Raw genomic sequence first — 72,089 nt, forward strand, 5'->3', positions numbered from 1 at the left:
CAACTTGCCATGAAATCCGCTAATGCGCCGCGACTCGCCCACCCGGGTAAGCCTCTCTCACAGGCGCGTGCGGAGGTGGGTGTTGGGGACAGGCCGGGGCAGGGGCTCCAGGGGCCCGGCGTCGCTGGTCCACTGCTGAGCCAGTAGCCACGCAGACAGGGTAGGAACCGAGGGCGGAGGGCAGAAGCCGCGTCACGGTCAGGGAGCCGAGCTAGGGCGCCCCCCTCCCACCCTGCCCACCCAGCTCCGGCGCTAACAGGTCCTCCTGGCAAATTTAAAGTAGCAAATGAGGGCGGGGAGGAGGCCTCCCAAATAGGGTGTAAATATCCGGGCGTGCCAAGCGTGGCGGCGGGTACGCGAGCGCGCGTCTGCGGTCTCTGAGCGGTTCTCCCGCGAAGCCGCATGCGGCGGCAGAACTGCACCTGCATCCGTCCGAGTCGTAGAAATGGAGATAGCCAGGGTCACTGACCTGGGGAAAACCCCGAGTTAGAACTTGTCTACACTTCCCTAGGCTGGTTCCTGCTTTCTAAATCTCCCAGGTGGCTTGTTGTCTCTGCAAATCCAACACAAACCTGCTCAGGATTATCTCAGGCCACTGTCCTTGCAGCACTGACCATTATCTCGATGGAAGAACCAGCTTCTCTGGTCAGAAAGCATAAAGCAGCGGCTAAATTCGTGTCTGTCCCCACGCACCCACCCTGCCCTTTAGTGGTGAGAAAATATAGGCTTCTCAAATCCGCAGAAGCAACCAAACACACATTCCCCAATGTTCTTTGTTTATATCCGTTCGGGTGCTGGAAGCTGTCTAACAGGGAGCTTTTTCGTTGAGCCTGTTTTACGCAGAGCACTTGGGATATTTTTCAGTCTTGTATCTTAAACATATATATATATGTATATATATATATATATATAGTGCTTTATGGATGGTTTTGCAATAGGTTTCTTAAGGAACAGATATGTTCCTAAGTGTTTGGGATTGAATGGTGAGAGAAGCTGCCTGGAAAGTATAAATAAACCCAATGCAAATTAAAAACACATTGAACAGAAGAATGAAGATGAGGGCATTAACTAGTTTGGAAAAAAGCGATTTTAATGTCTGAATTTTCCAGATTTCATGGCCACAAATAACAAATTGAAAGGAATTTAGTCTATCCTTTTACTTGTGTTTTCTTCATACACAATGGAAGAACACAGGCCCCACTGGGTTCGTCTGTCAAGTGCACATTTATAAGCATTTCAATGGACAAATCAGATTTGGGATGTTTTCCCACTTTTTCCGTAAACCACAACCAGTTTAGTTCTGATGGAAAACAATTTAAAATTAATTCAAGGTGTAGAAAAAAGAAAAAATGTAAAATCCTGACAGTTAAACTATTACCAGATTCCAAGGGGTTAATTTGATATAAATAACCCACTTGCCTGTGAGCACAGAAGGTGGAAGTTAGAGGTCCTGGCAGCAAAAAGACGCTGGTGGTAACAGAGCTTTGTGAGTCTGAGGGGGTCTGCAGAGGATCTCAGCCTAGCTTTGGGTTTGTTGCATCCCTCTTGCTCACTTAAAACAGTAACTCAAGATGTAAGTAAAAGTGTTTTCATTTTTTATTGATCCCACTAACATCTTTCATTATCCAGCATGTAGCCACAGCAAATTATTGCTCATTTGATACCGAGAATTCTATTGACCATCGCTTTCGTTGGAGAGAGAATTCTAACTACTGGGCTCCTCTATAGTCAGAGCTGAGGCTGAGAACATTCCTCGGCTAAAACCCAAGTAATTGAGCCCTCTGCCTCCAGGAATTGATGGAGATGTGTTCATTACATGAAGCCACGTGAATGTGCATAGAGATCTGCTTTTTACTCTGCCTGCCTTGCCCCCACTCATGCGAAAGGTCGGTCCCTTTGGAACAGATCTGCCTACTTGGAGAGCTGGGCATTCGTTAACCTCTCCTGGAGTCCTTCTGGCAACTTCTTTCCAACTCTGACCAGGGTTAGGGCAAGAGAAATGAGGAAACAAAAGCCTGCTCTTAAGGTCAGTCAGTCCTGTGCTCAAAACCACCCCAATGTAGACACCTATGGAAATCATTACCCACTCCCTCCCCCAAAAAAATGACTCCTAAAATATCCAGATGAGTGACTTTATAGTCTGGATACAACTTTCTAAATTAAACTACCATCCCCTTCAACTCTTCTTGTCATCAAAGAGGTCTAAGTACTGGAAGAGGGAGCTCTGAGTTCAATGTCTGTTTTCTCTTTGGTTGGCAATGGGTGTCCAGCCCCGAATGACAGGCCAGGCGACTCCCGTGCTCCCCGCCAGTGCACGAAGAAGGCGAACCCTGCCGCCTGCGCCCCCAAGCCCCCAGTGAAGGCCTGACCTTTGACCCCAGGGCTAGCAGCTTCGGAGTACTCATGGCTAAAGAGGGAGGAAGGTAGAGAAAAGAGGCTGGAGAGAGGGTCCGGGAGAGGAAAGGAGAGACCAGACTTGTTTCCGGAGAAGCTAGTGGCTGAATTGCCTTCACGCGAAAGGAGTCCAGAGCTGCCCCCAAGCAGGCGCCAGGCGAGGTCTCAACCCTCGGGCTGCCTTCCCCCTTCCCAAGGTGGCTTCCTCATATCTGCCCGTCCGGACCCAGGCGCCCTTTCGGTCTCCCTTCGGGCGTCTCCGTGAAAAGTGCCCCGATTCGAGGGTGCGCTGAACTGGCACCCCGGCAACGAAGGGAAAGACGTCAAGCCTGACAGCGAGCGGGGCCCGACCACCGCTAGCCCGCCATCGGCGCCCAGCCGTGCTTGCCACGTTTCCCAGTAGTAGTAATCCATGCTCGCTACACCGTAAGCCCTCCACCCCAAGAGGAGGCCAGGACGGTCTTGCAGAAGCTATGCCCGTGAGGACTCGGTAGAGGAGACGGTTTGGTTAGGTTTCATTTCCACAACCACCAGGTTTTCCCCTAGGTTCCAGAACAAACGGAGAGCAAATTAATGCGTTTAAGAAATGAGTCGGCGCTTGCAGCCCGCCAAACGGCTCCAACTCCAAATCCGAAGGCGGATTTGGGGCTCTTAGGGACCGTCTAGGTAGTTATTTTCCTAATGGTGCTAAATGAGCTTAAAACTGTTCTCTCGGGGACCGCGCTCCAGGAACCTTGTGCGTCTGGGAGCCACTCTTGTTCTAGAACAAGGTAGTGACGGATTGGGAGCATGCTCTGAGCACGCGGGACTCTTGCCCAAGAGCAGCAGCCTAGAGATGAGAGTAGATTCCAAGTGGGCTTTTAGGGGTTTCGAAATAGGGGAGGGGAATTTAAGCTGGGATTCATACAGTGGATTTTTTTCTTTGTTTTTCTTTTTGTTTTAACGTAGATAGATAACCCCGGCAGTGGTGTAACCAGCGCGCGTGCCCAAAGCCGTCTTGTCCCTCGAATGCGCTCACCGCCGGCAACACTTGGAGAATCCAGCCCACAGTGGTTTCGAAAACCCCATTTTCCTGATTGCAGCTCAGACTCTGGAACCCCGAGAGCCTCCCCAGAGAGGGAGCCTGAATCGGGCCAAGTAGTGGGTCGGGGACACACACACACATACGTACGCACCCACGCACGCACGCACATGCACACAGAGGCAGAGCAGTGCTTCATAGGATCTAAGATCCAGAGTGGCTGGAAAGGGATCTGGGAGGCCATGGCTGAGGGAGCCAGCAAGGCCCTGGTGCTGCCCCTGCCAGAGCTGTGCAGCCACTGAAGCAGCCTGATCCTGATAGTTATTTTGGGGGGCAAAAAAATCTGGAAGCCAGGTTTGAGCTAAAGAAAGTAAGGGCAAGTGACAGATGATCAAGCATTTCTTTGAAATGAGGAAGAACTGAGAACTACCCAGCTGGCCTGGCATTAGGGCAAGCTGGACATTAGGAAACTACTCTCCTCGAACACAGAGCAGCACACATCCTCCGATGGCAAGCTCACCCATGCCCAGCAAGGGCCACTGCACCTCCTAACTGCTTTTTCGGCCTCCTCCAGGTTTTGCCAGGCAAATGAAACAAGAACTCAATAGTAAATTATTTTGTTGAGACTTCTGTCTTTTTATGAAAATAAAAGGCAACACTTTGTCATTTTTAATCATATAAGCAGACAATAAACCTAATCTTGATATTGATTTTTCCAGAATCAAGTGATTTTGTGCAGTGTCTGTTTTATTTCCTTTCTGAGGAAGAGCCGTTTGTTGGTAGATGGTGTGGCTCTAAGACTACACTCCAGTGGGCAGGTGCTTATCTGAAACATGTAGTTGATTGTGGACTTTGAAGCGAGATAGCTAAAATGGGGTTCTGCCTGGGTGGCAGGAAGTTTGGTTTTTGTCTAGTTATCGAGATAATGGTTTCAACCTCTGGTGCCCTAGGACAGGTTTAAGACTCAGCTGGTGCTTTTAGAAGTTACGGCCTCAGAGTTTCATTGCAATTTTTTTTCAACATAAAATCAAATAAATAAAAATAAAACCAACAACCCCAAAATCTTGATGTTATTGGTCCCAGACAGCACCGTGAGAAGCATTAGCAAGAAGAGCGCACTCTCGAAGCAGCCCCAAGTTTAGGAAAGGGGTTATGAACCTGAGCTGGCCGACCTTGGACACCTGCAAAAGCCCAGTAGATAAGTGGCAAGGGATGCAGGTTCCTGCTAATGGGCTCAGAGACATGGATGATTTCTCTGAATTCTGGTGTTCTTTCTTTCCTTTATCAAAAACAAAGTGATATTTGATGCTGATGCCAAATGGTGTTGGCACCTTTCATGTGAAAGTCTTGAGGTGCAGGGAGGTGGGCCTGGCCTCCACCTAGCTATAGAAGGAAGAGAAAGAGGGAGGGGATGAGGGGAGAAAGCTTCAGAGAAGAAAGGAATGAGTTGGAGAGAGGAAGGAAGAAAAGGGAAAAAAAATGAAGAGGTGGAAAAGGAAATGAAACTGGAGGAAGAGAGTAAGATAGAAATAAAAGGGGGAAAGAGAAGTAACAAGGATGGTGAAGGAGAGGAAGAAAGGAAAAGAGGAAAAAACAGATTTCAAAAGACCTAATAAAAAAACAAAATTACCCCATCCCTCGGAGGGAATTGTTTGCTCTGTGGACTACGTGGGAAATTTCTCACAACTCTAGGTAGTTTCTCCTCCTTCCTGAAATGCAGAACAAATTACAGTCGCCAGCATAAATTAAAATCCCCGAAACTCCCACTCCAATCCAAAAGGCTGGATTCAGGGCGCGCCGACCGCGGACCCACCGGCAATCCTACCATCCACCAGCTCCCCCCAGCAACCCCCTCCCCCGCCCCCTCAGTGAATGGCAGAGGTCACCACCAGCCCACTCCACCACCCACCACCAATTTCCAAGGGCCTAGGACCCTGGCTAAGGGAAGCGGACTTGATGGTTCTATGCCCTGCGGAGGGGGATGGAACCTCGGGCCTTCGAGTGACCCTAGGGCTCTGACCTTTGCCGCGGTCCTCTGGGGTCAGCAGTTAACCTATCGCTCCCCGCCCCTCTTCCCGTCCCGCCCTGGTCACTCAGCGGCCCCGGGCTAGGGAGAGTGCATCAATATTTGGGACCAGCGTGGGGGAGGGAGCGGCGTCCAGGCAGGATTGCAGGAGGATGGAGCCCAAACCTGCGTGCTCATTCCGCTCCCCAAACCCAGAAGACCCAGCCTCAAAGATCCGTCGCTTGCCCGGCGCTCAATGTCAAGGCCCAGCTAACCTCGTGCCTGGTAAAAAAAAACCCGCTAAGGCACGTAGGAAGAGAGTGGGGATCTTTCTCAGTTTTCCTGCCCTGTTTAGAGCAATTTATCTTCATTCAAAGTGTTACACACCCTTCAGACACCAGCCACCCACCCTTTTGCATTTGGGGAATTCAAAGAGCCTTGGGTGAGAGGGGGAGCAGTGTAGAGTTAGTCTTGTGTCCTCCTCAAGCCCGAAACCTTGGACTAGTCTCTGCGAGCAGCTGCCAAGAGAACTAGTGAAGAAATTGGGCCAAAGTCCATGCTACGGGGCCCAGCTGACCGCCTCACTGTCCCCTCCGGGACTACGGGAACCAGCCTAGCGCCTGCCCCATCCCACTTCCAAAAGCGCCTGCGACCGGCGCCCCAGAGGGCTCTCCCGGCGGGGACGGAGGGGAAAGCGGGCGGCAAACCGGAGGCTGCCGAGGCTGGCGGAGCGCCCCCAGCCCCCAGCTCACCGCTGCTTGGGGTTTTCGCGGTCTACCCAGCTGGAGCCGGGGCCGCCAGGAGCCGGGAGCGTTAGGTTCAAATGCATCAAGGCTCTGAAGTCATTTATCCGGTTTCATAAATAATTTTCTTATTACACTTAAGCCCGATTCCTGCCCCCTTCCCGTTTTTATTGCGGGGTTTCAGCGGCTAAAAAGTTTCTAAGTCGGGTGGGCCGTTGTTTTCCTTTTTCCATCATTAACATCATTAATATAAGCTATCAATAACCCTGTCGTTCGGAGCCGAGTTTCACGGTATTGATCCACGCAGCTATTCATCTCTGCCATGCAAGACACGGAATAATTTTCGCATTACAGTAGCTTGGATTTGCTTTTAATTCATATTTAAAGCTGCAACCGGCTCGGTGGAGCGCTCTGCGAAAGACTAGAGGCGCCTAATTAATAATAAGTTAGAAACGAAGGAAGGCACCGGCGAATAAATAATTAATACAGACATCTATGTCTCTTTGAATATTGCTCCTTTAAAAATTTAGACTTACCAGGACCATACTGTAAGTCTGCAATTTATATTGCAGGGATGATTTAAGAAAGCTATTTTTTTTTTCCTTGAAATACAATACTAAATTATTTACAGTGTTTTTGCAAACCTAAGTTCCTTCATTAGCCAGCCCCTCGGGTTTGTTCCTTCCAGGTGGAAAACACCAATTTAAAAAAATATAGTAATCAAAATAAGAATCACAATAAACTCCCAAGAACCACTGGCTATGATTAGTTTAAAGGTGGCAAGGGTAGGGGCAGATTGGCTGGAAGAGAGGCTTATGGGGTTTTCAGAGGAGCAAAGAGCTGCCCTGTGGGGGGCTTGAGGGGGAGGGGTTGTTAGAGAAAACAAAAAAATCTAGTCAGTGGCAGTGACTTGGGACATTCACTGGTACTGGAAGGAACAAAGTTTTAGGTAAACTCAGAGTTCTCAAGGGGACTCAGGGAGTGTCCCAGGTCCTCCCCCCTACAATACCCCCTGGGAGGAGGGGGAAATAGAATTTTTAAAGAAAAACTATTGAAAGTCATTTCTGGATTCCAGGCTATCTGGGAGCTACCACTGGGCTAGGAAAGATAACAAAAGTTAAGCAGGTCAAAGTGACTGAGAATCAGACAAGGGTTTGTGTGAGAGAGACTAAAATTTGTTTGCAATATTGTTAGCAATATTGATTTTTTTTTGTTATTTGGATTAATGTATGTTAAACAGAGAAATACAGGCATTAGTAAAGTACATTATAATCATCTATTGTTGGGAGCAACCTTTCTCAGGTGAGTGCTGGAGACTCAAGACTGCGAAGCACTTCCAGGGGCTCAAGAGCATCCAGGTCCAGATAGGGGCATCCGGGAGCCCATAGGGGCGGGTAGTGCAGACAGAAGGCACCCTCAACCCCAGCTTGCTCTTCCTCCTGCTCCTTTTAGAATTACAGGCTTATTTAACCAATCTACTACCCAGGTATGTCAGGCTCAATCTCTAGCTGTGTAGGTGACTACAGAAATGTACATACAAGCTAAGTCACTTCAGTTGCGTCTGACTCGTTGCAACCTCATGAACTGCCAGGTTTCTCTGTCCATGGGATTTTCCAGGCAAGAATACTAGAGTGGGTTATCTGGAGAGGTGGAGGCATTCTTGACACCAAAAATTCTTTGCCAGCCCCAGGCATTTTCCCACAGCCTCCTAGACCGGCTTCCAGGTCTATTGGTGACTATCCCTACAACCCGTTTGGGTTTCGACCTAAGGCTGGGAACTCCCACATCCCAGTCAGTGGCCTGAGGCCTGGCAGGGAGCACATTGGTGTGCCTACCCGAGTACATACAGATGCATCCACACCAGTTAGACCTGAAAAAAGATACAAACTGGGGAGAGAGACACCTGGAGACCCTCCCAGTCCTGGCTCTGGATCTTGGGTGCTGGCACAGCCCTGGGAAGTGTGCCTCTGAGACAGCAGACATCCCCCACATAACGGTCCCCAGTCATCCCCTCACCCCAACCCAACCGCAGGCCTGCTCCCCACAGGCCCTGGCGCCTTGCCCAGCCTCTTCCCCCGAAGTTTGGGGGGAGGGGTTCTAAGACCACACACTCTGCTTTTTTTTCTCATCCCCTCTCCTGCACCCTGGGTCACTGTATTTAAGGAGCAAGACCCTGCGACATGAAGTTCCCAGAAAGTGAAGGTGAAGGTCTTTTACAAGCTGCACTCATGTTAAAGGACCTGCAAAGGACCCCTTGGGCCTTGGATGGTTCAGAAGGGGGCAAAAGTGTTAGAAGGTAAGGACTGTAGGGGGAAAGACTTATGGGCACCATTGCTTGGATGGTGCTGGGTCAGACACTGGCCCAGAGCCCAAGAGTCACAGCCGAGGCTGGTTCTCCTGTCAGCCGCAGGGATGAAGGAATGAGAAGGCCAAAACTTACAAGATGAACAGGGCCGGATGGGCAAAGAAAGAAGGGAACGTGTAGAAAGTGTGAAGGGGAAAGGAAAGATGAAGGTTGGGAGGGGAAAAGGCGGCTCAGCCTCAAGAAAACACATGGCCAGGCGCAACCCGGGCGGGAGGCACAGGCAAGGGATGCGGAGCCCAGAACACCAACACCGGCGTTTCATTTTTAAATCTTCTAGGTGTCTGCGGGTCAAATAAAGACAAGGGCAGTAACGATTATTCTGTTAAATCTATGGTACTTGACTTCGCAAACACTAATTGATTAGACACCAAAATGATTTGTTTAAAGAGTTTTCGTTCCCAAGTGCAGCTGCTCTCCAGTGGGTCGGCATGATACTGCAAGGCTGCGGAGGAGCTCACCAAATGGGCCATGCTCCCGGCTGCAGAGGCTGCAATCAGCCCAGCGCTCTGGGGGCTAGTCCACACCCATCCACCTCAGATTCTGGGCTGGACTGCCACCCTCGACTTCCATCCTTCCTGTCCACCAGGTCCGAAGCTTGGTTTACCTGGAAATCATTGTGAGCCAACTTTGCCCTCTCTCCAGTCCTTTTGCTCGGAGTTGTCCTCACTTTGGGTCGCTTTGATCTGCTCCAGTGAAAGGACCCCTTTTCCCTGTCTTTCCCAGTCTCCAGCCCTGTCGTTCTCTACATCAGGGGCTCACCAGCTAGCCTAGAATAGAGCCCCAGAAAGGAAGCACTGGAAGAGCATTTACCACCGCCCCAAATCTGGTAAAGTCACTGCCCCACCGCACCTGCAGCCCAGATAGGTCTCCTTTGTAATATACTTCAACAATACAAAGACTAGGAAAGAAAATTCACTGAAGGGTTGGCCAGAGAAGGTCACCTGCCCCGGAATCTGCTGGCTGTATCCATAGCAGGGTCTTGAAAACAGTATGTTCCACCTGGGAGCCTTGGACCCCATCCCAAGCCCCAGGGCATCAGGAAGCCCCTCTCCCTTTAGGGCTCTTAGAGATCTTGAAAGAGATCTTGAAAAGCCCTAGCCAAAGTGGGCAGCCATTGGAATGAATTTAAGTCCAGGAAAAGCTGCCTCTAGCTTATCCGGTGGCCCAATTGCCCAAGAATGGGGAGAGGAATGTTGGACCACCTGGGCATCTCCTATAACCCAGAGTCTGCTGAGCTGGCAGGAGCTGTCAAAGAGCTCTACACCAGAGCATCTTCTCTTTGGGATTTGGAAAGTGTAGGTGGGAAATGCCACAAAGGAGAGAGTGAACTCACACTATATATAGTGTGCAAAACATAATTTACATTAAAAAGGAAAAAACTAACAACAGATGAATAAGAAGTATATGAAGGTCAAAGATTGATGAAGAGGGCTAGAATAATTGATTAGCACTTCCTTGGCCCTCATAAAGTGGAGAGAAGCCACTGACTAAATTTTTTTAATGGTTGTCAATAGGGAATCACAGGCCACCCTCTTCTGAATTTGTCCTATTCTAAGCCAGTAGCAATTTTCTGGATTAAAAAAAAAAAAATTCTGCAGAGGTGGGAGGAAGACAGGAGAACCTGGCTAGAAGCACCCAGGATCAAATCCTTCAACCACAGTTATCAAGTGCCTAACTCTACCCAACACCAAAGAAATGGTTCCTCACCTAGAGGTTAATTCTAAACTTGCTACAGGCATCAGAAAGGCTGGTGAGTTACCAGCCTTGCCATGAAGCCCTGGATGAGGGAATCCACCCTGACGCTCAGCTTTGCTGTTTGTGCTGTCTACAAACAGGAAGTAAACATTTAATGACTCAGAGGGGCTGGAAACAGTTCTTCGGAAAGGTACTGAAAACTGGGACTGAGTCATATGCCACATCTCTGTTACTCACAAAGAACACTAAAGCAGCAACTCTGAAACTGATAGAAGGTTCTCAAAGAACCTAGTGTGGCCAGCATTTGGAGGAAAGACTTCATGCTCATTCTCTTTTCTAAGCCTTCTGGGGTCACCAGGCAAGCTCTAGCCCGCCTAGCATAGGAAGGACTGGACCTGCCTGACCACCACCAAGCAGTACTCCAACTACAAAATAAGTAGTCTGAAATCCTTGTTTCCACACTGAAAATATTGCCAGCAACAAGCATCCAGTCCATAGGCTTGTTTCCTTTTTTCTTGAATATATAAGTGTATGAAACAGAGTCATGACTGACTCTTTTTTTTTTTGTAAGTTCCTACAGCTACTCAAAAACTAATCAACTAACAATGAGCCCTCCCCTCAAGCTTCTTGGCTATTATATAGAACTGTACACATCCTGTAATCACATACATTTAACCCATCAGGTAATTTCAAGAGACCCATCCTTGGGCTCTTTATTCCTCCATAGTGCACCTGATGGGTGCCAGGCTGGGCAGTGAGAGGTGGAAGGGCAGAGAGGGACAAAATGACAAGAAGCTATCCCAGTCCTCTGGTTCCCCCCTATACACACATATGCACACACACACACATAGATATGCATTCACCTTAACTAGGCCTAAGAGCACCCATCCCACCCAACATACATTCTTAGTAACAGGAAAGTTTTCCAAGACAGTGAGTAAGAATAAAAATGTTTCTGAGAAATCACTGCTATTCAGTCAACTCCAGGAAAATGAAGGTTAAATAAAAGGCATAAATGACCAAGAAAAATTAAGGAGATTTCCTCCCCAAGCAAGTCCTGTACACACTTTAGTCCACCATATAAATACTTATCCAGATTTTTACTTTGGCTCCTCCTTTAGGGACCAGCACTGAACCAGGCCCCTTTTCATAAGGTCGGGGGAGGGAGAGTTAAGCTCACCTGATCCCAGCCCTCTTCAGGTAGACTCTAGAGGTTCAACAAGGAGCCTCAAAGGAGGGAAGGTTTCTAGGATCAAGTCCCTAATTAGTTACACAAAGAGAAAACCATGAACAATTTGTGCATTTGGTGGTATTTACTTCTTTCTTTTAACAAACTGCCTTTTGGGAACAGAGTTGTCATAAGGGCAAATCAATCACTTCAGGAGGATTAGAATGAAGGGGGAGAGGCAAAAGGGAGGCAAACGGTTTAGCTCAAAGTCTGCCTTCTATGTTAACCCATTGTTTGGTCTCATACCAGAGCTACATGCTCTGTGTTGTAAGAAATGAGATCAGAAACATTAAGGAACCAGCAATTCAGCTTGCCGCCAACATATTGTGATTCACTAGGCAGAAAATATGTTTTTTACTTGTATGTATGTATGTATAAATAGACAGATGTAGATACAAGTAATTTTAAAATTAATTTTTGTTTTCTGAATTCCTTTTTGTCAGTCTGTGTTTCCCAAAGACCTTTTACCCTCCAGAGGTTTTAGATCCTAAATATTCATTGTTCAAGTTGATGCTAAGTCCACAGAGATGGACCCCCATAGGCATTGTTTGGACAAAATAGGAGTGTCTGTGGTGATGAAACCAACCAGGTTAACCCATCTCTGAACAGGACAGCTTTCAAAGAAGTCAGAGAGTGAACCCACTGGTCTTGACCTACGTTGATCTTCATGTTTCCTGGGCTGTGGTAGGGACCTGGGCAAAGAGGTTGGCCTGCTTATGCTTAGCTGGTGGGACGTTTCCCCACCTCCTCCCTCACCCCATGGATAGGCCAGCCCAAGTTTTTGCCTAAGGAACTCAGCCACCACCACTATCACCACCGCACCAACATGAGCTTTCCTAGGGTCTGGGAACATTCCCAGGAGAGACACCGGTGATGGGCTCTGATCGGAATATAAGGTTGGAGTTTGGCTCTGCTCAGGTCACAAACACTTTATTTCATATCCCAACCCAGATAGACACCCAGGCTCTGAGTTGTTCCCCCATTGTGAGCACCACTCGCCCGGGGCTGAGGCTCGGCACTGACCGGGTCGTAACTGCCAAGGGCCTGACAATGGGCACATCTGTCCTTTCTCTGAAGGATGAAAGCACCTAAGCGGACACGCTCTGCCTTTTGTTACGGACTTTTTTTTCTTTCTTTTGTAAATGAAAGAAAGCCGGCATGTGGCAGCCGGGAATACGTCCCGTACTGGGGGCTTCCCCACGCGTCCCCAACCAGGCCCAAAGACCAGGTTCGATTCCGGATTGGAGCGCGATTGTGGAAAGCGAACAATTACTCCCGAAGCTGAATTGATTTTCAAATCTGGAGGCTTCTCGCAGGGACGCCGGGAAGAGTGCGTCCCTACGGGCCAAGCAGAGACCGGCGCGCCTGATCCACCCTGAGGGCTTCAGTCCTTCCGCAAGCAGCGGCCTCTGCGTGCTTTACCAGGAGGGCCATGAAGAAGCCACAGAAACAGCACGAACCTCTGCGGCCCCATCGGAACCCACGAGTTAACGTAGGAACCCATCCAGGGCACTTATAACACACACACACACACACACGCACACACACGCGCGCGCGCCAGTCATTCCCGAAGCGGCGCACCGCTTATTATCAGCTGAACCGGAGAAGGACCCAGGCGGATGAGGACGGAGAGGTATGCCCCGGCCGGGACTCTTGGCACTAAGCGCGCCTCTTCGCAGAGCGTGGAAGAGGAAGGGTGGGCAAAGTATTAGGGATCACAGAGATTGTCGGCTGAACAGCCACTGGGTTGACCAAGGCCTTTAAAATATTTGCTCCCCTCCCCGGCAAAAGGTCAGACACCTGAAGCTGGGGAGAGCGTGGACTCTCAGAGGCCCTCCCGGGAAACAGGCCAGGGTGGAAGAAGTGATGACACCAGCTGAGGCTCCTGGGTAACCTTCACCAGGAGGCAGCAACTGGGGAGAGGGGCGATGGCTCTCTAGGCACCGTGCGCCACTCGGATGCGAGTCCAGCAGGTGCGGCCGGGGACTGGGAGGAGAGCCCACCCGAGGCAGGGAGCCAAGGGGGACGCGTTTCCCGGCGCGGGGTAGCAGCCCCAGGTCGCGCTCTACGTTAGACACTCGCACGCGCCCGCCGCTTCCCCGCCACCCGGCGCTGCTGGTCAGGCGTGGAGGCCCCCCACCTTCATTTGTACGGGGACGTCACCGACCGAGAGCGCGGGGACCGAGGGGGCGGGGCCGGTTGGCGCGCCTGCGCGCTGCGCCCGGCTGGCGGGAGGGTGGGCCGCGGCGGCGGCGGCGGCGGAACAGCGGCCACAGAGTCTGCAACAGTAACCGAGCCATGGCTGGAGCTGGCCAGCGGCACGGACAGGCAGCAGCCGCGGAAGGCGCGCGGGCTGCGTCAGGGGAGCCGGGGGCCTCACGATTCTAAGAAGGAGAGGGGCGAGAGGGGGCCAGGGGCGGGAGGGCTGGGGGCACCGCGCTCGCCCAACGGCGCAGATCCTTTTTGGAAATTAATATTAAAAAAAAAAAAAGAGAGAGGACGCAGAGGGGAAGGTGGGGACAAGAGGGAAGGCGAGACACACTGAGAGGGAGACAGAGCCCCACAGTGAGAGGAAGGAAGGAAGGCAACAGTCACCAGCAGCCGATGTGAAAACCGGACTGCGTGCGCTCTTCGCCGCCTCTGCCCGGCCTCATCGATGTTGTGTCCGCCGCCCGCTCGCCCAGATCACGATGAACGCGCAGCTGACCATGGAGGCAATCGGGGAACTGCACGGGGTGAGCCATGAGCCGGTGCCGGCCCCTGCCGACTTGCTGGGCGGCAGCCCCCACGCGCGAAGCTCGGTGGCGCACCGCGGCAGCCACCTGCCCCCGGCGCACCCGCGCTCCATGGGCATGGCGTCCTTGCTGGACGGCGGCGGCGGGAGCGGCGATTACCACCACCACCACCGGGCCCCCGAGCACAGCCTGGCCGGCCCCCTGCACCCCACCATGACCATGGCCTGCGAGACTCCCCCAGGTATGAGCATGCCCACCACCTACACCACCTTAACCCCTCTGCAGCCGCTGCCGCCCATCTCCACCGTCTCGGACAAGTTCCCTCACCATCACCATCACCACCACCACCACCACCACCCGCACCACCACCAGCGCCTGGCAGGCAACGTGAGCGGTAGCTTCACACTCATGCGGGACGAGCGCGGGCTGGCCTCCATGAATAACCTCTATACCCCCTACCACAAGGACGTGGCCGGCATGGGCCAGAGCCTCTCGCCCCTTTCCGGCTCCGGTCTGGGCGGCATCCACAACTCCCAGCAAGGGCTCCCACACTATGCCCACCCGGGTGCCGCCATGCCCACCGACAAAATGCTCACCCCCAACGGCTTCGAAGCCCACCACCCGGCCATGCTCGGTCGTCACGGGGAGCAGCACCTCACGCCCACTTCGGCAGGCATGGTTCCCATCAACGGCCTTCCTCCACACCACCCCCACGCCCACCTGAACGCCCAGGGCCACGGGCAACTCCTGGGCACGGCCCGGGAGCCCAACCCTTCGGTAACCGGTGCGCAGGTCAGCAATGGAAGTAATTCAGGGCAGATGGAAGAGATCAATACCAAAGAGGTGGCGCAGCGTATCACCACCGAGCTCAAGCGCTACAGCATCCCACAGGCCATCTTCGCGCAGAGGGTGCTCTGCCGTTCCCAAGGGACCCTCTCGGACCTGCTACGCAACCCCAAACCCTGGAGCAAACTCAAGTCCGGCCGGGAGACCTTCAGGAGAATGTGGAAGTGGCTGCAGGAGCCGGAGTTCCAGCGTATGTCTGCGCTCCGCTTAGCAGGTGAGCGGCCAAGTTGTTAGGCGCGAGAGCAGATAAGGTATTGGGGAAGCTAAAGGGACCCAAGGAGGCAGAGAAGGACAGCCTTCTGTGCACGCTTCATCCCGTCCTTCTTTCACCGAGAGGGGGGTTCCTAGGCCTGGAAGAGCCTGAGCGTGGCTCTCTCGAGCAGACAGCCCCTTCCAGGACTCAGTGCATTGGGCTGTGGAAGGTTCCGGGAGCTGAGCGGCGCGGCCTGGGTGATTGCGGGGGCGCATTTGTGCTGGGAGACAGCGCAGGAAGCTCGAACAACCATAGGAAGAGAGGAATCCCCACACCTGGATGGATACGATTTGTGCGTCGCTTCTGGGTTTCACACTCGGGTTTGGGGAGAGAGAGGCGAAGCGTGCGTGAAACTGCGCGCAGATGCTGCCAACCAGTATCCTTGGCACATACCTGGGCGCTGCGCTGGAGCGTGCAGGAGCTGCCTGCCAATGTTTATCTGAACTCGCTGCGTTGACTCCCCACTCTGGCGCTCACTCTAGTGGCACCGAGAAGGGCAGGGGTCTGAGGAGTGGGGAGCGCACTCTGGGAGTTCCAGCAAATGGTTAGGGAACCGCGGAGGTGGGGGTGTGGCGCAGATGCTTCCTAAGATTTAGCACGCACTTTGCGCGGGTGACCGACTGTTGAGACGGAGGCAGACCGTGCCAAGGTCCAGGTGAGGGCGGCCAAGGAGTAAGGGAGCTTCTACCTGAGCCCAGAGACCGCTTTCGTTGCCGATTCGCTTAGTACTTCATTTTGTTTTATTCTTCCACATCAATTTTCGTCTGAATCCCCATGCAGGGGGTGGGAGTGTGAGAGGAAAAAACAAAAAACAAGTCTTCGAACAGAGGTCTCCTGGCCCCAAACCCCGAGCACTAGTGTTTCTGAGTTGGGCGGGAAGGTCTCGGTGGCGTTGCATACACACAGCGCCCAGCTCCCCCAGCCTCTCTAGGCCAAGATACGGCGAAGGCTCTGGTCAGCCGACTGGCGGAGGGGACAAGTGACGCCAGCCTGAATCACACGGGGGACTTCAAGCAGATTCAGCCACCCTCTAGGGCGGAGGACAAGCGGAGAGGTAGAGCCAAGGGGAGCCGAGGGTGGACTCGGTTTGATGAGACCGGGGCTGAGTTGATTGACTCTTGGGTACATACTGCCGCTCCCCACCCCATCTTAGCCCGGCGCCCTCGCCAGAGTCCTGGCGAAGAAAAAGGTAAAAGCCGGAATGAGGGTTTGTTAATTAACTGATCGTTCTCCATTAATTCGTCCCTGGAGTACGAGAGACAGTCAATCCGCTCAGAGCCGGGGGCACTGAGCCGTTTCACAGTCTAAAATCAAAGCGAGAGGCCAGGGCCCCCTCCCCCACATCGTGCGGGCCAATGAGAAGCTAGAGGGGAGCAGGTGCCGGCGTCCCCGCGAGCCTGCGACTAGAGCCGGAGAGGACTCAAAGCACTCCTGGCGTGTGAGCGCTTGTGGCCTGGCTAAAACGCCTCGCCGCCTGAGCCTCTGCCACCGCCAGGTTTTCCAGCCCAACCCCGCGCTCGTAGGCTCCAAGCAAAGTCCCCAGGAGGACTCGTGTAGCCTTCGCCCAGAAGTCTGGAGAGGCTGGGGTAAGGGGACGGGAGGGCAAGAAAGAGCTTGTCCGGGTATCCTCTGGGGCTCCCGCAATTCCATTCTGTAGTTGTGTGTGCGGCCACCAGATCGCCCCCCCCATCTCAAGGGTTGACCGAGACCCCAGGACAGTTGAAGTTCTAGAAGGAATGGCCGAAAAGCCTGTTCCTCTCCCTGACTGCTTCGCCTCTACGGAGCCCAAGGTAGTGCCTTTTCACACGCGCGCACGCCAGGCCAGCCTCGAGTCGGGCTTCAGGACCTTTTACCCAGGCAGTGTACACACAAGCCTCACTTAGTGGGGTTAGGGGAATGCAAGGAGAGAAAGCCGTCCCCTCAGGAAAACTCGCTCCACGCCCCCTACCTCGTGAAGGCGCTTCTTCAGGACTTCAACGACTCTCTTTCCCCAGGGCCTCCCATCTCCCCCTCGAAAGACTGACTGAGAAGTTAGGTTCAGAGACGTCCCAGAGCCCTGGCAACACGCCCTAGAGCTCTGTCCTGCAGGAGCGTCCTCTGACCTCCTTGCGTGGGCAGGCCTGGGGAGGTGCGGGCGGCGTACCCACCAGGGCTCTCGGGGACCCGAGTTATCGAAGGGGCCGCTGCCTGGCACCCAGCAGCTAGTGGAGAGTCTGGGCGCGTGGCCTTATCCTCGGTGAGGTGGGGGTGGGGAAGGAAAATCGGAGACTTCGGCGGAACAGGCGTTTGGCGCCAAACCCCCAGCGAACTCTGCATCCTAAGACCCGGATGGAGAGTCGTCTCTTCCATTTTCCTTTCTTTAACTTCATTAAAGGGGTGGGGCTGGCTGGGATGAGCGTGCTTGCGGAGCCAGCCGGGATCAATCCAGGAAGAACCACGACTTGTTTTTAAGACACCAACTAACAGCGAACCGTCCTGTTAGCATTTCTTTTACGGAAAATAAAGGGGGGGGGGCAGATTCCTGGGCCTTTCAAATGATCTCTTGTAGGTTCTGACTGTAGGTGACCTAAAACAGATTGCAGGACATGTTGGCCCCAGCTGTGGGACGTCGCCGCCCCCCTCCCCGCTGCCAGCTCCGTCCGATGCACAGCGAAATGTGCCACTTGCAGCTCTGCTCGCCTTTACATTCAAAGACCCCCCGCCCCCCACACACACACACACACTCGTTTCTACCCCATTCCAGGCAAGGCCCATCGAGGTCGGTTCCTTGGCTGGATGGCGGGAGACTCGCTTTTTCGTGCCCCTCCTGGTACCCCAGGTTCCGGGCAGGTGGCAGACTGTTTGGAGAGACGCTTTCTCTTCATGAAATTACATCGGCTGGTGGAAGAAAAGAGTCAGGAGGAAATTTTCACCAAATTAACTACCTTTAAAAAATCAATATATTTTTCCCCTGAATGTAGCACTTGCTGCTGCCCCATTTAAGTGCAGTGCATAGGCTCACGTTGCGTCTCCTCCCAGGTGGGGAGAGTGGGCTGGGCTGTGCGGGTGGGTGGTCGCCCGCCTCTGACGTGGTTGCCTATTAAGAGGGGAGGAGATTAGTTTCCAATTAAAGATTCCAGAAGACTCTGGCCACATTAGGGAAGCTGCCAGTGGAGTAAGTGGCTGCAGGTGCACACCCACCAGCGGGCAGGGCCGCCCGGAGGCACCTGTGAAGGTGGAGGTGTGGAAACCTCCAAACTGCAGCGCCCGGGAGCCACACGGGTCTGCAGCACCCAGGACTGCTCCTATTTCCAGGCTGGCACTTGCCTCAGGGCCACCTGGAGAAGGGCAGGGGTGGGGGTGAGGGGGTGGCAGTCTGGCCAGAAGGTGGCCATGAGAAAAGTCTCCGCTAGGCCAACCTGGGCCATGTTTGCCATAAGTGGCCTTGCGGTCTGGTTGATTGATAACTGGCCCCCGCACAAGTCCATTTGCTTTTTGTTAATATTTATCCCAGCGGGTGACACTTCAACTGTCCCCTCACTTCCCTGGACCAGGGGAGCCAAGCAGAAGGAGTGCGATGCTGGGCCCTGGGAACCCCACTTCCCGAATCCTCAAAGACTCTGAGCCGGGAGAAAAGCCAGGACTGGGCCTAAGGAATGCAGGAACAGAAGGGTTCCTGTGCCCAAGAGTAGGAGGAGAAGGTGCCAAATAGACTAGTTCCCCCCATACCCAGGCCGGCGTCTCAGCGCCGCTGGTCTCCGGCAGTGCAGCTGCTCCCATCAGGCTGTGGCGCGAACAAAGGGCCCGTGGGGCGCAGAGGACCGAGTCAGCCTCGCAGCCTGAGGGCGAGGAGGGCTGGCTGCCGGGAGGAGAGCCTCTTCCGAACCTTTCTTATAGCCTCCTCCCAGCGTGGCCTGGGGGGGCAGCCAGTTGTCAGGCAGAGGCAGAGTCCCCTCACCAACTCAGACCCATCGGTTGCCTTGCTCCCGGGGAGTTGGTTTGGGACCCCCTGACACACTAGCGAAACAGGTCTGGCTCTGGAGTCCAGTCACCAGACTGCTTTGCGTGCACCTTTCTCCCAGCCCATGTCTGAGTCCTAGAGGCCGTGTGATAATAGTTCTCCCTTGCGGTCCCCACTAGGGAGCACAAACTCCAGGGAGGAGAGGAGGGAACACATGGAGTTAAGTGTGCATGTGGTGAAGATCACAGCAGATAGTTTGACTAGAGTGGAGGAGATCTGCTGGTCGTGCTGTGGTGACCTGGTGTCGGGGCATTGAGCACAGCAGCCTGAGACAATAAACCCTGCGGCCTGTTCCTAGGGCGGTTGGCTCTCCCACCAGCGGGCACAGCCCCAAGTCAGAGGGCGATCAGGGTCAATAGAAACCCAATCCTGCCGTAGCTGTTTTGTACCTGACACTTGGGACGATCTGTGCCAACAACAGCAAGGTTGTGTTGTAGCAGCAGAGAGACTCAAATCTCAGGCTGCATCTTTATCTTCAAGCTTCCAGTGCTCAGTGCCAGGTGGGGAGCTAAACTCCTGCCCTCGCTGATGCCCTCGATCTGGACTCACCTTCCCCCAGTAGCGTAGGGGATCGTACTGTGCTCCAGACTGTGCTCCGGTAACTGCGCGCGCCCCCTGCGGGCCGCAGAGCCAGGCACCCAGTAAACCTCAGTGCCTCAATCCAATGGGAAGAGAAGAGGCTTTGTTTTAGAACACTGATGTGATTTTCAACCAATAACTGTTTTGATTGGTAGAGTGTAGTGGAGGGAGGAAAGGATAGTTAGTGGATCTGTCTTGGTCCTACCCACTTCCTGGGTATGATCCCACTGGTGAGACAAAATCGCCATTCCCCCAAATTATACTCCAACTCTAACCTCTCCAAACAAGATAGCATGTTTGGAATTTATATCCAAATTATACTTCTGCTGGCATGTTGAGAATATCAGGGTCACAGGGGAGAAGGCGACCCTGGCAGTCTGAAATCAGAGATTGGGGCTCAGGGTGTAGCGAAGGGAGAGTGGATTAGCATTCCCTTTGTTTTGTTGTTTCGCCTTCCAGCTAACTGACCGGAGTTGGAAGGCTGCCCTGAGGCTTTGAGCTTGAAGCTCTTTGTTTGCCTTCTGGTAGGGTGCATGAAGGCACGCTTGGAGGCCTGGCAGCCTGAAGCCCCAGTGTGGCGTCAGGACCCTGGACAGGGCCCAGTCAGGCCTGTCGTCTGGGTTTCTCTTGCCCTTAAAAAGTGGCTAAGATGGCTTTGAAGAGTTGTGGTGAGGAAACAAAAATTAACAGCTAATATTTCAAAGTTTATGAGAAGTCATGAGACCCTACCAGTAGTATCCATGAGCACAATCAAGTAATAATGGAAAAGATCAAACCTATCCTCGTCAATCAGGTGGTTGATCTTTTCTTCCCTCCCCAGCAGCTTTCTGCATGCATCTGAGTGCACATACACACCTGCTTATACAATCGGAATTTAAGTCCCTATGGGTGTGACAGGGGTTGGATCATTAAGCTAAAACGTTCAATTCAGTCCCTTTGATCCGTGCTGGGGAAAATCTATAGTCATCTCTAATCTATGAGGTCTTTAAGGAGGTTGTTACATGAGCTGTTTTGATGTCATCATTTCCACATTCATGGCAAATTCAGCTAATCAAACAGATGCTGCTACCCAAAGTTCTCAGAAGAAAGAGTTCTTGCAGAGTATATCGGTAAAATTTATTCTTGATTTCCTTATAAGAAAGAAAATCCTCAAGTCTAGTGAAAGTGGGTAATTGAAAAGGAGGTTCTTGGGTGTCTTGCTCCTCAAAATACATAGTTAGAAGCCTTGCCCTTCAAGTAACAGTGCTCAGTGCTCTTTGTAAACTTCATATATTGGAATAGTTAAACACCAGTTTAATATTTTAAGTCAACCAAGGAGTTTAGATGGACAGGATGAGAAATTTCTAATTTCATTTCAGTCCCCATAAAAACAGAAGTTTCCACACTCTTGGCAAATTTGAATGGTCCTCAATCTAGGGTACCAACAGAAGGAGGGTCTTATTGAAGTCATAATAGTTAAAGTATAGATTTCCTATAACTTGGGATAAAGGTTTCAACAAGTATTAATTAAATACTTTTTCATTTTGTTTGTATTTAAATAAGATGGCTAAGCACCTTTGAGAGAAGTCATTTCCTGAAAAGTGTCAGCCTTATAGAGTTTAGTAAAAAGGAAAAACCTGATTTCTAATGTGAATTAATTTAATGCATAATCATACATTCTTGTCTTTATCAATAGATTTGCATAGATTTTTACTTTAACACAAGTATGCTAATTTGAGTGAAGCTTAATTTTATTCTGAAATTGTAGAATTGGCTTAGATGACCAGGCCAATCACAGGACAATCTGATTATTTTGATACAAACATATGAATTTGTTTTACCACATGGTCTGGCTATAGAAACATCCACATTGTGTTCCTCCCCAAAGATGTAACATGATCATAAAGCTAAACAAATTAGCTTCCAGAAATTTTCCTCTCCTTTAGGTGAGATAGTTTGATAAGATAACAGCTGAACAGAACAAGATCCTGAAGTTCAACCCACAGATTTGTCTTGGCAAGTGACAAGGAAGTCAGTTGATAAGGAAGGAGCTTGTGTCCATTGTGTACCTATTATTGGTCAGGAACTCTGCTGGGCACATATGTGTTGTGCTTAGTTGCTCAGTCATGTCTGACTTTTTGTGACCCCATGGACTATAGCCCGCCAGGCTCTTCTGTCCATGGGGATTCTCCAGGCAAGAATACTGGAGTGGGTTGCCATGGGGATCTCCAGGGGATCTTCCCAGCCCAGGGATCAAACCCAGTTCTTCCGTGTTATAGGCAGATTCTTTACCGTCTGAGCCACCATTTAATTCTCCCTGTACCAGTGGCTCCCAAACCTTGCTATACTTTGAACTTATTTAGGGATCTTTTCAAAAATTATTCCTGGCTAAAATCTCAAATATTCTGAACATTAGTAGTATAGTGCATGACCTGGGCACTGTGATTTTTAAGAGCTCTGATGTGATTTTAATGTGCGGCAAAGTTTAGGAGCCACTAGTGTATGGGGTAGTTACCATTATTTTCCGGCTTCTCTGTTCAATGAGGTTGAATTACTTAACTGTGGTAACAAAGCTGGAAATCACTGAGGCCCTGTGCACAACTTTCTCACCTCAAAGCCCAGAACCCCCTTACCCTCCACCCTGTGCCTCAATTACGGGTTCAAGTTCACCAGGTCAGTGGACCAAGAATGTGGAAATGTCTGATCCCCTGTCATAAACACCAACTTGGAAAGTCTCTGCATAATAAAGGCCTTGAAAGTAGAGAATGTGTGTCTTCCCTCTGGGATGCTAAAAGAGAGATACTTGTGGAAACTTCTTTTTTTTATTAAGACTTATAAGAGAGATCTTTTATTGCTCCTTTGAAGAAAGAGGGAATGTGAGGCAGTAACAGAGCTAGCCATGAAACTCAAGTCTCCTTATCCGTTTGTTCACTTAAACAATTATTGATGGGCAAGACCCATCTCATTAGATGTGTTCTGTGGGTAGGACTGGTCCACCGGGACCCAGCCTGGAGGAGGGCCCAAAGGCCCAAACCTCCCATACTTTCTGGCATTGGTGTTCTGATCCGCACTTGCACAATAATTATATTTCTTGGCTTCACAGTTCCTGTCTTGCTATTCCAAAGCTTGCCTGTTACTCATGTTTTAGGACTCTGCACTAAAAAATAATAAATTGACTTAAACTCTGTATATATGTTGGCAGTCGTCCAGAGGGTAACTTACAGTTTCCCTCAACCACTGCGAGCTTCCAGTTATCCGAGTGTTTCTCATCTCCCTTTGCAATCGCCATAGGATCCTCAGAATCGACAGTTTCTGAAATCGCTGCTTTCGTTTTTGCATCTGGTGATGACCTCATAGTCCCAAAGAGAGGTTATCAAAGGAACATAATAAACTCTATTCTTTTCACTTTCTTTCCTGTTGTCTTCTAAAACAGATCAACGGGGGAAATTAAATAAATAAATGAGCGAAACGCGCCACCTAGTGAATCCTGTGCTCACTGCAGGTGAAGTGCGTGAGAGGAGTGGCTAGCGCGATTCAAGTATTGATGGAGTCACAAAAATCGTTCATTAAGGCAATTTAATCTTTGCTATTAAATGTCCTTTCAATTCATTTGGGGTAATTAAGATGCAGTTAAAGTGATTAAATTCTAATTACTTATGCTAGACAAAGACATATTTGTCACACTAATGCGGTTAACTAAGGACTCAGAAAGAAAGTTAACATTTACTTCAAATGATGCAACTGGAAAAATCAGTTCCTCTTTTCATCATTAATCCAGTGAGCTGGGTGATTATGTAATGGCACTACAAGCTCATTAAACAGGGGAAGTGCTGATTAAAATGACTGCTGGGAGGAAAACCTGATCCAGGAGTACCAAAGTACCCTTTGGTCAGCATTCTTAGCAAAATTACTTGAAGGCCTCTCTCTTCAAGCCGCCCCCCCTCCCCCAAAGTAATAAGCAGCTCCTGAGTTTTATCCTGACATTAAAAGAGGGATGCTTCTTGGAAAGCTTTTATTGCCAGCCTGCAGACACTGTTAAACCAAAAGATATTTTCAAATGGTAAATGGATTCTTGGGGTAGAGACGATCAAGGCAGGGGAGGTGGGGGAGGGGGGATCTCTGAAGTAAACAACTCGGAATGAAAATTTCCACTTCAGGTTTTTGAAGCCACTACACATACACCTTTCCTACTAATTAGTCATTCTCCGCTCCCCAGTTGCTTCTGACTACCTCTTATGTGAGAACAGATTCCTTTACACACACCATGCTTGTTATGCACACTCTGAAGAGCAACAGCTTCAGCTGCAAATTGATCTCTTTTCAGTTTTTCTACATTCACATGTAAAGGCATCTAAGATTATACACCATCAGCTTACTGGGACTATATTATATGGATATGTGTAATATCCATAAATAGGTCCTAGCCTCCTACAACAGCTTAATTCTGAATACTCAGAAGAGGAGGATGAATTGAAATTTCACTGCATTTGAAGTTTATCTGGGGCTTCCCTGGTGGCTCAGATGATAAACAGTCTGCCTACAATGCAGGAGACCTGTGTTCTATCCTTGGGTCAGGAAGATTGCCTGGAGAAGGGAATGGCTACCCACTCCAGTATTCTTGTCTGGAGACTTCCAGCAACAGAGGATCCTGGTGGGCTACAGTCCATGAGGTCGTGAAGAGTCAGGCATGACTGAGCAACTAACACTTTTCACTCTTTCTCACTTCCTCACAAAATGGCTTCTTAAGCCCAAACCTATATTTTGCCTGGGGGGAATGATCCAAGGATGAGGATGACAAGTCAAAAAATTGGAGATTAATTTCCCTGGGAGATTGGTATCTTTAAAAACTGTTAAATTTGCCTATTGAAAACCATTATTATAGAGACTGCATCTTTTCCCTATTTATCCCATTGAAATTCAGTATTATTTCTGTTTAGTTCACAAGGAAAGGACCTGAAAATATCAAATTCATCAGTCACTTACATCAAAGAACTACCTTTTAAAAGTAAATTGGCAGTTATTTAAGTATTTACAGAGTCATTTTTAATTTAATAGATTTCTATACCATTTTAAATTACTAACCAAATAAACACATTTAAAAACCAAAAAAAAAAAAAAAAAAATAGGCCTAGACTAAGAATTGAGAGCCCCAGAGTCAGGTTCTTATACTAATTAGCTCTGAGAGCTTGTCAAGTCATTTAACCTTTCTGGGCCTCAGTCTCCTTAAATATAGAATGAAGTATTTGCCCTTAGAGTCCTTCAAGATCCATGTTCTATGATTGACTTCTATGATGACTGTGTCTCTTATCTCAATTTAGTGCTGTGTCCCAAAGTCGGGATTCAACAAGGTGTAAGTCCCTGGGGCCCATCTCTTGGGCAGTCTCAGATCAGGCTCTTCTATTAGATGGCCAAGAGGAAACACCTGTCCAGTCAGGGTCACTACATTCTGGTACAAAAATGCTGCCATTTAAGGATACAATTCCTGGGTCCTAACAATACAAGTGGTTGGTGAGGATACAGATCACCAGGAATTCATGCCCTGCTGGTTGCTTCAAAAGATCATTTGGATTATAAACCTGAACCCATACCTGGACCAGGTCTACTCCTTGGTGTATACCCTAGATAAGCTAACAGATGCTCTTGAAGACGAGTACAAGGATGGTTTGTAACAGCACTATTTCTAAGGGCAAACAACCAGAAACATCCCAAAAGTCCACTGATGAGGAGCACAGGAATAAACTGTGATATATTCATATTAATGCAGGAGTATATTGTGATGAAAACGAATGAGCCGCAGGTATACACCACAGCATAGCTGAGTCTTAGGAACAATGTTTTTTTTTTTTTTTTTTAAAGAGCAAGCTACAAAAGGTCACACCAGAACAATACTGTTTTTACAAGGCTCAAAAGCAAGCAATGCTAAACAACTTACTGTTTAGAGAAATATAAGTATGTGGTAAAAACTAATACTAAATTCAAGTTCCTAAGAGTGGTTACCTCCAATAGGAGAAGGTCAAAGATGGAAGGAGAGAATACCTTTGTAGCTTCCCAAACAGTAGTTGTTCTGGTTCTTTTGTCATGTCACCTGTGTTCACTTTGTTCCTGGGCTTCTTATCTTAAATATATATGATTTGTAAGAGGTAAATATTATGTAATTTTAACTTTTAGGAGGAAAAATATTATTTCTGTCTGGTTCCCCAACCCAAACAACTTGGACCAAACAAACCCCAGGACATTTGAGTTGTTATTTACACAGTTCTTAGCCCTGTACTAAATGTCAGCCCTCTTAGGAATTAGATTTGGCCAGTTATGGACGGGGCATAAGACGTGGAAGAGGAAACCTCACTAGACCTGGAGAGAGTGGTTCTTTCTTTATTCGTTTGAGCACCAGCATAACAACACTGTGCTCAATACTGGGGATGGTGTGTACAGCAGACATTTTTGGAACTCATAGTCGAGTGGGGAAGAGAGACAAATAGCTGTTTCTTGGTTGCATTTTTGTGCCAAAACAAAAGGTTTGGAATGTGATGAAAGGATAGTTTTGAAGATCTAGGGGAAAAAAAAATTGGACTTGGTCAGAAATAGAGAAAGAGTTTTTCAGGCAGAGGGAACAACAGCATCTGCGCACAGCCTGGGTGGAACCTCTTTGCAGAAGATTTAGCGGATGTGAGTTATTATACAACCGGAAGCTTGTTTCTTCCCCAGCACAACTGAGAGACACAGTACCTTTCTATCAATAACAAAAGTGTTCTCCAAGGCTGTAGTTTTTTGTAGTGGGGAGGGGTGGATGGAGGGTTTCATATTCCTCAAATCAGGTTGGCGGCTGGCAGAGAAGTGGGAAGAAAATACATGCTGATTAAAAAGTTTTTCAGGTGATTCTAACTCCAAATTGAGAATTAGAACATTGATATTGAGCATTACTATATATAAAATAAATAAGGATCTAATGTATATAGCACAGGGAACTATATTCAATATCTTCTAATAACCTATAGTGGAAAAGAATCTGAAAAAGAATATATATATATATATATATATGTGTGTATATATGTATGTATGTGTGTATATATATATATATATTTAACTGATTCACTTTGGTGTACATCAGAAACTAACACAACATTGTAAATCAACTATAGTTTAAAAAAAGTATTGATATTGAGACTTTAAAAGTAAATGACTTTATTTTTACCCCTTTATTATTTATTTTACACCTTTTCTGGAATGACCTATATAATTCTATAGTTATATATATTTTAATGACACATAATATTATTATATAACATGTATTATATTAATATCATTTTATGATATTTTACCTCTTTTGAGATCAAAAGTTCACTCAAAAATTCAATATTCCTATTGGAATGTTATGTCCATACTTTCATCTGCCTGAAAAACTCTTACTGTTCACTGGTCCTTACTACTCAGTGTGGTTCTTAGTACAACAGCAGAACTTATAAGAAGTGCAGACTCTCAGGTTCCCCTCTGGACCCTATTGAATCTGAACTTGCATCTTGACAAGATCCCCAGAAGAGTCACGTGCACATTCAAGTCACCAAGGGTTACATTACATCGTTCAAAAGATCCATTTTCCTTCATTAGCCCTCATGCTATTGGAGCACCTCCTGTGTGCAAGTTCAGTTCAGTTGCTAAGTCACGTCCGACTCTTTGCAGCCCCATGGACTGCAGCAGTCTTCCCGGTCCATCACCAACTCCCTGGAGGTTGCTCAAACTCATGTCCACTGAGTTGGTGATGCCATCCAACCATCTCATCCTCTGTCGTCCCCTTCTCCTCCTGCCTTCAATCTTTCCCAGCACCAGGGTCTTTTCCTATGTGCAAGATGCTGGGCTAAGTGCTGGGGCCCAAAATTCATATCCTATAGGAGCTCACAGAAGGACGAGTATGGGTAAAGAATTACTTACTGTACCCCTGATGACTGCTGGGGTAGGTAGGAGTACAGTTCTGTGGGAGCAGGGAGGACACTGGAAAGAAGACTGGAAAGGCAGGACGTAGTTGCGTGTCTGTCCAGTCCAAGGGACTGGAGTTGGTGACAGCAGGAGCTGAAGGAAGTTGTGGCCTCTATTGGCGTGAAGTTGTCAGGCTTGTGCTTTTGAAAGCCATCCTAGTGTGAACCAATAAGAGAAGCAGCAGCAGCAGGGCAGTAACTAGGAGGGGTGGCAATAGATGATGAGGGTCAGATTGTATGCGACTGTCAGCAGAGGTAGAGAAAATATATGTTTCTTTTCAGGTTTTTTTTTCCATTACAGGTTACTGTAAGACATTGAATATAGATCCCCATGTTATACAGCATGTCTTTACTGTTTATCTATTTTATATATAGTACTGTGTATCTATTAACCCCAAACTCCTAATTTATCCCCCCCATACTGTTATTCCCTTTGGTAACCATAAATTTGTTTGCCATGTCTGTGAGTCGATTTCTGTTTTGTAAACAAGTTCATTTGTATCATTTTTTTTATATTCTACATATAAGCAATATTATATATTTTTCTTTCTCTGACTTATTTCACTTAATATGATATCTCTAGGTCCATCCAAATGGCATTATTTCCTTCTTCTTTATGGCTGAGTAATGTTGTATATATGTACTACATGTTATTAGACACTTAAGCAGCTTCTGTGTCTTAGCTGTTGTAAATAGTACTGCATTGAACATAGGGGTGTGTGTATCTTTTCAAAACAGTCTCCTCTGCATATATGCCTAGGAGTAGGACTTCAGGATTACATAGTAACTGTATTTTTAGTTTTTTAAGGAACCCCCATACTGTTCTTTATAGTGGCTGCACCCACATACATTCCCACTGAGAGTATAGGAGGATTCCTTTTCCTGCACACCCTCTCTAGCAATATTATTTATAGACTTCTTAATGATCATCTAGTGCTTTTAAAACATAACTTCTTTTTACAAGTATTACTACTAATCAAGAAAAAAGGTGACAAGAATCACCCATAAGCATAGGTAATCCTCATTTTTGTGAATATCTTTCCAATCTTTCCTCAATGGGATGATCCATACATACTTTGTTACAATTTTTAAAATTAAAATCCCTTGTTACCAAATTTATGATAGAACATTTGAAAATACATGGAAGAATAATGGAGACAAGAAAAAACCCCTGGTAATTCCGCCATCCCTGCCCTCTCCCAAATACCTCATGCCTGGCGTGCTGCAATTCATGGGGTCGCAAAGAGTCGGACACCACTGAGCGACTGAACTGAACTGAGCTGAGTACTTACTCATTTAGCAGATTTGTATAGCTAAGATGTTTACAGTTTGCAAGACGGCAAAGAGTCAAAGCCCTCCCCCTACTCCTGGAGCAGTTTGGGTCAGAAAACATTCTGCACATTGTGCTTTACAGCTATGCTATAATTTAACCAACCCCCTATTTGTGGATACTTAGGTGGTTCCATAAATTGATTGGGCAAACATAAATTTTATGACTAATATTTTAGAAGTATCATAATTTATATAACCTCTCCAACAACCTTTCCTGTCATTGGGCATTTCAGTGACTTCAGGTTTTTTGTTTTATTTTGTTTGTGCTATTAGAAATCAATGACATAACAGTCAGCAACATTATATGTAAAACTTTTGTGAATATTGTCCTTTTTCAAAAATAATTTTTCTCTAATAACTTAGAATAATATGAAACACTATAAACAATATAACAGAATCAAATCATCCATAATTCTGTAACCCAGAAATGATACCATCTATATATTGGTTTGTTTTCCTCTAGGTTTTAAAAGTACATAAATAAAATACATTTTTAATTTTAACTTTTCACAAAATTAAGCTCATAAAGAGTTAACAATCAAACTTATCTCAATGTGAATATTAATCAAAAGCATGATTTAAGATTTTATTTGAAAATTTCAAATTTTTCAAACGATACAAAAATAGAATAGTACAAAGAGCATATACCGTTTACCCACCAGTTGACTAATTGTTAACACTTTATCCCATTTGTGTTATCATTTGTGCACCTATGCTCTCTATCTGTCTGCCAATTTCTCTCAGTCTCTCTTTCTCTCACTCTCTCATATGCACAGAAATGTTTTCATTAGCCATTTCAGAGTCTATTACATACATCATGGCCCCTCACTCCTATGTACTTAGGAATGTATTTCCAAGAGTACAGATGTTTCCTCTGTAGCCACAGTTCACTTTTTTGTCCACTGATAAGATTATGCAAATATCCTACTACTCATCAAAATTCCCCCCAGATTTAGCAACCATTGATTCTTGCCTGACCTACTCTTCATTGCTACGGCTTCAAAATGATTTTCCATCTCCAGCTTCCTGCCTTGTTTGACAGTCACCTCTCGGCTTTCTTCTGTGAGCAAGAGCCCCTTCTCTCTCATTTACTTACCCATTTGTTATCGGTGTGGATTCACACATTGCTTCTTTCCCAGTGGTTTCTAATTCAGTTCTGTACATACCTGTTTTGGTACTCTCAAGCTTTCTCAGATTTGACAAGGAGAACCCCTTTAATTTGGCTCATGTGTTCTTGTGACATGCTTCAGTCTTTTCCTTCTCCTTCTCATCCTCCTTCTCCCTATCTTTTTGTTTTCTTTAAACTTTATGGCATTCTTTGTTATAAGATGTTCCAGGTCCTAGAGTCTACCTCTTCTTTGATAAGCCATGGTTTATTGTGGTGAGGAATGGTGTTAGAGACCAAGAAGGCCTGGGTACTAAGTGTGCTCATGGCTACCAGGGTGATTTTGTTTTCCAGCCCTCACAGAAAAATCCAGGGCAAAAAAATGTATGTCTATGCACACACCACACAAACATACATATGCACTTGTACATACATAATATATATGTGCACCTAAACCCAAATGGCACAGTGGCAAAGAATCCACCTGCTAGTGCAGGAGATGCAAGAGACGTGGGTTCAATCCCTGGGTCAGGAAGATCCCTTGGATGAGGAAATGGCAACCCACTCCAGTATTCTTGCCTGGGAAATCGCATGGTCAGAGGAGCCTGACAGGCACAGTCCTTGGGTCTCATAGAGTCGGACACAGCTGAGTGAGCATGAAAGCATACTCATTCTTACATACATTCTTACATACATAAACGTTCTTACATACATATTTTTTAAATCATGAATTTGCACCTCCCCATCTAACTGTAATATATCCCCATAGGATTTTTTCTTGCCTACCCACATTCCATAATTGTATGTCCCTTCCTCTACAGTGAGAACCCTGTTACCCAAGAACTTATCCACCCCACCAACCCACATGCACAGTTACTCATTTGCTCAATCCTGTGATACATCCAAAATCATTTCAGACTTGCTTCACCCATACCCATAAAATAAATAAACCCGCTAAAAATTTTTTCTGTAGTATTCATTTGCAGTTCTTCTCACATACATATGCCCCAACATCATTGGGAACTTGTTAGAAATCCTACTGGGAAAGAGCTCAGTAATCTGAGTTCTTACAAGCTCTCCAAGTGATTCTAAAGCATGTTAAAGTCTGAGAAGCCCTGCCCGAAATATGTGGAACAGGTTTATGATAGGTTTATGTGTATGTACCTTTGTACCAACATGTTATTGTATACAATAGTACTTTAAAAATACCCTAAATGCAACAGACATAAATGGAGAAAGCAATGGCACCCCACTCCAGTACTCTTGCCTGGGAAATCCCATGGATGGAGGAGCCTGGTGGGCTGCCGTCTATGGGGTCGTACAGGGTCGGACACGACTGAAGCGACTTAGCAGCAGCAGCAGCAAACATGAAACAGGTCCAGTGAAGACTCATCAGGGTCCTTTTGTCAGCGTGGGTGTGGAAGTGTGATATAAAAGAAGATAAGCTCCCAGTTCTTTGTTTCTGCTCCTTTGCCAGCCTGGTGTATAATCAGGAGGAAGAGGAAGGTACGGGTGTGAAGTACCCTCATTTTCCAGAGGGAGTGCTCTTCAGCTCCACAGTTGCCACCCCTCTGCCCTTCAGCATTAGGAAGTTCTATCAGTTAATGACAGAATTTCCTCCAACTTTATTCCAAACTACCTGGGAAACCTGGGAAGATGTATGTTTGTGAATCCTATTCTCTCAGAGAATCTAATTCAGTAGGGTTAGGATAGGGTTCTGGAATGTGCATTTTGAACAAGCCTCCCCTTCATGCTCCCAGGTGATGCTGATATATTTGACCCACACCTTACAGTTTCTGCTCTGGACTCTAGACCCTGGTCACTCAGAGGACCATCCTGGACCAGTGACTGAGTAGTGAGCACCTGGGAACTTGTTAAATGTGCAGAACCTCAGACTCTGCCCTGACCAGCCAGATCAGAATTTTCATCTTAATAAGATGTCCAAATGACTCAAGTTTATGCACTCAAGTTTGAGAAGCACTGATTTAGAATAGTGATTCTCAGCCTTAGCTACATGTTAGAATCACCTGGGGACTTTCAAAGGATTGTGTCTTGGATGGCTCCCCATTTTCTATGGGCCCACATCCAACTTATTTATCCAACAAGGATGCTGAGTATGCCAGATTAATAATCTGAAGTCTACTCTGACAGAACTCATTGTTGTTTCCTAGTGAGAGAGATGGGTAGGTAATAAGTAATTTTCTGGGGAGCTCTATGGGCACAGGAGACCACAGTTCTCCCTAGACGAGACAGGGGATGGAGAAGCCTTGATAGAAAGTGAGATGCTTGAGCTAAGCCTTGAATTAGGGAAAAGAAAGAGAAGGACATTCTGAGTGAGGAAACAGCTTGAGCAAAGGAATAGAAGTGTGAACATTCATTGTAGATTTAGGACTGACTTCTGAGTAATGTGACTTAGTATGGATAGTGGCTGCGCAGCTGTGGGAAGTGAGGTGGGAACAGTGGTTGGGATCAGAACGTCAAGGTCCTTGAATCTCATGATGAAGCAGCCACCAAGGGCTTTCTCTCAGGCTTTCTGGAGATCCTTGTGAGGCCAACTGTATGATACATGTGTCATTGGAAGAAGAGTATTTTCAACTGACTCTGTAGATGACTTTCCAGGAATGAAAACAAGGAAAACCACTAATTTAAAATTAAGAAATGTCTGATGACCAAGCGAAAAGTCAAAATTGTAGGCTATTTTTGAAGGAGTTCCATTTTATAACTTTCAATTGCTGTGAATATTGTGAAGTGTTATATATGGCTATTAATTAAAGAAATGGGATCGATAAGCTAAGACTTACAATTCACAATGGGCCTGCATGAGATAATAATGCATAATAAGCATGTAATTCATCAGGTCTGCCATTTGTTGTGACCGTTTTGCAGAATCAACATCATAACTAGGGCATCGATATCACATATTTCCAATTATCGGGGCCCAAACTATTGAGGGGCTCCACTAGTTACTGTCAGCAGTTGTACATTTCAATTGACTCTATTCCATCCCTCACAGGCTCAGCCAGCCTCTGCTCTCCTTTGGTTATAAAGCCCAACCTCTTGGGCTACGGCTCTGGAGCCTTCTTTAGAGAAGAGAAATTGATGGAAGTATTTTGGAGGACTCCAGGCAGCAGATGGGTGGGAAGGCAGGTCTGTGTCTTGAACAGCTCAGTTATAGAAGCAAACGGTGGAGAGGTGAGAGGGTTGGGCAACTTTTCCAACCTGAGTTTGGCGCAGCAGACCTCTCTTGACTTTAGCTGCTCTCCATCTTTCCTTTGCTTTGGATCAGCTCAGGTTTCTTCTGCTTCCTCTCAGAGCCGATATCCACACCGAGACAGCCTCTAGTGTTCTTCTGTGCCCCTACTGAGACTAGACTCACTCTGGCCCCTCTCCCAGGCCAGTGTGGGTCTTGCATCCCCTTCGCTGCCTGGGCTTCCTTCATCTCAACTTGCATGTAACCCACTTTCCTGGGTGGGCCAATGCAGTCCTTTCTGCCAGACCCATCTGGCTGATAACAGGCCTGCTGCCTGCCTAGCCACCTGCTTCTGCTCCACTCACCAGGGCTCTGGGTTCCCTAGGCTCCCCTCACCAGCTGCTCCTTCCCTATTTAACCGTCCTGGGGAAAGATTTCATGATGTGTCCACTGTGTTGCATCTGCTTCCAGGGTACAGTGGAGTTGGAGGTCCCCAGGTTAACCAGCTGTGTGCCCATAGGCAAGTTACCTCACCTCTTTAACAGTGTTTCTTCACTTACAGAAAAAGGCATACTATCCATTTCTACCTCCCCTGAGTTTTGTGGGATCACATGGGAAGGTTTAATGGAGGTGTTTTAAGCACTGTAAAGCATGGTACAGGGGTAAGGTACAGTGATCATCCTTGACTAGGAACATCTGTTCTTTCCATGTTTGTATTAGGTGTTTCATACGCATGCCCAGAAGAGTTTCCATAGGTGCTTGAGCTACCCACAAAGTCATAGACACCAGCAAAGCTCACCTGTGTCCAGCAGGTTGTACTGGCCCCATCTCCCTCTCCTGGGCATCATCATTACCAAATAGTCCATGCAGGTGTTCCCTTCCCGTGTAAAGGCTGCCCTTGGCCGTATCAGTTAGAACTCACTGGAGTTGCTTTTCAGATTGTACTTTATACTGTGGGAAGGGTAAATTTGCTGCTTAAGAGCTGTCCCATCCCCAGAACAGCGAGGGGCTTGGCTTATAAAAAATATGCACAGGACAGTAACATAACACAAAGCAAAGCAGATAACATGATGACCCAGCACTCCTGCAGTCTGAGCTCTAATCCTGCAGTTGTGTGGCCCACACACTGACACTCTGATCTCCACAAGGTGGATGCCGGCCTGTTACATGGGCTCAGGAACCTCCCATATTCACCTCCATAGTTGCCCCATTCTTGTCTTTTTGAAAAATGTTTATCGGAGTATAGTTGATTTACCATGTTGTTACCCATTCTTGTCTTACTGAAGTCTCTTCTATTTGCATGCTTCCTCCTCAAATGTGTATTGTCTTGTAGAGTTTACTTTAAAAGTAGCTTCAGCTTTCAAGAGACAGTGTTTGGGGGCTCAGTACACATGAACAGCAATGCCAGCATCCTTGTTAGTCCAGGAGAGGTTTCCTCTCCATGGCAGGTGGGCAGTGAGAGCAGACGGCTCACTCTGTATGTGTGCCCAGCTACTTCTTTCTTAAATAGTTTTACTAAGAAATAAGGGCTTCCCAGGTGGTGCTAGTGGTAAAGAACCCACCTGCCAATGCAGGAGACATAAAAGACCTGGGTTCGATCCCTGGGTCAGGAAGACCCCCTGGAGGAGGGTATGGAAACCCACTCCAGTATTCTTGCCTGGAGAATCCCATGGATGGAGGAGCCTGGAGAACCACAGTCCACAGGGTTGCAGAGAATCAGGCATGACTGAAGTGACTTAGCATGCGTACACTAAAAAATAATTTACATACTATACAATTTACCCATTTAAAGGGTGTTAAGTCAGTAGTTTTTAGTATACTCACAGTACTATGCAACCTTCAGCACAATTTTAGAACCTTTTTATCTCCTCCCCAAAAAGAAAGCCTGTACCCATTAGCAGACCCTTGCATTCCACGCCCCTCACTACCTACTCAGCCACAGGCAACCACCCACTACTTTCAGTCCCTATGGATTTGCCCATTCTAGTCCCACTGCTTTTTTATCCCTTTTCCTACCCATGAAGTCCCAAGCTCCCCTGAGCAGGAAGTGTAAGAAAATCCCTGCTGACTCGGTCAGGAATCTGGGTGGAATTTCAGTGTGTGTTTTTGCGCTCCCCGTTCACCCTACTGGTCCTGGAGACCCTGGAGCAGGAGAGGAGCAGCTGCCCGGACCCTCCTCCAGCTCCAGGCCAGGCCTTCCCTGAGTGATGTGGGACATGGCAGGCTCCCCTGTTCAAGAGCACTTGGCTCTGCAGGTTGTAGTTTTCAGCTCTGTCAGCAACCTTTAGGGGGAAGACATTGTGTTTCTAACAGGCCCCTGATAACGTGCCACACTGTCTAGAGATGACAGTGCAGTTTCATGGTGCCCTGGAATCCCAGGCCTTCCCCTTTCTGCTCCCTGGCCCACCTCCCCTCAGTCACAATAGGACAGCAGACTCTTGAGCAGTTGTTTGGAGGCGGAAAGTACATGGCTATAGTATAAGGACCCTCAGGGTAAAAGCCAGGTGTGATTGGGGAGCTGTAGGCATACAGTCTCCTTCCTCAGTCCCATAGAGGCAGATCACCAAGTAAGTCAGATTTGAATCAACCAAGCCTGGTTCTGTCTTGGCACCCCTCAAGTCCTTTCATCCTGCCTCTCTAGAGGTCTCCAAACATTGAGGTCAAAACTGTTCTCTCCTCAAGTTGAGTCCCAAATTTCCTATTAAATGTCATACCTCACCGAGCTATTGCTAAAATTAAACAACGGCTCTAAAGTGAGAGACACACAGCTTATCCTTCACCTGACTCCATCCTCATCTTATTCTAGCGGATACTGTGGCTTCTTGGTCACTTGTCCGTTTGTACATCTACAACCCCCACCAAACACACACAGTTCTCCATATTCCTCCTTAGTGTAACTAAGATAAGTGAAAGTTTTCTAGAAGACCTTTTCAAATTGTCATTACAGCTTATGAAGTTCAGCTTTCTGGTCCCACCTAGTGATACTGTTCACTGGGCACACATGTCTCAGTCCCTTTCCTACTCCATCTGCAGGTGCTCTGCCCAGAGGTCTTCCCTCCCCACCACCTGCCAGGAGGGAGAAGATGGTGCTGGCACGGGGATATTCTGAGACTAGAGGGCAGGGTGTCAGGGAGGGGGCCAGCTAGAGTGAACACTTCAACCCTCTCACTTCTCCAAGTGCCCACTTAGGACATAGAAATCTGAACTGTATGTCTTCTCCCTGGAGTGATATTGAAAGCTCTTTACACACGTCAAGTCATAGGGCTGCACCCAGAAGGAACTGTGAAGTTTTTAGTCAAATTCCTACATTATTATACAGTTAAGGAACGTGGACTGGCCTAGTTAAGGGATTTAACCCAGCCATTCAACTAATTAATGACAGAACCAGAACCTAAAACTTTCAACAACTAGAGCTGTGCTCCTTTCAGAACCTTCCTCCCTTATAGACTGAGAATATAATGGACACCCTCAGTCTGCTTGGATCCTTGGTGCACTTTCCATAAGTTCACACTGAAACATCCACTAGTGCCCCCAAGAAGACAGCCTCTTCTATCTATTGATAAATAAATGAATTTATTAAATAAATAAATATTTATTTGGCTGCACCGGGTCTTAGTTGCAGCATATGAACTCTTAGTTGTGGCATGCAGGATCTAGTTCTCTGACCACAATCGAACCTGGGCCACTTGCCTTGGGAGCCCAGAGTCTTAGCCACTGGACCACCAAGGAAGTGGTGGTCCTCTTTAACCCACAATTCTGTGCTATGTGAAGCAGCCAACTCTGGGACAGATATACCAAGAACCGCGAGAAGCAAAGTCAGACAATTTTCCTACCATTTTAATGAAAAATAGAAAGTGGCAAAAATATAAAATACCTATTGTTCAAGGGCTCAGAATGCTTAACTGTTCACAGGGTCTGTGGTTGTTGCTGTTATGATTTTCATCTCTAAAGCTCATAAGTCTGAAGCCACTGTGAAGAATGTGATCCGGACTGTTTGCGAAACTGGACAGTGTCCCTGCAGAGCAACTACCTTCTCTTTTTGAGAAGCCAAAAGGATGGAGAAGATAAAATGGAAGAGTTACCATAGTGGCTATATATTCTAAAAGACAGAGTATGGTTACCTTGGAAAATTTTTAACAGATAATATAAGACTTTGGACACCAGGAGAGATACTGCATGGGTTTACTCATTGACTCACAGGGCTTTAAAGCCTGCAGGGGCCTTAGAACTCTGCCTACTCATTGAAAGGATGCAGAAAAAGAGATATGTGATGTGCCCGAGCTTATACCACAGGCTAGAGACAGAGCGAAGACCCAAACCTGCTGTGTAAATTCAGTGTTTACACTTGCATCTTGATCAGAGAAGAAAAGATCAGAGAATTAATTTGTAAACACCTAGAATATCTCCTAAGCGTTTGTCGTTTTACCAGTCATTTCAACAATCAGATCTTGTGTGCATGCTAAGTTGCTTCAGTCATGTCCTACTCTGTGCAGCCTCATGGACTGTAGCCTGTTAGGCTCTTCTGTCCATGGGATTCTCCAGGCAAGAATATTGGAGCGAGTTGCCATGCCCTCCTCCAAGGGATCTTCCTGACCCAGGGATCAAACCCTTGACCCGCATCTCTTACGTCTCATGCATTGGCAGGTAGGTTCTTCACTAGTGCCACCTGGGAAGCCCATAGCTTATCTTACCTAATGCTTATTCTAATCCTGAAAGGAAAGAAGGCCATCGTCCTCTACCTTGCAGCTGGGTATACTAAGGCTCTAGAAGACAAGTAACTTCCCCAAGATCACACATCTATCAGTGGCCACAGAGCTGGGACTTGAGCGTGTGTCCTGTGAGCTCAGGTTCATTTAAGAAGTTGTATTATAATTCTGTCTGGCTTTATAAATGTCTCTCAAGCCCACATGTCTGTACCTATGTATTTTTTTGAATATGGCACAGCAGATCTTTTTTTGTTGTAATTGTTAAACTATAGTTGATTTACGATATTATGTTATTTTCAGGTGTACAGCAGTGTGCCTACTTATTCCCAAACAAATTCTTGGCAGACTTTTGCACAGCTCAGTCAACAGTTTAGATGTTGTAAAGTCCTTTGTTTCGTTATATCAGGAAAATGGATATGTTGACACACAAATGCTTGGGTGACAGCTGATTCTAGGATGTCACTGTATACCATGTTTTATAAAGTATATTCTAAGACAGGGCTTCTTCAACTCTGTATAGTGAAGTTTGTCTCTAATTTCCATATGTTCTGGACCAATAGTTTTGATAATACAATAAAAAATGTATTACTAGAACAATAATCACAGAATGTTGGAGCAATGTCAAACTGCCATAAAACTTTCTAATTGTTTATTCTCAATTTTCTGATCTTGCTACAGGTCAGTAACAGTTTATAGACCAGCATGGGTCTGGCAACCAGATTTTGAGAGACATGGTTATAAGCAACACCATTCCTGAGAGAATCTCTGAGTAAAGAATTGCTTAATCAAATAAGTTTGAGAGCCCCCATAAGCTAGAAACCATCAGTGCCTATTAGCATGTTTAATCTGAGAAGTCCTGCATTAAAGAAGCTTGCTCAGTCATTAACTCAGCATTTCCCAAACTGCCTGACCTCAAAACTCATTGTTCATGGAATGCCTTTCAACATCTTTCAGAATTCATATTTCTTGAAATACCTTTGGTTCTCTCTTGCCAACTCTGGGCAAAGCATAGACCCCAGGCATGCCTGAGATGAAAGCTTGTCCTTTGCCCACGTCCTCATGCGTTGCCTTTAAAAAAAGCAATTCTTTATAATCCTGTGATACATAAAATCACTCTCTGCCTTTTACTGTCTTCCACACCTGGTTCTGTCTCCCACACAGTACTGACTATAGGTGACCTGGCTCCCAGAGAAGATCAAAGTCACCTGAGACAGCCCCGTTACACTTGGCCACTGCATCCTGCAAACATATCTACTTGCCCACCTTCATGGAGGTGACTTGGGATGAGTCTTCTTCCTCTTCAGTACTGCCTTTTGCATGTAATAGGAATCTTCTTCCCTTTAGTCCAGTTCTGTGATAACTACTCTATTTTTAGTGAAAACTATATACCCACTCAAAAATATAATTTTCTTATAAAACACATGCAATACTGTTCCCTAAGCAGTGGTTCCTATTGTCAGACTTTATTCCCACTTTCTCATTCTCTCTCTTTATCCACTGCACACTTTTATGGACCAATTGCTGGTTTTCAACCTTATATTAGGTAATCTCTGGGGCTTCCCTGCTGGCTCAGTGGTAAAGAATCCAACTGCCAATGCAGGAGATGCGGGTTTGATCCCTGGGTCAGAAAGACACCCTAGAGAAGAAAATGGCAACGCACTGCAGTATTCTTGCCTGGGAAATCCCATAGACAGAGGAGCCTGGCAGGCTACAGTCCATAGGGTCGCAAAAGAGTCAGACACAACTAGGCTGCTAAACAACAACAGCATGTACCCTGACATGAGTTCCATGGAAATGCCAAAACATTGCTCTCGTTTATACTCTCTTAACAGGTCTCACAGCTATAATGCTATACACTCTTCTAGAAGCATGATTTTGTTTCTCTGGGCTGCTCCTCCTGGGCACCTCACTGAGGTTACACACTGACCTTCAGCAAGCTTTAGTCCACTCTTCACTCTATAGATATCTCTACTTTCTTATTCGGCCACTCCAACTTCTGTACAAAGCTCTTTCCAGACATAACCACACACATTTAATCACAGTCACCCCATCCAGTACCCATATGGGTACTGAGCTCCCCTTACATCCAAGCACTATGGCAGCCTGCCTTGGAGAGACAGAATGAGTTGGCCAGGCTCCTTGCCCCAGGAGAATCCCAGTTCCCAGGTTCTGACATAGTGACATTTGCAAGGCTTGAAAGCTCAGGGCAGGAACTTCCAAACTGCATTTTCCCAGAATTAGTACTGCATAAGACATAGACAGACAGCCTCTACCAGAGTTCTGGAATTAAATAAATTTGAGAAACATAATTATATGTGCTAAACACATATTATGCATTTTGAAGAAGAGGCTATGTATAGTAGGTTTTTCTGAAAGTACTTGGCCCGCAAGCCGTCTTTTCAAGTAACTCATGTTTGAGACAATATCATGCCTCTGATGCCATTTGGGAAAGGGTGCTCTGGAGTAGCTTCAGCCAAGTCCTTCCAAGTGCTAAGGACCACACTGAAGTCATTCAGTTACCCTGTGTGTGTGTGCATGCTAAGTCGCTTCAGTCGTGTCCAACTCTGTGTGACCCTATGGACCTACCCCGCCAGGCTCCTCTGTCCATGGGCATTCTGCAGGCAAAAATTCTGGAGTGGGTTGCCATGCCCTCCTGCAGGGGATCTTCCAGACCCAGGGATCAAACCCAAGTCTCTTATGTCTCCTGCATTGGCAGGTGTGTTCTCTACCACTAGAGCCACCTGGAAAGCCCTCGGTTACCCTAGTTAGGTTGAAAATAGATATCTCTTTGTGATTTCCCTTAGTTTTGCCTTTTGAATGATAAATAAGTAGAGTCTGCACCCGATGCTCAGTTATTTATTTTTACATAGGTATGTGTTCTGTGTAATTTAGTCCACTCTTCACTCTACAGAGCTCTCTACTTTCTTACTCAGCCAATCCAGCTTCTGCACAGGGAAGTGTCTAGAGCCCTAACGACTCCCAGTCTATATTCCTAATGCAGATCTCTCCCCTGAGGTCCAGGCCCCATGTATTCTGCCGTCTGCTGGACAGCCACCTATTGGAGATCTTTAACAGAATGTCCAACATGCACTTCAGATGGATTTGTCCCTCACAGAAGTGACAACTGCTTTCATAAAACTCATTCCTCCATCTGCATTCCTCATGGCCCCTTACTACCATCCAATAAGAAGCCTAGATGTTCTGAACTCCATCCTCCCAGCAAGGTTGTTGTTACTAATTCCTCTTGGTTCTCCCTTCCAAGAAGCTCTTAAATTTGCTTCCTATTTTCCATCTTCAACTGCCATTGTCTATCTTGGGGTCCTCATAACACTGATTTTCTAATTGGCTTACGCCAAGTTTTCTGAGAAACAGACTCTGAGACTTGCCTGCAGAAAGAGGGCTATGGAGATTAACCCTTTTTGAGTAGGGAAGGGCGTGGAGGAAGTACAACCAGGCAGATGGAGTTGAACTTTAACAAAGTTGCAAAAATTAACCTCATCCCATCCTACAGGGTACTCTGGAGCTGGATAATGCTTCAAAGTGGTCCCTACTAGATGCAAGGGTTTGGTGTGGAGGAGCCTTAAACCAATTCATTCCACTGTCTTCAACCTCTGCCCTCATACTCCCATCCCCTACTCCCCCAATCCCCCCCTGGATGTGTCTAGCCCCTCAGCTTCTCTCTGGGATGGCATAACCTTTGGCCAAGGGCAGTTCCCACCATGGATCTCAGCTGAGAGTCACCAGCATCTTCCAACAGGTGCAAGAATGAGTGTCCTAAAGGAGGTCAAAGTAGCACATGTCAGCATACATGTCCTGAAGTGCTGCTTTCCACCTCACCACCCCCTCCCCCCACAACACTGCCAGAGGGGTTTTCTAAACTAAAATTCAATCGCACAGCAGCCTTACTCAAACCTTACCTACGAGATAATTCATATCTGATCACGGTCTATGTGTGAAGCCTGGCCCCCACAGCTTTCCTCCTTGCATGCACCTTGCTCCACCACCAGTCTCCTAACACTTATCAGTCCTTCACAAGTGCTACTCCCCCTGCTGCTGCTGTGGCTAAGTCGCTTCAGTCGTGTCCGACTGTGCGACCCCATAGATGGCAGCCCACCAGGCTCCCCTGTCCCTGGGATTCTCCAGGCAAGAACCCTGGAGGGGGTTCCCATTTCCTTCAATGCACGGAAGTGAAAAGCGAAAGTGAAGTCGCTCAGTCATATCCGACTCTTAGCGACCCCATGGACTGCAGCCTACCAGGCTCCTCCATCCATGGGACTTTCCAGGCAAGAGTACTGGAGTGGGTTGCCATTGCTGGGAATGACGTTTTCCCACTTTCTCACTAGCAAACTCCTATTCATCCTTTAGGGCCTAGCATAAGTATCCTTCTTGTGTGATGCCTTCTTTAATATCCTCAAGCAGAGATAATATCCTGTAGGCTCTTGTCATACTCCTGCAGTTATTAGGTTACATAACCATTAGATTGACTTCCTTAAGAGAAAGGCTTGTGTTATATTCGTTTTTGAATGTAAGTGAATGAATCAACCAGCCGCGCGCATCAGTATTATGTAAAGATGCGTCTACTTGGGTTGACACAAACTACCTAGACTTGACTTTAGTCTAGTCAGCTTATTTTTTCAGGGACTTAATCTGGTTGTCCAGTGAAGGCTGTGGGTTGCCTGAGGGGAAGGACTCTCTCACTTAGTTCAGTATATACAGCTCAATGCTCTGAGGGAGTTGGGTGTCTAATAAATCTTTCCCATTATGTAGATGTTTTCTGTCATGGTGGGCAAAGGACATAGCCAGTGATCTATGGAATGTGTTATAAAAGGTACCAGAAGACCTGACTAGCCTAAAATCTCTCTTTCATAACTGAGGACATAAAAGAGAGGCCTCCCATCATGTCCAGGCTTCCCAGGTGGCTCTCTGGTAAAGAATCTGCCTGCCAATGCAAGAGGCATGGGTTCAGTCCCTGGGTATGGACAATCTCCTGGAATAAGAAATGGCAACCCACCCTAGTATTCTTGCCTGGGAAATCCCATGGACAGAGGAGCCTGGTGGGCTATAGTCCATGGGGTCGCAAAAGAGTCAGACATGGTTTAGCAACTAAACAACAATCCCTCGTGTCCATTCTGAAATTCTTGTTCTTATATTTCCTAATATATTGGACCTGTGGTCCCTGGAGTGAGGCAAATGCACTCTGGGGCCTGAGTAAGCTGATTCAACTGTAGAAGAGAATTTCTATATCTATTTATGTTATTTTACCCCTTTAAAATTTTCTATATTTTGTGTTTGCTTTATAATGTCTGTAACACAGTTGTATAGTGCATATCATGTATAAAGAAATAATATAAGGGAATGTAATACTCAAAGCATTCTTTACTAAATAGCACATAATTAAAAAAAAAAAAACAAAAACAAAAAAACTTGGAGACTCCCAGATTGCATTCTGAAGACTGGAGGCTTTTTCAACCTGTACCCAATAGCTTTTTAGCTGCTCTGACTGCTCAACTGATTTGTGCTAAACGGACACCTAAAGCTTTTGGGGAATCCACCTTGTGGAACAGCAGGGTACAAAAGGTAGGCGCAGGCTGAAGGGCAGGGCTAACTGGGGAGAGCACAGAGGCTGCACCTAGCCAGAGGCGGTGAACCACCTAGTAAGGAATTAGGAGCCTGGAATACAGAAAGACGGGAGAGGGAGCAGGGGACAGCAGTAGGTAGGGCAGCCGGCCACGGCGACAGGAGAGAGAGGCAGGCCCCATCTCCACCGGGAAGACGCCCTGTCTGCCTTTTGCTGTGGTGCGAGTGTACACCTTACAGAGTGTACTAGCAGCTGTGAAGATAACCGAGGCTGCTCCGGAACCTCTACACTGAGTGGGCGGCAGGGGGAGTGGGGGCGGGAGTGGGGGAGGTGGCAGGAAAGGGGAGGGGGTGCCGCAAGGGGCCGGAAACTGACTGGGATTACAGCACCAACCCTTGCTTAAAGGTGAAAGCATAGCCAGAGAGCACTGTTTTCACTTCAGTTGCGTGGTTATGTGGGGATGGCTGCGGGGATTCATTGATGGGGGAGGTGGGCGGGAGAAGGAGGGGAGGGAATCGTTAGCAATTCAGTGCCCCTTTGGCAGGTGGAAGCTACTGAGCCAAGTTAGCTGAGAAACCGGAGTATGGCATCTGAGGTGAGGAGACCCCAATCCAGCACCAAACCCTGGGGACCTGAGGACCACATTGGGATGATGCACCAGAATAGCTCTAGCAGCCACGAGGCAGCTTCATGATACAGGAGCTGCCTGTATGGGCATGGGCAGGAAATGGGCCTTCTCGGTGGGAGGTGAGGTGAGGGAAGAGGGCAACTCCAACAGCAAGATTCTTGTGAAGAACAAAAAGGAGGCACAGGGCTAATGTCACGGTTTACCCCGAGTGATGATGAAGTGCACTTCATCCCTGCTCCCCAAGTCCTGATTCCACCAAAGAATCAGTGGAAAACTGTTTGATGGGCATGGTAGGACACTATGGAGTTTTCTTACATACTAACTCTTTCCTAGTTTGTTTCCTAGGAAACAAAAACAATCAGAAGGGGAACAAAGGCAATACCTTTTTATTTGGCTTTTAGACCCTCAATTAGGCTCTTAGTATTCCACTAGCAGCAGACCGTAGATGCTTTGAGGGCAACACCCACTTCTAGGTGATAAGACTTTGTGTTTGTGAAGCCCTCTAGTTAACGTTAACTTTTACATGCCATTTCATATATTCTTACCACAACCCAGTAAGGTAGATGTTCTTACATCTACTTTACAGATAGTGATAAACAAAAAGTTCAAATAATAAGTTCATCTATTTAAAACCCAACATTCCACAGATGAGTAATCAAGGTCCATACTCCGTTAATTGATTTACCACCAACAAAACACAGATACTCGTCAAAGCCAGGACCCATGCCCACTACTCACAAAACTCTATCTCCTCATCATTCTCCATGCCTTTGTTACACTTCCCTCCCTGCCCATGATGGAGGTCAGCAGATAGAAAGTGGCCGTGAGGAATGCCTAACAGATTGAATGGGCTGGGCCTTTCTACTCTCGAGTCTCCCAGCTGGTCTGTTCTAACAGCCTCTGTGTCTCTTTGCAGCATGCAAAAGGAAAGAGCAAGAACACGGGAAGGATAGAGGCAACACACCCAAAAAGCCCAGGTTGGTCTTCACTGATGTCCAGCGTCGAACTCTACACGCAATATTCAAGGAAAATAAGCGTCCATCCAAAGAATTGCAAATCACCATTTCCCAGCAGCTGGGGTTGGAGCTGAGCACCGTCAGCAACTTCTTCATGAACGCGAGGAGGAGGAGTCTGGACAAGTGGCAGGACGAGGGCGGCTCCAATTCAGGCAACTCATCTTCATCAAGCACTTGTACCAAAGCATGAAGGAATAACCACGAACTGAAACCTCGGTGGAAAAGCTTTAAATACAAAGAAAAAATTTTTAAAGACCAGGACCTCAAGATAGCAGGTTTATACTTAGAAATATTTGAAGAAAAAAAAAAGTGTTATTTATAGTCCAAAGAAACCAAAGACATAGCTCACCTGCATTCTAACTTTGTTCGGAGACACACACTTCAGCCAGGTGACAACTTGGCAAGAAAAATTATGAGCGGGAAGGCACCACTGGATCTCACAGCTTCAGTCCGTGATCATCCTCGCTGTGCTTGGCTCTCTTGTGGTTTGGAGCATAGTGATTTTGAGCCATTGAGTGGACACCTTTGAGATGAGACTTTCTCATCCACTCCACCGCGCCATGAAGGTGTATGGTGTCTCAGTACTGTGTGTGGGTGTGTGCGTGAATACACCCACACGTACACATGCACACCACCACCACCAATACCACCACCACCAGTGGTTAGGGACTTAGGCAGGGCTGGTCTTCAGGAAGGGTTGTGCTGTAGGAGTGCAACCAACATAGTGTGGGGTTGTCTGAGTTCATGGGATTAGGAGCTTGATTTTGCTCAACTAGCCTAGCGTTTGAACCTGCCAGGCCCACAACCTAAATGCAGATTCAAACCCAGCAAAGAAATTTGAATGACACCTAAACCAGTGCATTCTCTTTGTTTGTTAAGGAATGTTCAGATATTTTTTAAGAAATGAAACAAGAGTCCATCCATTAAAGAAAGAAAATCACCTAGGTACCAAAGAACACACTTAATATTATAGTGCAGGTATTTTATTGCAATGATTTTAATAACCAAAGCTATTTTTACACAAGATACTATGTAAAGTTATACGTATGAACTGATCTAGCTGTAATACACATACCACGTAGAATCATGACTATTGTTTATGACTCTTGAAGCATTTGAAATATTAGTTTTCAGAACTGGCAAGAAAGAATGTAGCTTCAGGGAAGCAATTTATATCATAACAGAGAGGTCAGTGCAGTATACACGTACATCCATATGGTACATTCCCTTTTGGGATCTATAAATGTCACTTAAGTAAACATATAGACATGACTCCATGCTCTGTTCATAGCTGAGAAAACCTGGTGATTCTTCCAAAGTAGGACCCATTTGCAAACTTAGAAAACTTAAGTTTAACAGGACAGGTAGCTAAACTAGAAAATTTGTTCAAAGTCATTCTTTTTGGTAAAATGCCACTGAATGAAGCACCCCATACTTCGGTAAATTTGACTAAAATTTGCCTTATGCATTTGACACCAAATACCTATTTAAAATACTTTACAAACACACAAACAGACCAACTTTATTATTAAAATGAACTATCTAGTTCATTATATTCTGAAAATATAATCGAGCTGATTTGATTGCCATTCTCAGACATTTTGTGACTTGGACACCAATAAAAATAACAGGTGCAACCAAGAGATTGTGGAACTGCATAGAGAAAGCAAGAATTCTAGTGGAAGGTAAGACCTTGGGTTCCATAAGTATTAAGCTATCTATTTCACTAAGCATAGCCTCCAAAACATACTACATTCTTTCTTGCTACTGCATTAAGCTGGAAATTTTGTAACATAGATTCCACTCTCTAATAGGGACAGGTTAAAAACTAGACCTGAAAATTTTCCAAATACAAAATTTTAAATTTCTATTTTTTCAAGTCACTTAAACCAGGGCTATAGAAATCAAGGCAAAAAAAAAATAAATAAAATAAACAAAAACAAAAAACAAAAAAACCCACCCAAGGTAATACAGTTGTTCTAGTAGTACCCAAGTGAATCACTTGGTTCCCAGAAAAATTCTCTCGGGATCAGTTGAACTGTAACCATGTAAGTGGATACCTTTTGTACTAGTAGGTTAAAGAATTGGGTACTCTTAATCACCACACCTAACTAGAAATATAAAATTAAATATTATCTCAATAATAAGCTATTTATTGAGACTCATTTAAATGCTAAATTAAAAATTGAACCATTTTGACACAAAACCTAACTTCTTAGGATCAAATATGAGCATCTTGTCCAGGTCTAGAAGAGGCAGGCACCTGGAGAGAGGAACCCACAAGCCATCTGTGTCTGCTTCATGTCTGCTGTGGGATGAGAAAAGGAAACCAAGACATACTTCTCCTTGGATGAAACTGCATTTGCCTTGACACATTTTGTCTTTGTCTTTTTTTTCAATCTCACCCCAAATTCCATTTTTAAATTCCCCCTTCTAAATATGGCACAATTATAGTTCAGCTATTAAAAGAAACCATTTAAATGGCCATCCTCTCAGATTTGCTAAAAATATAATCTTGTCAATGACCTAAGTGAAAAAGAAAAAAACTGATGAATATTTTTTTCTCTCTCTAGAAAAAGAGGGGGGGCAATACAATACATTTATCACTTAGGAGAGAAGAAAGCCTTTTTTATTTAAAACGTGAGAATTTTAAATGCAGGGACATTCAAGCTGTGTCTACACACAACCTTACCAAATTCAATACCCCAGGAAAAACGAAAGTTGAATTCAGACAACCATGTCTTTCACTTTATTTTCCCTATGTTACCCACTCAGATTAGTTGGTTACATTTTTGACCAACACAATTTACATTTTCAACCAATTATTTTGGCACTGTGTAGATACAGTCTCAAGGAATATTGCTACACTTTTAATATTCCCACCACAATATTTTGTTTTGTTTGGTCAAGCCTCGTGGCATTTGGGATCTTAGTTCCTCAGCTAGGGGTCGAGCCAATGCCCCCAGCAGTGAAAGCATGAAGTCCTAACCACTGGATGGCCATGGATTTCCCCACAATTTTTTTTTTTAATAACCAATGATCCTGTTTGCTAACACCAAAGATAATTTTCATACCAGCATTGAATTTGCACCCATTATGCAATTTCAGGGCCTAGAGATATATTTTCTCATAAACAGATGCACAAATCAGAGCCTGAAAAGCAGTTTTTTTACTTGACTATTTAGGCATACTCACAAGCTTTGCTTTTTAGAAATCCTAATGGACAAACTCAGCTTCTCACAAGCAATACATGTATTACATCATGTATGACTGATTCCTTCTTGCTTCTGACTTGGCACATAGAAAATGCTTCCATTATTCCTGTTCAGGCTGGCGTTAGTTTACGTCTGAAATGTCTTCACCTGCCACACTCAACAGTGCTGTTTGTTCACCTATCATTTCTCAGTCCTTTAGCGAAATCACCTAAAAAGATACCGCACTCTTTTCTTTGTATGCATGTTTATTCCAAAACTGTATTTCAAATAGCATGTTTTGGTTGTGTGTTTTTTTTTTTTTTTTTTTTTTGGTGGAAAGGAAGTTAGACTGTTTTTGGCCATAAATCATTCGGGTCCTCTCATGACTAGAAGCTTCCCTGAAAAAGGGCCAAGAAAAAGAGTGGGAATTACGATGTCTGGACACCCCAAGAGCCCAGACGTCAGTAAATGTTCAGGTAAAAGAATTCTTTTTGTCAAGCACTGAGTATTCCAGTTCCTGGATACAGCTGGAGTAGACAACCCCCACCCCCCAAAAGAAGAAAACCAAAGAAAATGTGTGGGGAAATTTAGAAGTTCCAACTGAACATGTCACTCACTCTACCCCCAAAAAGCATAATTAATTTTCCAGGAAAAAAAAAAAAGTAAAGCTCTATATTACTTCCAGATTCATGCCACTCCTATTGCGACCCCAGGTGAATGACCGGTCTTTGCAGGTTAAATGCAGACTTTGCTATACCAAAGAGTCCTAGGACATTTTCACACGAGCTATAAAGACATTTTCCCTAAGAAAGGGCCTCCCTTCTTTGTACATAAAGGATGAAAACTATGCATTTAGCAAACAAAGAGAAAGCACTTCTCCCTTTCCTATCTAGTTTAGGGTGCATTCAAACACCAGAGGCCGTTTTGAGACTCGATTGGCCTTCTGGATTATTCTTGTGGTGTGGTTAGCTTTACAGTACATTTGGTAACTATTTACTAAATAGTAAGGACAAAGAAGCAGAAGGTAAGAAATAGCTACTTCCACTTGTAAAAAAAAAAAAATGTGTAAAGATCTACTATTTATAGTGTGAACCAAAGACGCTACCTCACTCGATTTCCATTGGTGATTTTAATCACATTGATGATACCAAAGAATACCAAAGATATTTTCGTGCACGGCCTTGGTCTGCAGAGGGAACTCCTCCCCTCCCCCCTCCCCCACCTCCTCTCCCCACCTCACTCTTCACTCAGTGTGTAAACTTGTCTTCATTCTTAATAATAACGATACGATAATGACAACAAGAACATTAGGAAATACTACTCTTACTACTGCTAGTTCTACTTGTAAATCTCTAGGCAAACATGTTGCAAACTTTGTAAACTCCTAGGACGAGTGCCTTGCTTGAACCAAAGTGTTAAACCGCTGTTGACCTCTCTCACCTTATACTCTTTGAATACCTCAGCCTCTTAGAAAGGCCACTAATGAAAAAAAAAAAAAAAAAGGAATAATTAATCACCGTGGTGCTTTTTCCGTGCAACCATGCAATGAAACTTTCTTTGATACCAAAGGATGACTTTTTTCCCCCAATTTCTTGCTGATAAACCAAAGCTCCTCCTCCTGGTTCCCTCTCAGAGCTCCCGCCAACTTCACCAAGTCCCTTTCCCAGGCAGGCCGTGCATCACTTTTACCAATTCCTCCAAATACCTCATAGTATAAAGTTTTAGGGTTATGTTGTATAGAGAGTCTATGTGATAAGGCAGAACTTACTAGTTTGATAATTGTTAAGGTTACTTTTAAAAAAAAACTTTATAATTCTTATTTATTTTGTAGTTTGTATGTTTGGGATGTCCCCCACCCCACCCCCACTTTGGTTTGGGGTTTATTTTCTCAGAAGAACTGCTCTGTTGCTCAAGGAAGACTTAATTTCTGAAAATGTTCCCCAGGTGGGTGAAGGGTTGTGTAAAAATGCAAGAATGGAATAAGAAATGATTTTTGTTCTGACGGTTACTTACGAAGTTTTTGTGTTTTCGTAGTAAATTTGTTTCCACAGGGTAAAGAAGTATATATAATCTTTTTTTGTGAAACTGGTTCCTATTTTTCTCTATAATGTGCTGTGATTTTTTTTAATTTAAATTACATTTTATATGAGCTTATTTAATCACTGTGTTAATTTATGACTGTGTAGTTTTTAAAATGTATATAGTAGAATGGAAATGGCCAAAGCTTTATGTTACAATCTTTTTGTTCTCTATGCTAAGATTAGCTGAAGGCAAGAACTTCTCTTAACTGCAGGGTGTATCTTCAGCTTTTCTTAGCAGGCACTTCAATGTGTGTTGTGAACACTGCCAGGCTCCCCCCTCAAAAAATCTGTTCATGCCAAAATGGGTGTTTCAAGGTGTTTTCTGTCACTTAGAAGAAAGGCATTTTTCGTGTTCTTCCTTTAATTTATCAATTTTTTTTTTTTCTTTAAGAAAAGGTTGCTTTGCAGGTTAGACCTGAAATTCCAAAGAATTTAAGACTTATTTAATGTTTCAAAGCACCGGCATTTGTGAGATATTTTGCCACTTACAAAAAACAAAACAAAACCATTTGCCCAGGTATGAGAAGTAAAAAGTGTAAAAACTCGAAGAGACAAGCTAACTTGAATTTGGAAATCCTCTTAAGTGTCACCAAGTTTCTGAAGTGCTTCAAGGCAGTGGGCAGGGCTTGGAGACAGTTCCTTTCGCAGACCTAAGAGTTCATCACAGGTCCGTGACCTTGGACAGAAAGTCAGGCTAAGTAGCAGCAGACCTGGCCCCTGCCTGTCCAGCCAACCTGCAGAAGAAGCAAAACACGATTGCTGAACTCCAATCAGAAATCAAATTTAAGAAAAATGTTTCAAAGATACAGATTCCACCTCATGTTTGTTTGTTTGTTTGTTTCTTGGCATCTACTACCCACAATTACCCTTTTCCCTCCCCAAACCACCACCCCCAACAAAAATTAGAAGAATTCTCAAATGCCACAGTCCCGGGGTGAATGAACCTCAGACTTGTTTGAATTTGTCTCTTCTCACTGGTCCTCTTCCCACTAGCTTTCTTGCCCACGCTAAAGATGGTCCCTGCCCCAAACCCCCTTAATCAAGGCTGTTCAGACACTTGGCCCTGCTTCAGATCAGCACACACACAGAATTCTCAGCTGACCAGAGCGTCCTCAGAAGACCCGGTGCCCACTATTTTGTTTAATTTTGCTAAGTAAGTTGCTTCAACTACATGACATAAATCCATAGATGTAAATACTTTTTCTCCTAATACAAGAATTTTACCTTATTTTCTTTTGCAGGGGTGTTTGGTGGGGTGGGGAAGGAAAGGGAGGGTTTAGACTTTGGGTCAAATGTTACATTTTCTTAGAAACATTTTTATACTTGTTATGTATTTTAATAGGGCAATAAATCTGCTCTGAGTTGCAGGATCATTCAGTGCTCTATTGGTAAGCATTGATTAATTATTTGTTTTTAATACAAGTGCTGTGTAGTGAGTTACAGAAAGCCCAGGAAAATGGTTGAGGGAGCTGACTTTCACCATCACCAATGAAACGCTGAACAGAGTTGTATTCATAAGTCGTATTTTCTGTTTCTGTGTTAGTCTCAATTTTTTGTGGTATGTTCTGCATTTATTACATAATCATTGTGGGCTCATTTGACATTTGCCGTCTGAACCAAGTGACAAGTATTTTTTAACAAAATAAACTTTAAAACATTGTCTTCCACTTGCTTCGGTAGTTGTCTTCATATCTCCCTGAGTTTCTCGTCCCTTCTAAAGTCAGCCCATCTGTCACTCATGTAGACCTGTCCCTTCTCCCTCTTCTATTTTCAGTAAATTTGACCTTAGCTCATGTTTGAGTGTGACTCAGTTTCCCTGTTCAAGTTAGCTTGATGGTTTATTATGTAAGGAGGGTGCCTAAGACAATCATCAGGTAAAAAAAAAAAAAATTAAATTAAAAAAAAAAAAAAGATCAGTAGAGTAGAATATCTTCCAAGAGCAGAGGGAGTTCTTCCTTAGTAATGAAAAAAAAAGGTAAATACATAATTAATTAATTTTAAAACCTAACCATGAGGGGCTTAGAAGATTTTTGATAAAAGACAAATGTTGCTGTCATTTTCTTTGTCAATTAGAAAGCAGTGATAGTTTCTACGTTGCATCTACATTTCAGACTAAATGATTATTGTACCCAGTTATGGTTGTTTGCTAATATTTTGTCTCTCTCTCTTTCTCTCTGTCCAATGCTTCTTCTGTATTTTTGTGTGTAGCAACAAAAAGTGTAATGCATTAGGCATTTCCTGGTTTGTTTATGAGTATCTCCTGTACTGCATTAAGGTTTCTTTCTTTTTTTTTTTAAGCTTCGCTACTGTTCTCACTTTATGCCGTGCAATATCATCTGCTGTGTTTGCTAAGCAAAAAAGAAAAAAAGAAAAAAAAGCAAGTGATGATGCCATCATGCTTTTCAGTGTTAAAATGTTTCAGCATTTATGTAGTCACCAAAATGTAGTAAATAAAATGTTGGATTTTCCAGCACTTTAAATTTAGACAATTCTTGCCTTCTCTTGTTTTTATTCTCTCTGCAATCCTCAGTGAGTAGCTTGTGGGTTTTCTTTGGAAGAAGGGTAAAGTTAAGGGGACAACATGCTTCGAAACTCAAGCCAGTGCCATGACCTAAAGAAAAATTAAGGGGAAAAAAAGAAAGAAAGAAAGAGGTGTTCTCTACTGGAACAGAAACATTTTTTAGATGGAAGCTGGACAATTTATTTGTAGATGTTAGGCATTTATATTAATCTAATTGACCCTCAGAAGAAATGAAAATTATTATTAGAGAGCATGGCCTTTAAAAGTCCTCTCTGATAAAATAACATGTGTGTGTGTGTGTGCATGTGTCATATATGTGTGGAGCTAGGGGAGGGCTGAGAAATTAAGATCCTTATATTTTATGATAGAATATATGATAGAATATACTGATATGATAGAATCATAGAATATACTGATTGATTAAGAGGCCTGGCTCAGGAAAAACAGAAACTGAGTTTGAATTCCTGCTATACTGATTACTAGCTATGTGACTTTGAGCAGATAATTTAATTGCTTAACTTCCCTAAATCTCAGCTTCCTCATCTGTAAAATGGGAATAAATATCTATATTACAATGTTGCTGTGAGAACTAGAAATTTGAAGTAAGTAAAGCTTACATAGTGTCTGGCATATGACAAATCTTCAGTAAATCTTACCTATTTTCATTATTATTAGTAAATTAATCTTAAAATGCAGATTTTTTTCCAATTTAAGGAAAACACTAATTTCTAACTCAGTTTAAAAAGATTTTTTAATATAGTTCGGTCACTCAGTCGTGTCCGACTCTTTGCGACCCCATGAACCGCAGCATGCTAGGCCTCCCTGTCCATCACCAACTCCCAGAGTCCACCCAAACCCATGTACATCAAGTCAACAATGCCATCCAACCATCTCATCCTCTGACGTCCCCTTCTCCTCCTGCCCTCAATCTTTCCCAACATCAGAGTCTTTTCCAATGACTCAGCTCTTCACATGAGGTGGCCAAAGTATTGGAGTTTCAGCCTCAACATCAGTCCTTCCAATGAACACCCAGGACTGATCTCCTTAAGGATGGACTGGTTGGATTTCCTTGCAGTCCAAGGGACTCTCAAGAGTTTTCTCCAACACCACAGTTCAAAAGCATCAATTATTTGGCACTCAGCTTTCCTTATAGTCCAACTCTCACATCCATACATGACCACTGGAAAAACCATAACCTTGACTAGACAGACCTTTGTTGACAAAGTAATGTCTCTGCTTTTTAATATGCTATCTAGTTTGGTCATAACTTTCCTTCCCAGGAGTAAGCATCTTTTAATTTCATGGCTGCAATCACCATCTACAGTGATTTTGGAGCCCAGAAAAATAAAGTCAGCCACTGTTTCCACTGTTTCCCCATCTGTCATGAAGTAATGGGACCAGATGCCATGATCATCGTTTTCTGAATGTTGAACTTTAAGCCAATTTTTCCACTCTCCTCTTTCACTTTCATCAAGAGACTCTTTAGTTCTTCTTCACTTTCTGCCATAAGGGTGGTGTCATCTGCATATCTGAGGTTATTGATATTTCTCCCGGCAATCTTGATTCCAGCTTGTGCTTCCTCAGTTTCTCTTGATGTACTCTGCATATAAGTTAAATAAGCAGGGTGACAATATACAGCCTTGACGTACTCCTTTTCCTATTGGGAACCAATCTGTTGTATTTGTTGACATGATCACTGTAATTACATTATATTCTCCAAAGGTGGGGGTGGGGAGAAGCTGTAGAATAAAATGTGAGTGAGGGGGCCCTCTCAAGTGATCCAGTGGGTTGACCCTGGATAGGTCTCTATTAGTTCAGTTCAGTTCAGTCGCTCAGTTGTGTCCAACTCTTTGCGACCCCATGGACTGCAGCATGCCAGGCCTCCCTGTCCATTACTAACTCCTGGAGTTTACTCAAATTTATGTTCATTGAGTCAGTGATGCCAATCAACCATCTCATCCTGTGTCATCCCCTTCTCCTCCTGTCTTCAATCTTTTCCAGCATCAGGGTCTTTTCAGATGAGTCAGTTCTTTGCATCAAGTGGCCAAAGTATTGGAGTTTCAGCTTCAGTATCAATCCTTCCAATGAATATTCAGGACTGATTTCCTTTCAGATGGACTGGTTGGATCTCCTTGCAGTCCAAGGGACTCTCAAAAGTCTTCTCCAACACCACAGTTCAAAAGCATCAATTCTTAGGTGCTCAGCTTTCTTTATGGTCCAACTCTCACATCCATACATGGCTACTGGATAAACCATGGCTTTGACTAGATGGACCTTTGCTGGCAAAGTAATGTCTCTGCTTTTTAATATGCTGTCTAGGTTGGTCATAAATTTTCTTTCAAAGAGCAAGCATTTTTTAATTTCATGGCTGTAGTCACCATTTGCAGTGATTTTGGAGCCCCGAAAAATAAAGTCTCTCACTGTTTCCACTGTTTTCCCATCTATTTACTATGAAGTGATGGGACCAGATGTCCTGATCTTAGTTTTCTCAATGTTGAGTTTTAAACCAACTTTTTCACTTTCCTCTTTCACTTTCATCAGGAGGCTCTTTAGTTCTTCACTTTCTGCATAAAGGTGGTGTCATCTGCATATCTGAAGTTATTGGTATTTCTCCTGTCCTTGAGAACCCCATGAACAGTATAAAAAGGCAAAAATATAGGACACTGAAATATGAACTCCCCAAGTCAGTAGGTGCCCAATATGCTACTGGAGATCAGTGGAGAAATAATTGCAGAAAGAATGAAGAGACGGAGCCAAAACAACAACACCCGGTTATGGATGTGACTGGTTATCGAAGTAAAGTCTGACGGTGTAAAGAGCAATATTGCATAAGAACCTGGAATGTTAGGTCCATGAATCAAGGCAAATTGGAAGTGGTCAAACAGGAGATGGCAAGAGTGAACATCGACATTTTAGGAATCAGCAAACTAAAATGGACTGGAATGGGTGAATTTAACTCAGATGACCATTATATCTGCTACTGTGGGCAAGAATCCCTTAGAAGAAATGGAGTAGCCATCATAGTTAATGAAAAAGTCTGAAATGCAGTACTTAGATGCAGTCTCAAAAACGACAGAATGATCTCTGTTCATTTCCAAGGCAAACCATTCAGTATCCCAGTAATCTAACTCTATTCCCTGACCAGTAATGCTGAAGAAACTGAAGTTGAACGGTTCTATGAAGACCTACAAGACCTTCTAGAACTAACACCAAAAAAAAGATGTCCTTTTCATTACAGGGGACTGGAATGCAAAGGTAGGAAGTCAAGAGATACCTGGAGTAACCGGCAAATTTGGCCTTGGAGTACAGAAAGGAGGAGGGCAAAGGCTAAAAGAGTTTTGCCAAGAGAATGCACTGGTCATAGCAAACACCCTCTTCCAACAACACAAGAGAAGACTATACACATGGACATCACCAGATGGTCAACACCGAAATCAGATTGATTATAGTCTTTGCAGCCAAAGATGAGGAAACTCTATACAGTCAGAAAAAAAAAAAGAAAAAAAAAAGACTGGGAGATGACTGTGTGGCTCAGATCCTGAACTCCTTATTGCCAAATTCAGACTTAAATTGAAGAAGGTAGGAAAAACCATTAGACCATTCAGGTATGACCTAAATCATATCCCTTACGATTATACAGTAGAAGTGAGAAATAAATTCAAGGGATTAGATCTGATAGAGTAACTGAACGACTATGGATGAAGGTTCGTAACATTGTATAGGAAGCAGGAATCAAGACCATCGCTAAGAAAATAGATCTCTATCTTAATATTTAAGTACCAAGATACCAGAAAGGAAAGAAGAATTATCCACTGGGTAGCAGCTTTTAAGGGGTGAGTTGACTTTGAGCCTTACAGAGGATGAGGAGACTCCTGGAAGCATCTCCAACACCATTCCCTAAAGACTTCAACTGTAGATTCTGTAAGAGACTGGAGTTAATTTGAGGAGATTTGGAAAGCTCCACAGAGAGGACTTGGGAGGATTAAGATCCCCTTGGGGCTTCCCAGGTGGTTAGTGGTAAAGAATCCGCCTGCAGTGCAGGAGATGCAAGAGACATGGATTTGATCCCTGGATTGGGAAGATTCCTTGGAGGAGGAAATGGCAATCCAATCCTCTGTCCAGTAAGAATACTGGACAGAGGAGCCTTGAAAACTACAGTCCATGAGGTCGCTGAGACGGACACTACTGAGCAACTGAGTATGCACTCATGAGGAAGGGTTACAAATAAAGCCCAGGGGAACGAAGCCAGAAGAAATTTGGAAGCCTCCAGATGGTGTCAGTATTTCTCTTCTATTTCATTAAAGTGCTGAAAACAATGTGTGTACATACTCTTACTGATGGCAAACACAATTTATAAATTTCAATTGGTTTCAATTCCTTCTAAAGCAATTTTTCCTATTTCTCCCCTCCTGGGCAGGTCCTCACTTCCAGTGATTACACTTGTGCAGAGAATGATGCCCTCGGTATGTATGCATGGGCACAAAGGAGGTGATGGGAGAGAATGTACCTTGCTCTTTTCCCAGCTGTTTAGATATCCAAGTTCATGAAGCTTGTCAGTTCAGTTCAGTTCAGTCGCTCAGTCGTGTCCAACTCTTTGCGACCCCATGAATCGCAGCACGCCAGGCCTCCCTGTCCATTACCAACTCGAGGAGTTCACTCAGTCTCACGTCCATCGAGTCAGTGATGCCATCCAGCCATCTCATCCTCTGTCGTCCCCTTTTCCTCCTGCCCCCAATCCCTCCCAGCATCAGAGTCTTTTGCAATGAGTCAACTCTTCTCATGAGGTGGCCAAAGTACTGGAATCTCATAGGTACCCTCAAAAACTCGAAGAGATCTATCTTTTCTAGACACACTATAATAAAACTGTCAAAAATCAAAGACAAAGAGAACATCTTAAAATAGGAAGCTTGTAACTTACAAGGGAGACTTCATAAGACTATCAGCAGATTTTTCCATAGAAACCTTTCACATCAGGAGAAAATAGGGTGATACATTCCAAAGTGCTGAAAGAAAAAAGTCAGTCAAAAACATAGTATCCAGTAAAGCCATTTCTTCATAAGTAGAGAGATAAAGAGACTTTCCCAGACAAACAAAAGCTAAAGGAGTTCATTACCTCTACACCTGCCTTATAAGAGATGCTGAAAGGCATTTTTTTAAGCTGAAGTGAAAAGATGCTGTTGTTCAGTCACCCAGTCATGCCCAACTCTTTGTGACCTCATGGACTGCAGCATGCCTCTCTGTCCCTCACCATCTCCTGAAGTTTGCCCAAGTTCATGTCCATTGCACTGGTGATACCATACAGCCATCTCATTCTCTGACACCCTCTTCTCCTTCTGCCCTCAATCTTTCCCAGCATCAGGGACTTTCCAATGAGTCAGCTGTTCACATCAGATGACCAAAATACTGGAATTTCAGCTTCAGCATCAGTACTTCCAACAAGTATTCAGAGTTGATTTCCTTTAAGTTTGATTGGTTTGATCTCTTTGATGTCCAAGGGACTCTCAGGAGTCTTCTCCAGCACCACAGTTCAAAGGCATTGATTCTTCTACTCTCTGCCTTCTTTATGGTCCAGCTCTCAAAGTCGTACATGACCACTGGGAAGACTATAGTCTTGACTATATGGACCTTTGTCAGCAGAGTAATGTCTCTGCTTTTCAACACACTGTCTAGCTTTGTCATAGCGTTCCTGCCAAAAAGCAAACATCTGATTTCATGGCTGCAGTCACCATCCACAGTGATTTTAGAGCCCTAAGAGGAAATCTGTCACTACTTCCACCTTTTCCCCTCTATTTGCCATGAAATAATAGTGCCAGATGCCATGATCCTAGGTTTGATATTTAGTTTTAAACTGGCTCTTTCACCCCCCTCCTTCACCCTCATCAAGAGGCTCTTTTCACTTTCTGCCATTAGAGTGATATCATCCACATATCTGAGGTTGTTGATGTTTCTTCAGCCTATCTTGATTCTAGCTTGTAACTTATCTAGCCCGGCATTTCTCATGATGTGCTCAGCGTACAGATTAAACAAACAGGGTGACAGCAGACAGCTCTGTTGTACTACTTTCTCTGTCTTAAACCAATCAGTCGTTCCATACAGGGTTCTAACTGCTGCTTCCTGACCTGCATACAGGTTTCTCAGGAGACAGGTAAGATGGTCTGGTATTCCCATCTCTTTAGGTTCTTTCCATAGTTTGTTATGATCAACACAGAGGCTTTGACGTAGTCAATGAAACAAAGGTAGATGTTTTTCTGGAATTCTCTAGCTTTCTGTATGATTCAGCGGATGTTGACAATTTGATCTCTGATTCCTCTTCCTTTTCTAAACCCAACTTGGACATCTAGCAGTTCTTAGTTTGCATAATGCTAATTAATGTGAAGACATATGAAAATACAACATACCAGTAGAGGTAAGTATATATTCAAGTTTAGAATACTATACTATATAATATGGTGGCAGGTTAACCAGTTACCTCTAGAATAGATGTTAAAAGATAAAAGTATTAGAAATGACTAGGGACTTCCCTGGTGGTCCAGCGGGTAGGACTACATGCTCCCAATGTAGGCGGCCCAGGTTCAATTAGAGAACCTGATCCCACATGCTACATCATTAATCGTTGGGGAAGTGCAAATCCAACCCATCAAGGAACTATTACTTCATGCCCACCAGCATGGCTATACTAAAAAAGATAATACTGAGTGTTGGCAAGGATGCAGAGAAATTGAAATGGTCATACATTACCAGTGTGGATTTATGGTGCAGCTACTTCAGAAAACAAATTGTCAGTTCTACAAACTGTAAGTCATAGAGTTACCTTTTGATCCAGAAATTCTACTAGTAGGTATATAACCAGAAGAACTGAAAACATATGTTCACCCAAAAGGCTGTACACAAATGCTCATAACATCATTAATCATAACAGCAAAAAAGTGGAAGCAACCCAAATGTTCATTACCTGGCTAAGTGAATAAACAGCTTGTATTATGTTCATATATTGAGCTGTTATTCAGCTATAAAAAGAACTGGTGCATGCTACAACATGGACAGATTTCAAAAATGCTATGCTAAGTGAAAGAAAACAGACACAAAAGGCCAAATATTGTACGATCCCATTTACACGAAGTGTCCAGAATAAACAAGTCCGAAGAAGAAAAAGTGGATTAGTGGTTGCCAGGGCCTGAGGGAACAGAGAAATGTGAAATGACTGATGATGGCTGAGGGGTTTCTTTTGCAGGGGGTGATTAAAATGTTCTAGACTTAGACAGTGGTGATAGTTTCACAATCTTGTTAAAATGTGAAAAGCCACTGAACTGTACAATATAAAAGGATAAATTTTATGTGAGTTATATCTTAATTATGCTATTACTTTTTAAACAATAAGACCTGTTGAAGGGTATAGGAGACAACTTTAAAAGAGCTCCCAAAGGCTTCAGTTTGAACAATTTGAACTGCAAAATAAATAATGAGTATTGGATTATAACCCATACAATAAAATAGATATTTACCAGTTCATACTAACATAAATATATAAGTGACTAAATAAGTGGGAAGGAGGGACAGCCTTTACTACAGTAGAATTTCAATTTAAAAAAATGTCAAAGGAGAGACTGAATTAGTTAATCACCACTAGGCAAACATCACCATAATAAGTGCTGCAGGCAACAACTATTGATGAATGGTAAAGTCGGTAAAAGATAAGAAATTGGATATGTGCAAAATCTCAAAGTATCTCCATAGAAGATGCTTACTAATTACAGAGGGGAAAGATAGTAACTTCAGAGCAGAGAAACCTGATAGCTCCTTAACCGAGAGATCAAAGTTAGCATTAGTGAAAAGTGAAAAAGTGGAGACATTAGTTGCTCAGTCGTCAGACTCTTGCGACCCCATGGACCCCGCCAGGTTCCTCTGTCCATGGAAATCTCCAGGCAAGAAAACTGGAATGTGTTGTCATTTCCTTCTCCAGGGGATCTTCCTAACCTAGGGATCGAACCCAGGTCTCCTACATTTCCGGTAGATTCTTTACAGTCTGAGTCACCTATAAATAACACATATCAACATCAGTATACTATCCAAAATAAATTTCTTCAATCTAATCATGAGACAGTATCAGACAAACTGAGGAACATTATAGAAAATTAACTGACTCGTACTCTTCAAAAGTGTTAGGGTCAAGAAAGACTGAAGAATTGTCACTATTGGAGGAGACTAGGAGACATGACAATGTGAGCTCTTGGACTGAATTCTGGGCAAGAAAAAAGATATTAGTGGGAAAACAGTCAAAGTTCAAATTAAGTCTCTAGAGTAGCTAAAAGTATTGTGTCTACATTAATCTTCTGGATTCAGTAATTGCACTGTGGTTATGTAAAATGTGAATATCAGGCATAGCTGGATAAAGGGTAAGCAGGACTCCCTGTACTGTTTCTGCAACTTCTCTACGTGTCTAAAATTATTTCAGTGTAAAAAGTCTAAACTATTTGATTTAAACAACTATGTCCAAATTCAATTTTCTTTTTAAGTCCAGTTGTGGGTTCCTTCTTTGCTTCATAGGTTGCTAACAGAATAGTGTGAAAAGCAGCAGCCCAGTCACTTACAGCGAAGCACCTTGACTTGGAAACTTTGTTGTTTTGTTCAATCGCTCAGTCGTGTCTGACATTTTGCGACCACATGAACTATAGCACACCAGGCTTCGCTGTCCTTCACTATCTCCCAGAGTCTGCTCAAACTCATATCCACTGAGTTGATGATGCCATCCAACCATTTCATCCGTCACCCCCTTTTCCTCCTGCCCTCAGTCTTTCCCGGCATCAGGGTCTTTTCCAATGAGTCAGCTCTTATTATCAGATGGCCAGAGTATTGGAGCTTCTGCTTCAACATCAGTCCTTCCAAAGTGTAATCAGAGTTGATTTCCATTAGCATTGACTGATTTGATCTCCTTGCTGTTCAAGGGATTCTCAAAAGTTGAGTGCAGCACTTTCACAGCATCATCTTTTAGGATTTGAAATTGCTCAGCTGGGATTCCATCACCTCCACTAGCTTTATTTGTAATAATGCTTCCTAAGGCCCACTTGACTTCACACTCCAAGATGTCTGGCTCTAGGTGAGTGACCATACCATTGTGGTTGTATGGGTTATTAAGACCTTTTCTGTAGAGTTCTTCTGTGTATTCTCGCCACCTCTTCTTAATATCTTCTTATCTTAATATCTTCTGCTTCTGTTAGGTCCATACCATTTCTGTCCTTTATTGTGCCCATCTTTGCATGAAATCTTCCCTTGGTATCTCTAATTTTTTTGAAGAGATCTCTAGTCTTTCCCATTCTACTGTTTTCCTCTATTTCTTTGCACTGATCACTGAGGAAGGCTTTCTTATCTCTCCTTGCTATTCTTTGGAACTCTTCACTCAGATAAGTATATCTTTCCTTTTCTCCTTTGCCTTTTACTTCTTTTCTCAGCTATTTTTAAGGCCTCCTCAGACAACCATTTTGCCTTTTTTAAATTTCTTTTTCTTGGAGATGGTTTTGATCACTGCCTCTTGTACAGTGTTATGAACCTATGAGACCTAACCCCTTGAATCTAGTTGTCCCTTCCACTGTATAATCATAAGGGATTTGATTTAGGTCATGCCTGAATGGCCTGGTGGTTGAGAACCCAAGGTTTTAACATTTTCCAGGCTGCAACTCCTTAGTTATATACCATTTTGCCAGCAGGTGGCAGCATTTGATTAGTTTCTCATCAGTGAAACCCAAGAAGAGAGAGGAGCTTAAGGAGGTAGGTGAAGCAGTGAGATGTCCTGGAGATAGGGGATAAAGGTGACATTGTCATTATTTGATATACGTCACTCTAGGGTGATGCCATTATTTATGAACACTTAAGTGATGAGGCATAGAGGAAAGAACTTGTAAACAGTGATCTAAGGCTTGGAGGCAAATTTATCCACTCCACCCTATCCCCAGCCAGCTCCCACCCCAGCCTGGGGCATCAGGAAGGAGCCCTGGGCACTGCCTCCACCAGGTGCTAATGCCATATTTGAGAGACTTTTAAAGAAACTGTAAATCAGTAACAGTATAAAAGTTTAATAATTTTTAAATAAGACCGTTACCAAATGTCTTGCTGGGTTTTCTGAGAACAGTGGGCCTAGGAGGAACTCCACTCGTTTCTCTTTTCCTCTCTGCTGTCTTCTCTCCCAAACCCCAGAACCACTCCCATCATCAAAAACCTGACCTCAGTGTCTCAGCCATCTTTGGTAGCTGTGAACCCCAAGCGGGCAGGAGACACCACAGCCAGCAAGTGCTAGAATTAGAACTTCAAGCCAAGACTTTGATGAGTCCACTCCCCCTTCCACGGGGCAGAGGAAACCCATCCTAAGTTCCTGCCTTTCATCTGTGCCGGTGAGGGCTCCCAGGTGACAGGGGTGGGATGATTTCTGGTTCTGGGCACCAAGGAGTCCCTGATGAAGTTCAGGCATGCTAACTAAGATGAACCTCCCCATAATGGTTAAGACATATAAGATACGGTTATTTCCGATTTGGGTTTGGGGTTTTTTTCAATTTTGTTTTTGGTTGGCTGGTTTTCGGTGTTTTTGGCCAAGCCACACAGCTTGCAGAATTTTAGTTTTGATCTGCAGCCCCTGCAGTGGAGGGCTTCCCAGGTGGTGCTAGTGGTAAAGAATCCACCTGCCAACGCAGGAGACTTGGGTTCAATCCCTGGGTCAGGAAGATCCTCTGCAGGAGGGCATAGCAACCCACTCCAGTGTTCTTGTCTGGAGAATCCCATGTATAGAGGAGCCTGGTGGGCTACAGTCCATGGGGTCACAAAGAGTCAGACACAACAGAAGCAACCTGGCACACCCCTGCAGTGGAAGCTCAGAGTCTTAATCACTGGACTGCCAGGGAATTCCCTAAAATATGTATTTTAATGATGCATTGTGTTCTGATTTTCTGAACCTGGGAACGTTTGTTCCTTGTTCCACTACTGAACCTGACTTAACTTTTCTTTACCCCGCTGCAGTGGAAGGATAATTGTTGTGAAACATAGAGCCCGAAACCTGTGGCCAGACCTTCCTGGTACTTCTGAAGCTTCTCCCAGAGAGACTTCAGTCACTAGGCCCGAAACCAAACAAACAAAACAGAAGTCTATTTGAAGATGCCCTTTCTACCACTCCTAATCCATAACCTCCTGCTAATGGACAGATGAGCGCTGTGCTGCCTGTCTAGTGAACACATACCACCTGGCGTCCTAACTGCCCCCAGCCCCTCAACAAGGCAGCAGGTTAGAAGGATGTGTGGGAGGACACGGCCTTCAGAGCCAGCAGGGATCCTGGCCTGAGAGGTGTTAGGACTGACAGGGAGGAACTTCAGGAATCAGCCGCAGCAGGAGAGGCTCCTGAGTGCCTCATCCAGTCCAGGTTGGGAGCCACCACAGGCAGCCATCGCTGCAAGTGTCTCAAGGTCTAGTCCAAGCCAGTCGTCAGGAAGCTGGAGGGCCCAGATCACAGGTGGCCCTTCTCCTTGGCTCCTCCCAAGAAAGGATTCCTTACTTAGAATGTCAAAGCACAGACACGATCCTGAGGTCTGTCTGCTTGGAGGACACTGAAGAGCGAAAGTGTTAGTTGCTAAATGGTGTCCGACTCTTTGCAACCCCATGGAGTATAGCCAGCCAGGCTCCTCTACCCATGGGATTCTCTGGGCAAGAATACTGGAGTGGGTAGCCATTCCCTTCTCCAGGGGATCTTCCCCACCCAGGGATGGAAGCTGTGTCTTCTGCACTGCAGGCAGATTCTTCACTGTCTGAGCCACCAGGGAAGCCCTGAAGCCCCCCACACCCCATTTCTGCCTTCCCTCCCACCCAGAGTCCTTGCAGTTCACTCTGACCCGCAGTAGCCTGAGGCCCAGACACCGGTTGCCTGCTGTCCAGGCCTTCTGTGCTGCCTCTGAGACTCTTGCCACATCTGCAGCTGAATGAGACAGGATGTGGGTAAGAGGGCTTGAGGAGTGTGATGCCAGAACCCTTGGTTTTACATAACACATGTCCACTCTGCTGAGTGTGCAAAACTTAATACAAGAACTCAACCCCTTCAAAGAGGCAACTCAAGGAAGACAGCCAGGCAAGGCAGCAAACACACCCTACCTGAGATTGCCCACGGTGATATTTATTTTCACCAGAATGAAAGTGAAAATGTAGCCCCGTCCCATCACCCTATCCTGAACTGGTAACCTTCATTTTAAGAACACCAAGGTCTTGGGGTGGGAGGTGGGGGAAACCCACAGTTTGTTTTTTAACTTCAGTGGACATCTTTTTTAAATAACATTTTTTAGAGTCAAAAGAACATTTTCACATTTAGCCAAGTTAAATTATATAATTATATTCCTTAATATATAATTTCCAGTTAAAATTAAAATTTCTCAAACTGTCCTTAAAAATATCCTTTATAGCTGGTTTGTATAAACTAGGACCCAATAACAAGATCCTTCATTGTACCTTATCTTAAGCTCCTATTGTCATTTTCTTTTTTTTTTTTTAAGATTATTTTGGCTGCACTGGGTCTTCATTGCTGAGCACAGGCTTTCTCTAGTTGTGGCAAGCAGGGGCTTCTCTTCGTGCCAGAGCACAGGCTCTAGAGGTCATGGGCTCAATAGTTGTGGCACATGGGCTGTCCTGCAGCACGTGGGATCTTCCGGAACCTGGTATAGAACTTGTGTCCCCTGCATTGGCAGGCAGCTCTTAGCTACTGGACCATGAGGGAAGTCCCCTATTGTCTTAATCTACAACATTCCCTTTTCTCATGCTGTTGCTGCTGCTGCTAAGTCGCTTCAGTCGTGCCCGACTCTGTGTGACTCCATAGACGGCAGCCCACCAGGCTCCCCTGTCCCTGGGATTCTCACTGACTATTTGGAGACATGGAGTCAGTTGACTGCAGAATGCCTGCCTCCGGAGTGTTTTTAAAGACTTCTAGATGAGGTTTGGCTTGTCTCTCTATCCCTTGACTTTCCTGTAACCTGGAAATTATATCTGAAAGTTAGAGTTTCAGGTGCAACCTGAATCTAAATGTATTTTGTAAAATGGAGAAAGTGTCCCACTGAAAAGCCAAATGGCATAAATGACAATCATATTAATACATAAAGTAACACAGCTGCATGAACTGCTACCACTCATTTAGGCCACACTTATCTTAATCTCCTGAAACACAAAAACTAGTTCCTTATCCATTGTATGGATGGAGTTTACTTTTAATTCTATCTTTAAGATCTTGTAAGTCACAAACTTGTAGTCTCATATGGCTTAGAAGAAATTGACATAAAAGAAATCAGGAAACATGCTTGTTTTCTCTTAGGAAATGGATCTGTCTCCAGTTTTTAACTCACAGCCCTAGCCCGACCCAACTCCTGGTTCTGGCCCCCATCTAGCCCATCCACTTCACGCCTGCTCTGCCCCGTCCCTACGACACCCTAACCCCATAGTGGACAGATCAAGAGACACAAACACGAATCCAGATTGAAATTCTGCCCTGTTCTCACAGTTTTCAAGAGTCCTCATTTCAAAATTTCATTTACCCCAAGTTCTAAATAATATCCTGTGTTTCGTGGCATGAATAATTCATTCTACGAGCTTGTGTCTTATAGGAACAAGCCAATTCCAAGTGATCTCGGCCATTTCTTCTGTTCAAAGAAAGATGGAGCCTCTGGACCTTCCTTAAGCAGGGTCAGCTTTGCTTTCTGTGATGGTAATCATGGAATACTGGAGAGCAGCTGGGAAGGAAGGATATGCTCCTTCTTCAACTGCTTAGTTACACTCAGGGTAAATTAGTCAGTAAAAAAAAAAGTCAGGGACCAAAAAAAAGAGGGGGGGGGAACGGGGCAAGGAGCCACACCTGTGTGCTCACAAGCAGGTAAAAAACGGAGGGTGGGGTGCTATAAAGGAACACCGATTTTACATATGCCTGCATATACATGGTCTGTTTCTGGGAGGATATGTAAGAGCCTGATGGGCATAATTGCAGGGAGATTGAGGATGAGAATTCCCTGGACAGAGGAGCCTGGTGGGCTACAGTCCATGGGGTCACAAAGAGTCGGACATGACTAAGTGACTAACTTTTGAGGATATGGGGTGGAAGATTAATTTTACTGTATAATCTTTTGTACTGTTTGATTTCTTTTACCATGTGCACATATGACTTTTTCAACAATCATGAGTTTGTTGGTTGTTTCTTTGATGCAAGCATTAAACAAACCATCTGTGAGGCAACCACTCTCCAAAGGAGCTGCTTTTTCACATCTTCAGCTAAAGGCATTTGTCAGTGATAGCATTTCAGGTGGCTGGCTATCAGGGAAGGGAAAGTATACTACTTTACCCAGAAGAAAGTCTTTCCCAACTCTCCTCAGCTTTTGATGATATCTCAGGACTGGACTAGTCCCACAACACTTCTGAGAGAGTATAGTGGGGGCTATGCTTGTATTAATATTTGGGCAGCCTTCCAGAAGGAGAATGCCCTGACTAGGCAGGGGCAGCTTGGCCTTTGCCGCCCCTCAGCAGAGTAAAGCCCTGCTCTCTCCCAGCCAGAGTGCAGAGTGGTATTTTTAACCTTGGTATTGGCTTACACAGAGGTTCAGGTATTCTCTGGGTGTACTCTGAGACAGGAAAGCTGAGATCTGACACTTAGACTCATTTGCCTTACCTCAGTGTACTGCTTTTATGCTCCTTGGAGAATTGGACTGTAAAAGCTGTAATAAGTTAAAACTATTTATTGTGCTTCCCCCACCTCCAAAACACTTTGGATATCATCTTTCTTTTGTTTCTGACAAAAGAAAGTGCAGGGATGGGCAGCTAACCAGACACCCCATCCCCATGGGGAAAGGGAGAGAAAAATTACCTCCATATCACCTGCCTTAACTACACCAGGAAGACAAACCAGATGTGGGTCTATTACAAAAGAGTAGAATTACAGGTAGGCTATTGAAGTCCTCTTGAGAAGGTGGTGTGCATTAGTCATAAGACGTAATGGCACATGCATGAGACAGATCAAGTCAACAGGAAATTGATCATGGTGTCTATGAGATGAAGACAGAAGTTGACGTATGTGTGCTACACAGATTCTTAGGAAATTGGGATCATGGATTTTTTTTTCTCACCAAATGAGAGAGTGAAGGGATTTCTGTAAAGAGTGGTTTACAGATTTATTAACAAAGGAGGGATGCAGACATATCACTTAAGTCAAAATACATCTCTGTGAGCCACTAATGACACAAGAGTTAGGCTAGAAAGGAACTTGTCTGGGCCCGTTTAGAGAGTATCACCCCTTCCCTCAGATGAAAGGAAGGTAAACTAAAGGAATTAGTGAGTTTGTTTCGAAAAAGAAAAATAGGAAGTTAGACGCCTATAGAGATCATCGAAATTTTGACTAGACTGCTACGTGATCCTTTCATTCTACAGCCTTCTGGAAAATGGAGCCCAGTGAAAAATCTAAATAAAATTTAGTCCAGGATTTTCGTGTTCACACCGGTCTAAGGATAAGCTTGCTTCTAGCAGTTTCTCAGATCATGACAAACTGAACACGGATGCTCACCTGTCGCTGCCATAGAATGCTCCCAGTTATGGGACAGGGAAGGGTAATATATATCGTCTAGCTTTCTGCCTTATTTCAGATTCCAGATACCTTTTTGGAACCTCTCAAGGAGTCCTCAGGGCTGGAAGGGAGGGAGGTCACTTCCAGATTGCTGAGTCACCTCCAAGTAATAACCTTGGTACCCAAGGGTTCTTGGCTGGGCCTCTGTCCATCTCTCACCTCCATTCCTGCTTCTCGATTGCTCATCTGTCTTCTTTATGTTGGATCTTATTGTTAACCTTTTAAAAATCAAGCTCTAAAATCATAAAATAATTTTGACCATGTGGCTCTATAACTATTAAATTTTTACATTCCACTTTTTTTTTTTAATTTCTTCAGCAATGTAAAATGACACAATTGCTAAAACACATCTGAAATCTCAGTAACTTTAAAACTCAGAATTCATTTATGGACCAAGTCCCCATATGACAAAGGACTTCATGTGGTTAGAGTCTAATATCTATTGCCACACAGACTTAACTAAAAAACTTTGGTTCTTCTTACTTCTTAATTGGAAGAGGAACCTGGAAATCATTGCCAAATAGGCTGCACGAGTGATGGCAGGTGACTGTATTCTCCTTTCTAGTATGAGGCAGTGCAAGATAAATTTGGTTTCTATTACTTTTGTTATTTCTCAGTAAGAGCAGAACTTGCAAAATAGCTTAGGTTTACAGATCTGATTTACTTCAATGTTCATGTCCTTACAGGGTTGTTTCTAAGGAATAATGCAAGATCTTTTCATTAACTCCTCAAAGGCTCTGGGAATCAGGCCTCAAATGTGATCTTTTTTGTTGTTAAAACATATTTGGACCACTTAATAGCCACCATCAGTTCTACGACTCAAGTGTTCTGTTCAATGAATGTAGTTGTAACAGCCAACACATATATATTTTTAAAGTGTACCTTTTTTAGAAAGTGTGCTTATTTATTTTTGGCTGTGCTAGGTCTTCATTGCTGCATGTGGGCTTTCTCTAGTTGCGGTGAGTGGGGGCTACATTTTGGTGGGGTGTTCAGGCTTCTGATTGCGATGGCTTCCGTTGTTGCAGAGCACAGGCCCTAAGGGCATGGTTTGACAGCTAACAGACTTTTGGTCCTTTGTTTCTCATTTTACATTTACTCGTTTCATAAATGTGAAATCAGTGCCTACAGTGCGCTGTGGGAGAGAGGAGGTATAGGATTTGACCTCTGATTTCAAGGAAATAGTTGGGGACTAATTCTAGGGTAGCACAAATGGCAATGAACAATGTATGTATAAATGCTGAGTGTTTAAAAAGGAGAGCAATTACCATGGGAGATGACTCAAGCAGATGTAGAAGAAAGAACAGGGAATTTGGTACTTAAGAAAACAATAGAATTTGAGGCACTGCTGGCAGTATGTCAGACTAGAGACTCTGAACAGATCCTCCAACAAAACAACTAGACCTCCAATGAAATATACTCTCCTTTGCATCAGTGAGCTTGCAGAATTAAGGGAAATTTCCCTGGTGCAGAGATTAAAATGTTTGCTAAAACCAGAGTGGTGAATGAGGACACAGGAGGGAAACTGTGGTTGCCCTGGGGGGAAGTCCTAATGAAGGAGCTGTGGCTCCGGTATCCATCCGCTCAGGCTGCTGTAAGAACAGACCACAGGCGGGGAGGGGGTTGAAACCCAGAGTGTATGTTCTCACAGTTCTGGAGGTTAGATGTCCAAGGTCTAGGTGCCAACTCCCAAGGTTGGGTTCTTCTGAGGTTTCTCTCCTTGGCCTGAAGATTGTCACCCTCTTGCTGTCTCTTCACACGGTCGTACTCAGGCCTCCCTAGCTTCTTTTCTTCTTATAAGAACACCAGTCATGTTGGATTAGTGTCCCATCCTAACAGTCTCTTTTTAACTTTATCACCTCTTCAAAGACCTTATCACTTAGCATGGTTACACTCTGTGGTATTGAGAACTGGGACTTCAACATAGTAATTAAGAGGTAGAGGGAGGCAGAGTCCAGCCCATAACAGAGTCTAAGCTCTGAGTCCTGGCTCCAGATTAAGCCAAAAACCCTGGAAGGGGCCAAAGGTCCCAGTCAGTAGTGCTCCCTGTATGCAGAGGTAAATGAAAACATTGCCTGAAAGAAAGTAACCCAGTCTTAGGCCATAAGTGTCCTTGTAGATCAATAGCAAATACATATGTACTCCTTACCAACGACCAATAAGAAAAAAAGGCACCATGAGTGAGCATCTGCAAAAACAACAGACAACAGGGTTAGAAACGCTCAAAATTTTAAATAAATATTAGTGTCAACAAACATTCAATTAATTATCAAGTTAAGAAAAGGGGAATTTTATTTGACTCAAACTGAGGATTATAACTTAGGAAGCAGATTCTCAGAAAGCTCTGAGAACTACTCCATCTGTCAGAAGGTACAGTCATATACATTTTCAAGACAAAGGACCGTATATCAACATGATATACTGACACTTTATGTGAAGTTCACCAAGGACTGGGCTTCTCTTGTGGCTCAGATGGTAAAGAATCTGCCTATAATGTGGGAGATGTGGGCTATATCCCTGGATTGGGAAGTTCCCCTGGAGAAGGAAATGGCAACCCACTCTAGTGTTCTTGCCTGGAGAAACCCATGTACAGAGAAGGCTGGTAGGCTACAGTCCATGGGGTCGTGAAGACTCAGACACAACTGAGCGACTAACACTTTCACTTTCACCAAGGATACATAGGCCAGGTAAGCATATACAAAGCCAGGAGGAAGTCACTATGACCCCCCTGCTGCTGCTGCTGCTGCTAAGTCACTTCAGTCGAGTTCGACTCTGTGCAACCCCATAGACGGCAGCCCACCAGGCTCCCCTGTCCCTGGGATTCTCCAGGCAAGAACACTGGAGTGGGTTGCCATTTCCTTCTCCAATGCATGAAAGTGAAAATTGAAAGTGAAGTCGCTCAGTCATGTCCGATTCTTCGCGACCCCATGGACTGCAGCCAACCAGGCTCCTCTGTCCATGGCAAGAGTACTGGAGTGGGGTGCCATCACCTTTTCCACCATGACCCCCTACAGAGCCACAAAAGAACTCTGTTCTTTTAAGAAGTTGCCTTGCTAGTATCAGAAGAAAGAAAAAGAATTGCTCCTCAGGGTTGAGCAGGCACTCCCACCTTTGAGGAGCTCTGGTTCATGTATAATGCACACTGCACTTTACGGAGAGAGGAAGGGAGGGAGGGAGGAGGCCCAAACACACAGAGGGAATTTTGTGTTTAACTTTTTTCTGACCTGCCTTAAAATATAAATTTTATTTCATTGCTGGAATTATCAAATAAACAATAAATAATATATGAAGTATCTAGATAAATGAAAGTCAGAA

General features: G+C 45.0%; 1 protein-coding gene across 1 annotated transcript; it reads left to right on the forward strand.

The window, feature by feature from the left end:
• Positions 1-13,882: 13,882 nt before the first annotated feature.
• Positions 13,883-53,127, forward strand: ONECUT1 (one cut homeobox 1). Its single transcript, XM_027971819.3, has 2 exons — positions 13,883-15,246; positions 45,269-53,127. Exons 1-2 carry the CDS (start codon positions 14,142-14,144, stop codon positions 45,556-45,558), a joined length of 1,395 nt encoding a protein of 464 aa, XP_027827620.1. The 5' UTR covers positions 13,883-14,141; the 3' UTR covers positions 45,559-53,127.
• Positions 53,128-72,089: the final 18,962 nt, after the last annotated feature.

The sequence above is a fragment of the Ovis aries genome, chromosome 7 (assembly GCF_016772045.2).
Source record: "Ovis aries strain OAR_USU_Benz2616 breed Rambouillet chromosome 7, ARS-UI_Ramb_v3.0, whole genome shotgun sequence".
Lineage (NCBI taxonomy): Eukaryota > Metazoa > Chordata > Mammalia > Artiodactyla > Bovidae > Ovis > Ovis aries.

What these genes read in the sequence shown, in the direction of transcription:
- ONECUT1 (XM_027971819.3), top strand. Translation starts at nt 14,142, where the DNA reads ATGAACGCGCAGCTGACCATGGAGGCAATCGGGGAACTGCACGGGGTG. An exon ending in GTCTGCGCTCCGCTTAGCAG is followed by an intron (nt 15,247 to 45,268) that starts GTGAGCGGCCAA and finishes GTCTCTTTGCAG; the next exon opens with CATGCAAAAGGAAAGAGCAA.